General features: G+C 36.1%; 4 protein-coding genes across 4 annotated transcripts; 2 read left to right on the top strand and 2 right to left on the bottom strand.

The window, feature by feature from the left end:
- The first annotated feature begins 4,175 nt into the window (after nt 1-4,175).
- Nucleotides 4,176-5,153, top strand: LOC101083185 (olfactory receptor 9K2-like). Its single transcript, XM_045062670.1, has one exon. It carries the CDS (start codon nt 4,191-4,193, stop codon nt 5,151-5,153), a length of 963 nt encoding a protein of 320 aa, XP_044918605.1. The 5' UTR covers nt 4,176-4,190.
- Nucleotides 5,154-17,007: 11,854 nt separating this feature from the next.
- On the bottom strand, nt 17,008-17,967 carry LOC105260743 (olfactory receptor 9K2-like). The gene has a single exon (XM_011283984.3). The coding sequence runs from the start codon at nt 17,944-17,946 to the stop codon at nt 17,008-17,010; it is 939 nt and encodes a 312-aa protein (XP_011282286.1). The 5' UTR covers nt 17,947-17,967.
- Nucleotides 17,968-38,501: 20,534 nt separating this feature from the next.
- LOC101082924 (olfactory receptor 9K2-like) lies at nt 38,502-39,482 on the top strand. The gene has a single exon (XM_006933786.4). The coding sequence runs from the start codon at nt 38,520-38,522 to the stop codon at nt 39,480-39,482; it is 963 nt and encodes a 320-aa protein (XP_006933848.2). The 5' UTR covers nt 38,502-38,519.
- Nucleotides 39,483-49,872: 10,390 nt separating this feature from the next.
- LOC101090598 (olfactory receptor 9K2) lies at nt 49,873-50,829 on the bottom strand. Its single transcript, XM_023257798.2, has one exon. It carries the CDS (start codon nt 50,812-50,814, stop codon nt 49,873-49,875), a length of 942 nt encoding a protein of 313 aa, XP_023113566.2. The 5' UTR covers nt 50,815-50,829.
- Nucleotides 50,830-72,089: the final 21,260 nt, after the last annotated feature.

Here is a 72,089-nt window from a genome sequence, read left to right as displayed (position 1 = left end):
CTCACGTCTCCCTAAGAATGAAACTGCTAATAGCTTACTGACAACCAGAGACTTACTAATAACCTAAACAGTTGATTAACATACATTTTGTGTGTTATATGTATTATATGCTGTTTTCTTACAATTAAGTAAGCTAGAGAAAAGAAAATGTTATTAAGAAAATCATAAGGAAGGGACAGTACATCTACAGCACTGTACTGTATTTGTTGAAAAAAAAAATGTGCATGGAAGTGGACCCATGCAGCTCAAGTCCATGTTATTCAAGGGTCAACTGTATATATTTTTTAATGTCAGGAGTATCTGTCTGTAGTGCTATCCCGTTTTCTTTCCTGAGACTTGTGACTTAATGTTGCTGTTTTTCCACTGTTATCTTGGTTAGGGTTTTATACATCTTACTAGTCTTTCTGAGAATCAATGTTAAGCCATGTGATCAGCTCACACCTGTCAGAATGGCTAAATGTGGGTGAGGATGCAGTTCTCCATGAAGGGACCTTCACGCACTGTTGGTGGGAACGCAAACTGGTGCGGCCTCTATGGAAAAGAGTATGGAGTTCCCTCAAAGAGTTAAAAATAGAACTACACTCTGATCTGGCAGTCACACTACTGGGTATTTACTCAAAAATACAAAACCATTAATTCAAAGGGATACACACACCCTATGTATATTGCAGCATTATTTACAACAGCCAAACTATGGAGTGGCCCAAGTGTCCATCGATAGATGAATGGATTAACAAGATGTGGTCTAAATATACAATGGAGTATTATGCAGCCATAAAAAAGAATGAGATCTTGCTATTTGCAATGACATCAATGGAGCTAGAGAGGATAATGGAGATAGCAAGGTGACTCAGTCAGAGAAAGACAAATACCATATGATTTCACTTATATGTGAAATTAAGGAAACAAAAATAAATAGCAAAGGAAAAAGGAGAGAGACACAGAGAGAGAGAAACCAAGAAGCAAACTCTTAATTACAGAGAACAAACTGATGGTTACCAGAAGAGAGGAGGGGAGGTGACTGGAGAGATCCTGGAAATAAAGGAAGGGGATTAGAGAGTATACTTATCATGATAAGCATTGAATAAGGTACACGATTGAAGAGTCACTATATTGTACGCCTGAGACTAATATGACATGTATGTTAACTATGCTGGAATTAAAATTAAAAACTTAATAAGACATACTAAAATAGCCAGTAGAAAAAAAAATGTTAAGCCATGTGAATATCCTATACTATCGATATTTTTCTGTTTCATGATTTTTTTCACCTGTAAATTTTACTCTCATTTCTTTGACTTGCCATGTTCTCTTTCACTATATTAAAATAGAAGATTAATCCAGTTCTTCATGTTTTTCTTGTTTATAGTCTTTACCTATATTGCTTTGTATATATCCCTCTAAGTACTTCATTCACTGAATTGCAAAAGTTTAGACATACCATAGTGCACTATTTAGTTCAAAGTTAGTCAAAATTTAATTTGAGTTCTTTTCAATCTATTGAGTTTTAGGGAGTATCTTTAATGTCCATGCCATTAGACCCTTCTCAACTAATTATCTAATAGTTAACTGATTTCTATATTAAGCTGACCATCATCAAAGAACACACACTGAATGATTTCAATTGTTGAATCTGTGGAAGGTTTCTTTATGTCCCATCAGACTAGTGAATGGCAGTAAGTGTTCTTATGTATTTTGAGCACTAGCATGTTTTTATTGCTAATACCATTGTGGGCAGTTTCAGGAATTAGATTCTGGTACATTTGATCAATTGGATAGCGAAGCTCTACCACATGTGCTTTCCCCTTGGAGATGTTGGAAAGTTCAAATGTCTCCTAATACTATGGTTCCTGGCACAGATTTTGTTCTACCAATGAGATCCACACAAACTCAGAATTTGGTAGACAATTTCAATAGTTTCTACCATAGAAATGTCACCTTAGGAAGGTTGTGGGTACATATGGGCTATTTTCTGCAGCATTGTTGAGTACCCAACTTCCGAGAGGCTATTTTCATGGATGAGGAAGCAGTGACATCTTTTTGCTTCCATGTGTCTGATCTCTGGACCAGAGTTAAGGTTCAGTATTTTTAAATTGTATCTCCGATGGTAGCCTATCTTTGTGAATCTTATTATATTGCTCTAAGGATCATTATTAGAGTGTCACCCAGAAATTCCTCCAGCCTTTCCAAACTTCACAGGCCTCAATTCACCTTCATTAATAATTTCCAGTTTAAGATACTTAAACTATTTACTCTTCCTACACTTACCAAACTTTTACTAATGCTGCATTATAATAAAGGAACGTGCCGGGCCCATAGGTTTTGCTATGTACACACTAAAAAAAATCCAGATAATTCTAGAAATAATTTTTAAATAAAAAAGATTTTCTAAAAGTGGAATTATGATTAAATTATGGAAATCTTCAGGGGAAAATGGCATCTGCATAATTATAATACGCTGTTTCATTAAATAGAGTATTATGTCTTTGTTTTACTGTAGTCTTTTAGCCACACATAATTTTTGAGGATTTTTAAATACAGATCATGATCTCTTATACAATTTCATGCTAAGAATTTTTAGAATATTTTTTAAATTATCATTTCTTCCACTATATTTTCAAAATATTTAGTACTTACACATAAGAAAGCTTAGATTAGCAAAACATTATCTGACTTTGTGACTTAGAGGGCATTTGTCATGGCATGAAACACATCGACATCAGGAAAAACAGGTAAATCATAATTTGGAGTTAACTTCTATCTTTTTTTAAAGCATAGCAAATGTAATTTATGATGATTTAATATATTCATTCGTTTTAAACTTATATATCACAAACATTTAAATCTGTTTCCTTATGCTTACCAATATCTATGCTATGATAATTACCAGAATGTCTTTCCTTGCCAATGAAGAAAATAAAGTCCAGAGAAATTTCCCAAAGGATACACACAACCAGAGAAGAAAAGCTCCTCATATATGGACTATTATTAGATTATTTGCTTATGTCTGAGGTTACTGCAGTCCTCATGGAAACAGCCCTTGAGCCTGCACTTCTGTCTCCATAATTGACTTTATGATTGCTCCTCTCCCAATGGAATCCATCACAGAGGATGAACAAAACCTCAATGTGGAAAAATCCTGCAGAAAGGTATCAGAAGTAAAGTAAGTACTGTTGATATTCTACCAAGTGATCATGGACTCTGGAGACCGAAGGTTGTTATGGTCCTCAAATATCCATGGTCATCCCATTGTCCTCATTTTAAGATATATAAGGCATAATAGAATATAAGAAAGGAACTCTCCTTTAATATATATTCCTTAATTGGCTTGCCCTGACTAAAGAGTGACAGCCCTTGAATTGACACAGCTTTGATAGAAGTTATTCACTGTCATGTGAGGATTAGAATGTTTATCAGCTTCTTCTCTGCTCTAAAGAAAATGGCTAAGTGAATCTGTGTGATTCACACACCTACTAATGGAAGTAAAATATATATAACAAGGCAATAAAAATGCATCTATTTGGGAGGAATATCCTTGACCTGAGAAAGTGAACATAGATTTGGAAAAAGCATTAGAAAATGATATCTAGGTTTAGTGATTATTTTGATGTTATTAATTTTAACATACCAATAACTTATGATTTTTATTCCATTTTTAGAGATGGCACAGTAATAATGGAAACCAAAGATTGTACATAAAAGAAGGTAAACATATTTCTAAATATATTTTGTACTGTCTTTTAATGATTCAGACACGGACAGTGAGTGAATCATGATGGCTATAGCACTATCATACAGATTATATGTATTCCCGGCATTTTAGGTTACATTTTTACTTTAGGTAAAGCTAATTATTTAACAATGAATATATTAGGAATAGAAATTCAAAAAGTGATGAATTTTAGACCACATATTATGTTACTTTCTTGGTGAATACTCAGCAAAATTATGACCTAAAATACAATAACCCATTAACTTCTTTCACTGCTTAACAGAAAAACAGTCTCATGGATCTCGTATTATCTAATCCAAATTCCTGATTCTTCATGACATTAACATGGTTTCATATACAATATTTATTTAAGATATAACTAATTTTTTCCACACTTAAGAAAGTATTTGTGTCACTAGAAACAAAGCACAGGTTTCATTTGTTCATTTTTCCTTGTCCCTTTCAGCAGGTTTCTGCCATGGGTGACAGGGGACCAGACAATCACTCGGAAGTGACTGACTTCATCCTTGTAGGCTTCAGGGTCCGCCCTGAGCTCCACATTCTCCTCTTCCTGATCTTTCTGTTTGTGTATGCCATGATCCTCCTAGGGAATGTTGGGATGATGACCATTATTATGACTGATCCCCGGCTGAACACACCGATGTATTTCTTCCTAGGCAACCTGTCCTTCATTGATCTCTTCTATTCGTCTGTTATTGCACCCAAGGCCATGATCAACTTCTGGTCTGAGAGCAAGTCCATCTCCTTTGCAGGCTGTGTGACCCAGCTCTTTCTCTTTGCCCTCTTCATCGTGGCGGAGGGATTTCTCCTGGCAGCTATGGCCTATGACCGCTTCATTGCCATCTGCAACCCACTCCTCTACTCTTCCCAGATGTCAACACGTCTTTGCATTCAGTTGGTGGCTGGTTCTTATATCTGTGGCTGCATTAGCTCGGTTCTTCAGACAAGCATGGTATTTACTCTGTCCTTTTGTGGCTCTCGGTCCATTGACCACTTTTACTGTGACACTCGCCCACTTGAGAGGATATCTTGTTCTGACTTCTTCATCTATAGGATGATTTCCTTTTTCTTATCAAGCATCATCATCTTGCCTACCATCATAGTTATTATTATTTCTTACTTGTATATTGTGTCCACAGTTCTCAAGATACGCTCCTCTGAGGGACGTAAGAAAGCATTCTCCACTTGCAGCTCACACCTGGGAGTCGTGAGTGTGCTGTACGGTGCTGTGTTTTTTATGTATCTCACTCCTGACAGATTTCCTGAGCTGAGTAAAGTGGCCTCGTTATGTTACACCCTAGTCACGCCCATGCTGAATCCTTTGATTTACTCTCTGAGAAACAAAGATGTCAAAGAAGCTCTGAGAAAGATTCTGGGGAAAAAAATACTTTTACTTAATTCTATCTTAACAGTGACATAACTGAAAGGAAGGGGCATTATGGCAGTCTGGGAGGCATCGATGCAAACAATGCACCCAATGATTTTGAAATTCTCAATTTTAGAAAGTTTATTTATTTGAATCCCTTGTACCTATAGCTGAAGAATACATTTGGTCTATAATTTGCCTAGCTGTTGATTTTGGGGTGGAAGAGCTTTCTCCATACTTCACCTTCATTTGAGTAAAGACAATGATTGCCATGTAATTTGATTTTAAGGAAAATATATTCCAAATTTACTGCTGGCTCTCTAAGGATGATGTTAGGATTTATTTTCCTCTTGATTCAGTAACAAATATTATATAATGTGTATAATTATATAATGTGTATAACTGGTAGATAACCTTATGATATAAGGTCACCCTAAGGGTGACATGTGAGTCACTCAACTGTGTAAGAACTGAGTGAGTGAAACACTTAGTTAATGGTTTCTCTGACTTAGATCAATTATTCTTGCAAATCCTCCCTTTCACAAGATAACTGTAATGAAACTGAACCAAAAATAAAGACAATTCATTTTTTGTTATATATGGCTAGTGAGAGTTAATTCATCACATTGATAATTATTGAATTTTGATGCCTTCTTGTCCTATGAAATTCCCTATGTATAAATAATTTCAGTCCTAGCTCACCATGAAATCTGGGGGAAATAGCTATAGAGAACTAAACTTCCATATATTAGTCCAGTGAAAAAGACATTTATGGAAAATACAAAGAAAGTGTAGTCTCTAAAGGTGAGTGGTTCTATGGTCACAGAACACTTCCTAAGCACATTTTAAAACAAATAGCATTAAGCCAAATGAAATAAATAGCTTTCTGTGCAAATGAAGAAAATAACTCTATGGTGAACTTCATGTGGTTTATAAGTGATTTGTAACACACAAGACAAAGAGTGAAGCATGAGACTTAAAGGTAAATTCATGGAAATCATACAGATTTACTGACATATATGTCAGGCCAAGGAAGCTGACCTTTATTCTGTAGACGGGGGTAAGCACTGGGAATTTTTAGAAAGACAGTATTGTATTCAAATTGTCATTATACGAAAATCATACTGGTAGCTTTGAGGAAGATAAGTACTCTTTGGGAGAAAGGCGGTAATCCCAGAAAGTGTGTGGTCATCCAAGAGGTTATGGTGGCTTTAATGGACGGAGTCTTATTAGGGACAGTAAAGAAAGAGATGACCTTTAGAATGGAAGGTAAAGTAAGCTGAATACTGATTGCTGGTTGATCACATGAGAATGACCTAGAAGTGAATAATGATGCTAATGTTTGAGCATCTGTGCTGGAGAAAATGCTACCTCATAATGAGGAAGGAAATATAAGGGTAAGAATAGTTCATTGGGAAGAGTTAAGAAAATAAGCTCAGGTGTCAGACAGAGCTTTCAAATTCTATTTTTGCACCTGTAGCTTCAGGTAAGTTACACAGTATCTCCGCATTGTTATTTCCTCCTGAAAAATGGGGTGTATAAGAGAATCTCCACCATAGACTCACTTGAATGATTGAATTATGTAAATTTCATATGTTTGTTAAACCCACATCAGGTTTGTCTTTTCCTCCTGCTCTCAACACTATTCATGTTACGTCTGAGAGAGGAAGACACTAACTTTCTCTGTCCCTCTGTCTTCCCTCTGTGCCATGATGTGTCTCCAGCTCTCCAAGCATACCTGTTTTCATTTTCATAGACAGAGCTTGAGAAACACTTACTACTTTTTTATTTCAGTCTTTACCTTTCTCTCTGCAGAAAACTAAGGGAAAAAATTGTAAAATGATCAAAAAGGCAACAGAAGCCCCAATTATTTTTTTTCTATTTAGTGCTATTTTTTAATGTACACTTTAACTAGCCAACATACAGTATAATATTGGTTTCAAGAGTAGAAGTCAGTAACTGATCATCACAAGTGCCCTCCTTAATACCCATCAACCATCTAGCCCATTCCCCAATTAAATGCAAAATAGTTATCTAATCATCAAATGCTGTATCTATTCATCTCTCTACCCGTGTCTTTCTCTAAGAATCCTCTCTTATATTTTAACAAATGTCATCTCTTCAACCACATTTTAAAAAATGCAGATCACTAAGGAAAATACAGGACTCACTGTGTCTTGTGTCTCCTGAGATGAAGCAGAAACATGTTTAGGTTGAAAGAGGCACAGTTTACTAACCCTCCCTATGAATAAAATGCAGATACCCTTAAGTAACACTCTGGAATAAACCTGAAATGAGAGAGGATCCTAACTTTTTAAATCTTCATCCAATGATATTAGTAATCCTTTATCAAACTGAGAAAAAAAAAGACCCTAACAATAGAGCTGACTGCCTGGGAGAACAATGTTCCTCTATATTCACCATGTGCTGCACCCCACAACCACCATCGGACACGCATGCACATATATACAAACATTTACATAGTGTCTCAGTCTCTACCTCTGTCTCTGTCTCTGTCTCTCTGTCTCTCTCTCTCTCTCACACACACACACACACACACACACACACACACACGCATGCTCATACCAAGATATCTTTGATCAGAACACCCAGAAAGATCACCGGATGTATCACTGAACCTATAACAATATATGTCTAATGTCATGCAGCTGACTCAAGAAAGAACCCTCAGGCTGATGTAGAAGCTAACAGACCTCACCATGGCAAGATATGCACAATAATTTTTTAATTCTGACCTATTCCCTTTTCCTGACGTCAAGTAATTTCTGTGTTGCTATAGGAATTGCATTCAGGTATATTCTATTCTCACTCCTGTTAGGAAATTACTCTTACCCTTTTACTTTTGATTCAAGAAGGATACATGTGCTGTACAGTGTAAATTCTTAAAGGAGGGATATATTGAATAATAATGACAATATTAGCTCTCATGTTAGTATAATGAATCAAAATAGATTCAGAAATGCATAAATATATATGTATATGTAATTCTTTGAATATGATATGCATTATAGGACCACTTATAAACAAATCAGTGTTGTAGTTTGTTGAGTCATATACAAAACCATTTTAATAATATATAGCTAATATTTTAATTTTGAGATTATATGATTTTTTATTAAGTTTTTATTTTAATTCCAGTAGAGTTTATAACATACAGTGTTATATTAGTTTCAGGTGTACAATAGAGTGATTCAGCACTTCCATACATCGTTATCAGTGCTCATCATAATAAGTGTACTCTTAATCCCTTTCACCTATTTCACCCACCCTCTTGTCTAAAACATAATGCACATAAGGAACTTCTTCAAACTCATCTGATGACTTCCCATTAAAGAATCATTACAGATGACTGCACTGTCAATAACTAGTAAAGTTTTCTTAATTTAAATGATAGTGTTAATGGTAGTGAATCCTCACTCCACACCTGCTATGCTAGCAATTACAGTAAAAGGTTTGTGCCTACTTTATCATTGAGATTTTTTATATCATAAATATTCTCTATGCCTTCAGTAGTTTCCTGTTTTTAGGCCAAAATTAAAACTTCAATCCAGAAACAAAAGAGAGAGAGAGAGAGAGACACCTCTGAGTCATTGCTCTAAAATGCAACTCCTTCAACCTAAAAAAGATCTGCCCAATTCTTTCTTCAATCACTTTATTGAGAAATAGTTGGTGTGAAATCAACTGTATTCATTCAGAGTATACAATTCTGACTTTTGGCAGTTTTATACATCATGAAACCCTCTCCAGACCAAGATACCAGACTGTTATTTTAAAGTTTTTAAAAATTTATTTAATGGCACAAAAACAGACACATAGACCAATGGAATAGAATAGAAACCCCAGAACTAGACCCACAAACGTATGGCCAACTCATCTTTGACAAAGCAGGAAAGAACATCCAATGGAAAAAAGACAGCCTCTTTAACAAATGGTGCTGGGAGAACTGGACAGCAACATGCAGAAGGTTGAAACTAGACCACTTTCTCACACCGTTCACAAAAATAAACTCAAAATGGATAAAGGACCTAAATGTGAGACAGGAAACCATCAAAACCTTAGAGGAGAAAGCAGGAAAAGACCTCTCTGACCTCAGCCGTAGCAATCTCTTACTCGACACATCCCCAAAGGCAAGGGAATTAAAAGCAAAAGTGAATTACTGGGACCTTATGAAGATAAAAAGCTTCTGCACAGCAAAGGAAACAACCAACAAAACTAAAAGGCAACCAACGGAATGGGAAAAGATATTTGCAAATGACATATCGGACAAAGGGCTAGTATCCAAAATCTATAAAGAGCTCACCAAACTCCACACCCGAAAAACAAATAACCCAGTGAAGAAATGGGCAGAAAACATGAATAGACACTTCTCTAAAGAAGACGTCTGGATGGCCAACAGGCACATGAAAAGATGTTCAGCGTCGCTCTTTATCAGGGAAATACAAATCAAAACCACACTCAGGTATCACCTCACGCCAGTCAGAGTGGCCAAAATGAACAAATCAGGAGACTATAGATGCTGGCGAGGATGTGGAGAAACGGGAACCCTCTTGCACTGTTGGTGGGAATGCAAATTGGTGCAGCCGCTCTGGAAAGCAGTGTGGAGGTTCCTCAGAAAATTAAAAATAGACCTACCCTATGACCCAGCAATAGCACTGCTAGGAATTTATCCAAGGGATACAGGAGTACTGATGCATAGGGCCACTTGTAACCCAATGTTCATAGCAGCACTCTCAACAATAGCCAAATTATGGAAAGAGCCTAAATGTCCATCAACTGATGAATGGATAAAGAAATTGTGGTTTATATACACAATGGAATATTACGTGGCAATGAGAAAAAATGAAATATGGCCTTTTGTAGCAACGTGGATGGAACTGGAGAATGTGATGCTAAGTGAAATAAGCCATACAGAGAAAGACAGATACCATATGGTTTCACTCTTATGTGGACCCTGAGAAACGTAACAGGAACCCATGGGGGAGGGGAAGGAAAGAAAAAAAACAGGTTAGAGTGGGAGAGAGCCAAAGCATAAGAGACTCTTAAAAACTGAGAACAAACTGAGGGTTGATGGGGGGTGGGAGGGAGGAGAGGGTGGGTGATGGGTATTGAGGAGGGCACCTTTTGGGATGAGCACTGGGTGTTGTATGGAAACCAATTTGTCAATAAATTTCATATAAATAAAAAATTAAAAAACAAAACAAAACAAAAAAAATTTATTTAAGTAATCTCTACAGTCAACATGGGGTTTAAACTGATGACCCTAAGATCAAGAATTGCCTACTCCTCCTACTGGACCAGCCAGGAACTCCAAGATACAGAAGTTTTCTATCACCCCAGAAAGATTTATCTTGCCCCTATTTAAATCATGTCTCCTTCCAATCCCATTCCCAGATAACCAGTGATCTGTTTTTTTTTGTTTTGTTTTGTTTTGTTTTTGCACATCCATCTATTTATCTACCTATTTAATCTGCATATGATATGCACTCTCTCCTGGCAGGCTTCTTTAACTGAGTAAAATGAATTTGAATTTAGCCATTTTGTCATGTGTATAAGTAGCTCATTCTTTTCATTGTTCAGTAGCATTCCATTTTCTGTTGTACACAAACACCAAATTTTGTTTATGCACTCTTCAATTGATGGGCTTTTTAAAAAAAATTATTTATTGTTTAATTTGCATCCAAGTTAGTTAGCATATGGTGCAACAATGATTTCAGGAATAGATTCCTTAATGCCCCTTGCCCATTTAGAACATCCCCCCTCCCACAACTGATGGGCAATTGAGGTGCTATCACCTTTTAGATATTGTGAATAACAGCAATATGAACATTCACATGACATGTATTTGAACCAGGGCCTACTCTGTCTCTCCCCTCTCCCAGTCCAGCATGATAGGAAGCACACAGGCAAGTGCAGACTCCTCTTCCCCTAGATCCCAGTCAAGGGCTACCCTATCACCTTGAGAGTGGCAGGCTGAAAACATTTCTTATCCCCTCCAGCTCCATGCTGCAGAAGCTCTACTCAAGGCAAGAGTAACTAAAATGTCTAGAGATCTCTACCTCTACTCAGGAACCATTCATAATATAGAAGGTCTACCCCAAGCATGATAGGCCAAGAATTATAAGGCTCCAACTTCAATTGCATTGGTTCAAAGGATAGAGGTTTTTTGCCAGGAGAGATAAGCTTAGAAGACCATAGGCTACTGACCTCAGCAGAAATCTGCTCATAAAACCAGGGTGTCTCTCTGAGAGAAATGGGCCACTGCTTCTTTTCCAGTTTGAGAACAGTTGAACAGGCTTTACCTGGAATGAAAGACAGGCAGTAATAACAGAGGCTCCAAACTCTCCTCAGGTGAACTGACTTTATTTGGAACAAAGTGTGGGAAAATTCTAGCATACGTGACTTTCAAACACAATGCACATTTGGTGATAAGAAATTAAGAGGAGGCTGATAGCTCCATGAGAGAAAAAAATGAACTGCAGACCAACTAGATGCTTACTAGAGAGAACCAGGTAAGGAGACAGCTAAGAAGGCCCTTCTGGGATTAGAGCAAACCTCAAAGACTGGCCTTAAAGATCATCCTTGCAGAGGGGGCCAAAACAATTGGATGAGACAATAGAGAAATAGATGTCACACAATTTTTCTTAAAACAATAGAACAAGAAAATTTGTGGAGTCTCTATGCTCAGTGGGAAACCTACAGTGGCACATCTCTCAAGAAAATGATCAGGGGAGGACACAGCCAAAGCTTACCCAATAAATCCACTGTCATCCAAGAGTACACACAAGCCTAAGCTTGTGCCTCTGGAAAGGGACACGAAGTATTTCTCAGAGCAAATGAGAGGTAAAAAACTAAACAAGCCAAAACACAAAAAAATACAAAAGTTATTTCAAACACATATTCTGGAGCTTAAAGGTACAATAACTGAAAAATGTTATATAGTGGGAATCATGCAGTATGTATCCTTTTCAGATTGGCTTCTTTCACTTAATCACATGCATTTACAGCCACCTCATGTCCTTTCACAACTTGAGAGTTAGCTCATTTTTTAAATTTTTTTACTTTATTTTACTTTTGAGAGAGAGAGAGAGAGAGAGAGAGAGAGAGAGAGAGAGAGAATGAGTGGGGGAGGGGCAGAGGGAGAGAGAGAGAGAGAGAGAGAGAGAGAGAGAGAGAGAGAAAGAGAATCTTAAGTTGACTCTCCATCCTGCACAGAGCCTGACATGGGGCTCACCCCCAGGATCCTGGGATCGTGATCTGAATTGAAATCAAGAGACTGATGCTTAACCGAGTGAGCCACCCAGGTGCCCCTTAGCTTATTTCTTTTTAGGGTTGAATGTTATTCCATCACGGTCCATTATTCATTCACCTGCCAAAGGATATTTTGGTTATTTCTATGTTTTTGCAATTATGAATAAAGAGGCTAGACACATTCATGTGCAGGATCTTGTGTGGACGTGAGAGTTTTCAACTTGATTGGGTAAATATCAAGGAGCACAACTACTGGATTGTATAGTAAGAGGATTTTTAGTTTTGCATGAAATCGAAAAACTGTCTTCCAAAGTGGCTATACCATTTTGCATTCACCATAGCAATGACTGAGGATTACTGTTCCTCCATATCCTTGCCAGCATTTGGTAGAGTCTGTGGTTTCTATTGTGGCCATTCTAATAGGGGTGTAGTAGTAATAGTATACTGTTCTTTCTTTTTGTTTCTTTTTTATGTAAGACTTTACATTTTAGAGAAGTTTAAGGTACAGAGATATTTACCTGATATCCCTTGCCCCCACAGATACATACCTTCCTCCATTGCCAACATTCCCCACCAGACTGATATGTGATGAACCTATGGTCACACCTATCATCATCCAAAATCCAGTTTATTTAAGGTTTCACCCTAGGTATCGTATATTTTATGGTTTGGACAAATATAAATGACATGTATCCATAATGATGGAGCCATACAATCTTTTGCCCTAAAAATCTTTTCTACACCTCTGTTCATCCTTTCCTCCACCCACGGCCCTAGCAACCACTTATCTTTTTCCTCACTCTATAGTTCTGGCTTTTCCAGAAGGCCATATTTGGACTCATACATAGGTATTCTTTTCAGAGTGGCTTCTTTCATTCAGTAATAAGTATTGAAGATTCCTCCTGGTCTTTTCACAGCTTGATAGTTCAATGTGGGGTTTTTTTGCACTAAATAATATTTTATTGCCTGAATATACCATGGTTTATTTATCCAGTCACTTGCTGAAGGAAATCTTGGTTCTTTCCAAATTTTGGCAATTATAAATAAAGCTGCTGTCAATTTCCATGTGCTAGTTTTGGTATGGACATACATTTTCAGCTCTTTTGGATAAATACCAAGCAGCATCCTTGGTAGATCATAGATCAGTAAGAATGTGTTTAGTTTTGTGAGAAACTGCCAAACTGTCTTCCAAAGTGGCTGTACTATTTTGCATTACCCACTAGTGATGCTTAAGCGTTCCTGTCGCTCCACATGCAATGATTTGATGTTGTCAGTATTCTGCATTTTGGTTATTCTGATAGGTGCATAGTGGTATCCATTGTTGTTTTACATGACATTCCCTCACTGTATATGATATGGAACACGTTTTCATATGTTTATCTGCCACCTGCATATCTTCCTTGAGTGGTGTCTGTTAAGGTCATTGTCTAGTTTTTAATAGGGTTGTTTGTTTTCTTATACTTGAGTGTTAAGTGCTCCTTGCATTTTTGCATAATATTTATTAAATACATCTTTTCTACATATTTTCCCTGAGACTATGTCTTTTCTTTTTAATTGCTAAAAATGCTTTTACAGAGCATAATTTTATAATTTTAGTGAAGTTCAATTTATCAGTTATGCTTTTCATGGATCATGCCCTGGTATTGTATCTAAAAAGGCATCACCAAACACAAAGTCATCCAGATTTCTCCTAAATTATCTTCTAAGGGTTTTGTAATTTTGTGTTTTATACTTAAATTTATGGCTTCTTTGAGTTAATTTTTGTGAATGCTGTAAATTTTTGTGAATGCTCACAGTTTTGCATGTGGCTGTCCAGGTGTTCTAGCACTCTTTATTGAACATCCTGTCTTTCCTCCATTGTATCCTCTTTACTTTCCTCCTTTGGCAAAGGTCAGTTGAGTCTATCGATGTGGCTTTATTTCTAGTTTCTCTGTTCTATTCAGTTATCTATTTGTTTATTCTTTCATCAATACCACACTATCTGGATTAGTGTAGATGTGTAGTTGTGTATAATTGAAGTTGTGCAGTATCATCAGTCCTCCAATTCTGTTCTCCTTCAATATTGTGTTGGATATTCTGGCTTGTTACCTTTTCATATAACTTCATTTTAAATATATAGTTTGTCAAAAAAAAAAAAAAAAAAAAAAGAAAAAAGAAAAATAAATAAATAAATAAATAAATAAAGAGTTTGTCAATAACAAAAAAGTTACTTGCTAGAGTTTTTATTGGGATTGCGTTGAATATGTAGAGCAGGTTGAGAAGAAATTACATCTTGTCAATATTGCCTTCCTCTCTATGAACATTCAGTGGTTCTCCATTTATATAGGTCTTCTTTGATTTCTTCCAGTAGAATTTTATACTTTTCTTCCTAGAGATCTTATACATATTTTGTGAAATTTATACCTAAGTATTTTATTAGCAAAAGTGACAATATGAATAGCATTGTGTTTTTTATTTTAAATTCTACTTGCTCATTGCTAGTATATAGAAAGCAATGAGCATTTGTATAGTAACCATGTATCCTGAAACACTCCTATATTTCCTACTAGTTTTAGGAGGGTATTTGGGAAATTCTTTCAGATTTTCTACATAGACAAATGTCACCTGTGAACAAAGATTGATGTATTCTTCATTTCTGTATAATGCTTTATAGTAATTTGCTAGGGCTGCCATAACAACATACCAAAGACTTGGTTCCCTAACCGCCAAATATTTTTCTCCCAGTTTTGAAGACTGGAAGTACAGAATCAGGGTGCCGTAAGTAAATATTCTAAGGCTCCTGTCCTTGACTTGCAGGCGTCTGCCCTCTTGTTCCCTCTTCATATGGTCATCTCTGAGTCCATACGCACCTCTATGTCTCTTTGTGTGTCCTAATATTTTCTTATAAACACACCAGCCAAACTATATTAGTACCCAGCTGTAACAGCCTTATTTAGATTACTTCTTTGAAGCCTGTATCTCCAAATATAGTCACATACCAAGGTACTGGAGGTTAGGGCTTCAACATGAGTTTAGGAAGACATCATTCAGCCCATAATACTTTTACGTCCTTTTTGTCTATTACGTTACCTAAGACATCCAAAAGGGTGCTGAAGAGATGTGGTGAGGAGGGACATCTTTGCCTTATTCCTATGTTAGTGGGAAAGCTTCTACTTCATCACCATTAAATATAATGGTTTTCATAGATGTTCTTTTTCAAGTTAAGGAAATGCTCCCTTATTCCTACTTTGCTAAGAGTTCCTTTACTTTTTATCCATTGGCACCATCACCAGAAACATCATACAAGACCAAAAATTATGAGACACACCTCCTTGGTGTACTCTTCTCATACTAAGCAGTTACTTTGTTTTGTGTACTTAACCCACAATTTTTTCCAAATAAACTTTTATTTTTCAATTACATTGGTATACTTCAAGCCCACATCAATAACATGAACTGATATAGTAGTGTACTGCCTCCAAACTTAGCCCTTTAAATAGATCTTCAATACAGTCTAAAGACTTTCCTTAATTGTCAGGACACCCTCTCAAGCACCCTACTTTGTAATCTGTATGTTTATCTTCGGCATAAAATTCTGTGGATTTGGATTGGTTTTGCATGCAGGATGTGATTCTCACACTGGACTATAAGCTCCCTAAAAAATAAGATCATTTATACCTGAGCCTACACAAGACATATTACACACCCAATAAATTAATCAAATAAGTGAATATTCACAGGTCTAGATGAGTAAATTTTGGACAACACACAATGTTAATGGCTAACTTGCTCTATACCTTTATTAAATATTCTTCACAATAATTAACCCAGGAAAACAATGTATGAAAACCCAAACTGAGTCACTGGTTGCTCAAAAATGTTTGTAGTTCTCTCTCTACCATTTTGGTTCTTTACATTAGGATTTAGCAACTAGCAATGTCTCAGAACACGCTACAATGCCTGTTAATTTGATATAAAATTTCCCAAATTAATCTTTATAGCTAAGATTATTTGTTATTATTTATTATTATATGTATTTTATTATTATTACTTCCTTCTAATATAATACATTTCAGATACTTGATTCAAAATGAAAATTCAATAACTATATAACATGCTAAAACAAAGTAGTTATATAATTAGAAAACATACTATTTTAAAAAATAAGTTGGAGGGGCATTCACTTCTGAATGTTCCCTCTCTGTAAAGAGAGATTTCTTACTATTCTACCTTTCTAATCTTATATTCTAATAAATTTTCACCTGCTGCTCAAAAAAAAAAAAAAAGTTGGACATTCTTGTCAATGTTGGAGATTATGTTATAAAGCAAGGAAAAAGCCCAAAACAAACAGCTCACAAAACAGTTTATACACTATATTAACATATAAAAGTCGTGCTCAGCAGCAAGCCATTAAGTACATACAAATCAATACTGTGAAATAGAATGTTATTTGAGATAATGGGAAGGGAAATCTTGAAAAATGCTTCTCTGATATCCAGGACATCTCCAATATCAGGATGAACAATGTCCCAGGTACCTCACCAGGAAAAGGTTCTGCTAATATATTTATGATGTTTAATAGAATAAATGTTATTAATAGTCAAAAGAAGTATGAAAGAAATACAAAATCCATGTATCCATGGAGAAAAAGAGATAATAATCAAAGAATAGGATTTTTCTTTAGAAGTTTTTTGAGAGCTTCTTTGACATCTTTGTTTCTCAGGGAGTAAATCAAAGGATTCAGCATGGGAGTGACTAGGGTGTAACATAATGAGGCCACTTTACTCAGCTCAGGAAATCTGTCAGGGATGACATACATAAAAATCACAGCACCATACAGCACACTCACGACTCCCAGGTGAGAGCTGCAAGTGGAAAACGCTTTCTTACGTCCCTCAGTGGATCGTATCTTTAAAACCGTGGACACAATATACATATAAGACACAATAATGACAATTATGGTAGGCAAAATAATAATGCTGCATAAGAAAAAAGAAACCACCTTAAGAAAGTAGAGATCAGAACAAGAAATCCTTTGAAGTGGACGGTAATCACAGTAAAAGTGGTCGATGGCTCGGGAAGCACAAAAGGACAAAGTAAATGTCACGCTGGTCAAAAGAATTGAGCTAACGCTGCCACATAAATAGGAACCAGCCACCAACTGCATGCAGAGACGTGCTGTCATCTGGACAGAGTAGAGGAGTGGGTTGCAGATGGCAATGAAGCGGTCATAGGCCATGGCTGCCAGGAGAAATGCCTCCGCCACGATGAAGAGGGCAAAGAGAAAGAGCTGGGTCACACAGCCTGCAAAGGAGATGGACTTGCTCTCAGACCAGAAGTTGATCATGGCCTTGGGTGCAATAACAGACGAATAGAAGAGATCAATGAAGGACAGGTTGCCCAGGAAGAAATACATCGGTGTGTTCAGCCGGGGATCAGTCATAATAATGGTCATCATCCCAACATTACCCAGAAGGATCATGGCATACACAAGCAGAAAGAGCAGGAAGAGGAGAATGTGGAGCTCAGAGCGGACCCTGAAGCCTACAAGGATGAAGTCAGTCACTTCCGAGTGATTGTTTGTTCCCCTGTCACTCATGGCAGAAACCTGCTGAAAGGCACAAGGAAAACTAAATGAAACCTGTGCTTTGTTTCTAGTGACACAAATACTTTCTTAAGTGTAAAATAAATTAGTTATATCTTAATTAAATATTGCATATAAAGCCATGTTAATGTCATGAAGAATTGGGAGTTTGAATTACATAATACTAGGTCCATGAGACTGTTATTCTGTTAAGCAGTGAGAGAAGTTAAGGGGTTATTTTATTTTAGATCATTATTTTGCTGAGCATTCACCAAGAAAGTAACATAATATATTGTCTAATGTTAGTCACATTTTGAATTTCTATTCCGAATATATTTATCATTAAATAGTTGTCTTTACCTCAAGTAAGAATATAACCTAAAATACAAGGAATACATATGATCTGTATGATAGTGCTATAGCCATCGTCCTTGCCTGTCAGTGTCTGAATCATTAAAAGACAGTAACAAATATAGTTAGAAATATTTTTACCTTCTTTTACCTCCATCTATTTGATTTCCATTATTACTGTGCCATCTCTAAAAATGGAATAAAAAGTGATGTTATTGGTATGTTAAAATTAATAACATCAAAACAATCCCTAAACCTAGATATCATTTTCTAAAGCTCTTTCCAAACCTATGTTCATTTTTTCAGTTCAAGGATATCCCTCCCAAATAAATGCATTTTTATTGCCTCATTACATATATTTTCTTTCCATTGCTAGTTGTGTGATTTAATATATTACATATTAACTTAACTATTTTCTTTGAAGCAGAGAAATAAGCTGATAACCACTCCAGTCCTTACATTACAATGAATAACTTTTTATCAAAGATGCATCAATTCAAGGGCTTTCACTCTTTAGTAAGAGAAAAAAGACATAAGGAATATATATATATATATATATATATATATATATATATAGACATATATATAAATATAGACTTAAGTCATAAATACAGACTTAACAGAAGAACAGACTTCTGTTCTGATCTCCTTAAGGAAGGAGAGTTCCTTTCTTGTATTCTATTATGCCTTATATATCTTAATATAAGGATAATAGGATAACCATGGATATTTGAGGACCATAGCAACCTTGGATCTCCAAAGTCCATGATCACTTGGTAGAATATCAACAGTACTTACTTTCTTCTTATCTGCAGGAGTTTTCCACATTGAGGTTTTGTTCTTCCTCTGTGACGGATTCCATTGGGACAGGAGCAATCATAAAGTCAATTATGGAGACAGAAGTGCAGGCTCAAGGGCTGTTGTCCATGAGGACTGCAGTAACCTCAGACATAAGCAAATTATCTAATAATAGTCCAAATATAAGGAGCTGTCCTTCTCTGGTTGTGTGTTTCCTTTGGGAAACTTCTCTATATTTTATTTTCTTTGTTGATAAGAAAAACTTTCTGGTAATTATCATAGCATACATATTGGTAAGCATAAGGAAACAGATTTAAACGTTTGTGCTATATATATATATGTTTAAGATGAATGAATATATCAAATTGTCATAAATTACATTTACCACGCTTTAAAAAAAGATAGAAGTTAACTCCAAATTATGATTTGCCTGTACTTCCTGATGTCGATGTATTTCATGATATGACAAATGTACTCTAAGTCACAAAGCCAGATAAAGTTTCACTAATTCTAAGCTTTCTTATGTGTAAATAGTAAATAGTTAGAAAATATAATGGAAGAAATGATAGTTTTAAAAATATTTTAAAAATTCTTAGTAAAAAATTGTATAAAAGATCATGATTTGTATTTAAAAATCCTCAATAATTATGTGTGACTAAAGACTACAGTAAAACCAGAGACATAATACTCTATATAATGAAACTAATATTATATGAATGTCATTTTCCCCTGAATATTTCCATAACCTAATTATAGTTCTATTTTTAGAAAAATCTTTTTTTATTTAAAAATTATGTCTAGAATTATCTGGACTTTTTTTAGTGTGTAGATAGCAAATCATATGGGACAAGAGCTTTTCCTTATTATAATGCAGTATTAGTAGAAGTTTGGTAAGTGTAAGAAGAGCAAACAGTTTAAGTATTTTGAACAGGAAATGATTAGTTAAGGTGAATTGAGGCCTGTGAAATTTGGAAAGGCTGGAGGAACTTCTGGGTGACACTCTTATAAGGACTCTTAGAGAAATATAGAAAAATTCACAGAGATAGGCCACCATTGGTGATTCAATTTAAAAATAAAGAACCTTAACTGTGGTCTATGGATCAGATACATGGAAGCAAAAAGATGTCACTGTTTCCTCATCCAACAAAACAGCTTCTCTAGGACGTTGGGGACTCAACAATGCTTCAGAAAATAACCAACATGTATTCACAAGCTTCCAAAGGTGACATTTCCTTGATAGAAAATGTCAAAAGGAAAAGGACCAGAAAGTTGATCCCCAGCTCACTTCGCCCTTTCCAATTCTGAGTTTGTGGGGATCTCATTGGTAGAACAAATTCTGTGCCAAGGACCGTAGTAGTAGGAGACATTTGAACTTTCCAACATCTCCAATTAGAAAGCACATGGAATAGGGCTCGGCTATCCAGTCTATACAATGTACCAGAATCCAATTCCTTAAACTGCCCACAATGGCATTAGCAATAAAAATATGCTAGGGCTCAAAATACATAAGAACACTTACTGTCATGTGCCATAGTTGGGCATAAAGAAACCCTCCATGGATTAAACGGTTGAAATCATTCAGTGTGTATTTTTTGATGAAGGCCAGCTTAATATAGAAGTCAATAACCAATTAGATAATTAGCTAAGAAGAGTCTATTGCCATGGACATTAAAGATACTTCCTAAAACTCAATGGATCAAAAAGAAACCAAATTAAATTTTGGCTAACTTTGAACTAAATAGTACAGTTTGTTATGTCTAATCTTCTGCAATACAGAAGAAGAAGTACTTAGAGGGATATATACAAAGCACTATAGGTAAATACTATAAACAAGAAAAACAGGAACAACTAGATTAATCTTCTATTTTAATATAGTGAAAGAAAAAACAGCAAGTAAAACAGAAAAAAAATTAAAGTAAATAGTACAGATAAAAATTCATGAAATAGACAAATATGAATATAGGATATTCACATGGCTTAACACTTTTTTTCTACTGGCCATTTTAGTATTTTTTATTGTTTTTATTTTTAATTCCAGTATAGTTGACATACATGTCATATTAGTCTCAGGTGTACAATATAGTGATTCTTCAATTGTATACCTCATTCAATGCTTATCATGATAAGTATCTGCTCTGATCCCCTTCCTTCATTTCCCCCAGGCCCCCAGTCACCTCCCAACCTCCCCTCTGGTAACCATCAGTTTGTTCTCTACAGTTAAGAGTTTATTTCTTGGTTTCTCTCTTTCTGTCTCTTTGCTACTTAGTTTCGTTTCTTAAATTCCACATATATGTGAAATCATATGGTATTTGTCTTCCTCTGACTGAGTATCTCACTTAGCATTATATTCTCTAGCTCCATCTATGTCATTGCAAATGGCAAGATTTCACTCTTTTTATGGCTGAATAATATTCCATTGTATATGTAGACCACATCTTCTTTATCCATTCGTTTATCAATGGAAACGGGTCACTTCTTTAATCTGGCTATTGCAAACAATGCTGCAATAGACATAGGGGTGTGTGTATCCCTTTGAATTAGTGTTTTTGTATTTTCTGGGGGAAAATATGCAGTGGTGTAATTGCTAGATCATAGGGTAGATCTATTTTTAACTTTTTGAGGAAACTCCATACTCTTGTCCATAGTGGCTGCACCAGTTGGCATTCCCACCAACAGCGCATGAAGGTTCTTTCATGGAGAACTACAACCTCACCCACACTGGTTGTTTTTTGTTTTTGTTTTTGATTTTAGCCATTCTGTCAGGTGTGAGGTGATTACATGGCTTAACATTGATTCTCAGAAAGACTAGTAAGATGTATAAAACTCTAACCACTATAACAGTGGAAAAATAGCAACATTAAATCACAAGTATCAGGAAAGAAAATGGGATAGAACTACAGACAGGTACTCCTGATATTAAAAAATATATATAGTTGACCTTTGAACAACATGGACTTGAACTGCATGGGTCCACTTCCATTCACATTTTTTTCAATAAATACAGTACAGTGCTGTAAATGTATTGTCCTTCCTTTTGATTTTCTTAATAATTTTCTATTCTCTAGCTTACTTAATTGTAAGAAAACAGCATAAATACATATAACACACAAAATATATGTTAGTCAACTGTTTCTGTTATCAGTAAGTCTTCTGGTTGTTAGTAAGATATTAGCAGTTTCAACTTTAGGGAGTCAAGAGTTACATGCAGATTTTTGGCTACATGGGAGTTCTATGTTCCCAACCCCTGCTCAGGGTTTCAACTGTATAATAAATAATACTTTTACCAAAAATTGATGATTTTTTAAAATAAAAAATTTTTAAATAGGTCAAGATGATGTATAAAAGAGAAATATAAATTTCACAATATCTACTAAATAAATTAAACTTTAATAATGTTCCCATGAAAAATGATTCTTTTTTAAATGGGTCCACTACTGGTTACTACTAAGCATTTAAGAAAGAAACAAGACCATTCTTACAAAACCAAGAATCATCATAAAGACAATATTTCCTACCATATTTATGAGTCTGTCTTAAGTCTCATTTAGAACTAAAATACAAATTATAGGTAAGTCTGACTCATAAATTTCACTTCAAAAGCTTTAAACAGAATATAAACAAATACAATATGTCAATTTATAAAGAATGTCAAACTCTCACTGAAATGTGTCTTTACACTACAAATGAAATGTCATTTAATTTTTTAAAAAATAATGAATTTAAGATGTTTCCACTTCTAGACATGAAAGAACAACTCATACAAGGTTTGCCTTCTGTGACAAAAAACTAATTTCTGGAGAAACCATATGACCCATCTATTTTCAGAGATTGTACAGTAAGCAATGAATGACTGTAATTCCTAAGAAACAGGAAACAATCAGAAGGAAAAGATTTTAAACTTGAATACATAGCAATTGAAACAAACCAAACTTAAGGTTGAGTTAAAAAGGAAAAAAGAAAAGAACAGACGTTCAATGACAACTAAGAAAATATTATCCATGTAATCAGAAGAGGGGCCAGAGAAATAACAGAAACTATGGTAAGGAAAACTTTTTTCAAAGTTGATGACAAATTGAAACACACAGATACAAGAAAATGAGCAAAATCCCAAGCAGGATAAACAGAGAGAAAACCAAATAAAGCATATCAGAATAAAATCCCAAAATGAGTGAAAAATAGACAGTGTCAAGTAGCAAGAGGGGAAAAGAGAGACATTACACACAAGCATATAAAAGTTAAAGCACACACTTTTCATCAGAAACAATTCAAACCAGAGACAATGAAACAGCGTCTTTAAAGCACTTAAAACTAGGAGGAGGGGAGAGCAGGGATTAAATGTAAATTAGAAAAAATTTGGATAATAAAATTGCTCTACAACTATATTGTAATGTAATATTGGTTTAAAAAGTGTAAATTGACTAAAACTATGCTATCACACACTTAGAGTGGATGTGGATTTGGATTGTGCAAAATTATACCTCACTAAAACTATTTGCTTGTGTTTCTTTTTTTTTTAACTCAAGGTTAGGTAATATCCTCAGCTATGATGTTTTAGTACTTTTCAAAATTTTTATTACAGATAAATAAAAATTGTGTTTCAAAAATACAAAACAAAACAAAACAAAAGCCACCTAGGAGGAGGGGAGCCCAAACCACAAGTACAAAGAAAACTAAGAGAATGTGTCATGCCAAATTTGCACCATAAGAAATACCAAAGAAAGGTGTCCTCACTAAAGGAAACCTTACCAGGAAAAAGTGGGAAGGATCTCTAGGATCCTAGAGATGCTGCTTTCACACTAACAGCAGAACTGAGGATGTGTGAGGAGGGGAAATTTCTCTCTCTTTTAGTGTGCTCCTCCGGGTTTTCTCTGTTGGTTCTGGCACAGTTGGGCACACCCCACCCTGGTGCTCACTCTTGAAGCAATTCCCAGGCTTCTGGGATCTTTTAAGCCACCTCTTCTGTTGTCTTGAAATCATAGATGGATGTATGACTGCCTGCTCTTGCCAATCTCTGTGTTTCTTCAAAATTCCCCTTTTCCCCAACGCTTCAACTGTTTAGATTATTCTCTGTATAATATTTTCTTCTAATATCAGCATGATGTATTAACAGTGGAGATAAGAAAATGAGTTTCTAAAAGTAAGGTTTTCTGTATACTCAAATGAGAAATAGTGAATATTCCTCCGTGCAAATTATGAAAATTATGATATTAAAAAAAGAATCAAGTACTTCTTATCAAAAGGTATTTTCAAAATTATTTTGTTCAGTAAGTCAAAGGTTAGTCTTATGTCCTCTAGAAAGCCTTTCTACCTTTCTATTTTTTTACTTGTTAAATCATCTTCCTTCCTTTCTTTCTTTCTTTCTTTCTTTCTTTCTTTCTTATTTATTTATTTATTTTTAATTTACATCCAAGTTAGTTTGCATATACCGCAATAATGTTTTCAGGAGTAGATTTCAGTGATTCATCCCCTATGGATAAGATCCAGTGCTCATCCCAGCAAATGTCTTCCTTAATGCCTTTCTATAGTTTTCAGTGTACAGATTTTGCACCTCTTTGGTTAGATTTATTTCTAGGTATTTTATGGGTTTTGGTGCAATTGTAAATGGGATTGATTCTTTGATTTCACTTTCTGTTGTTTCATTATAGGTGTATAGACATGCAAAGGATTTCTGTGCATTGATTTTATATCCTGCAACCTTGCTGAATTGCTGTATCAGTTCTTGCAATACTTTGGTGGAATCTTTCGGGTTTTCCATATAGAGTATACTGTCATCTGTGAAGAGTGAAAGTTTGACTTCCTCTTAGCTGATTTGGATGCATTTTATTCCTTTGTGTTGTCTAATTGCTGAGGCTAGGACTTCCAATATTATGTTGAATAACAGTGGCAAGAGTGGACATCCCTGTCATGTTCCTGACCTTAGGGGGACAGCTCTCAGTTTTTCCCCATTGAGGAGGGTATTAGCAATGGGTCTTTCTATATGGCTTTACAATCTTGAGGTATAATCCTTCTATCCCTACTTTCTTGAGGGTTTTTAGCAAGAAAGGATGCCGTATTTTTCAAATGCTTTCTCTACATCTATTGAGAGGATCATGTGGTTCTTGTCCTTTCTTTTATTGATGTGATGAATCACATTAATTGTTTTGCAGATATTGAACCAGCCCTGCATCCCAAGTATAAATCCCACTCGGTCGTGGTGAATAATTCTTTTAAGGTATTGTTGCATCCGGTTGGCTAGTATCTTTTTGAGGATTTTTGCATCCATGTTCATCAGGGATATTGGTCTGTAGTTTTCCTTTTTAGTGGGGTCTTTGTCTGGTTTTGGAATCAAGGTAATGCTGGCTTCATAGAAAGAGTTTGGAAGTTTTCCTTCCATTTCTATTTTTTGGAACAGCTTCAAGCAAACATGTGTTAACTCTACTTTAAATGTTTGGTAGAACATTTAAAAATGCCATCTGGCCCTGGACTCTTGTTTTTTGGGAGATTTTTGATTGCTAATTCAATTGCTTTACTGGTTATGGGTCTGTTCAAATTTTGTATTTCTCCCTGTTTCAGTTTTGGTAGTTTATATGTTTCTAGGAATTTGTCCATTTCTTCCAGAGTGTCCACTTTACTGATCTATAATTGCTCATGATATTATCTTATTATTGTTTTTATTTCTGCTTTGTTGGTTGTGATCTCTCCCTTTCATTCTTGATTTTATTTATTTGGGTCCTTTCCTTTTTCTTTTTGATCAAGCTGGCTAGGAGCTTATCGATTTTGTTAATTCTTTCAAAGAACCAGCTTCTGATTGCATTGATCTGTTCTACTGTTTGTTTGGGTTTTTTTGATAGCATTGATTTCTATTCTAAGCTTTATTATTTCCCATCTTCTGCTGGTTTTGGCTTTTACTTGCTGTTCTTTTCTCCAGCTCTTTAAGGCATAAGGTTAGGTTGTGTATCTGAGAACTTTCTTATTTTTTTAGGAAGGCCTGGATTGCTCTATACTTTCTTCTTATGACTGAGTCCCAGATGGTTCAGGCTGTGCTTTTATCATTTTAATTGGCTTCCATGTACTTTTTAATTTTCTCTTTAATTTCTTAGTTAGCCCATTCATTTTTTTAGTAGGATGTTCTTTAGTCTCCAAGTATTTGTTGTCTTTCTAAATTTTTTCTTGTGGTTGACTTCAAGTTTCATAGCGTTGTGGTCTGAAAATATGCCTGGTATGATTTCAATCTTTTTGTACTTGTTGAGGGCTAATTTGTGTCCCAGAAAAAAATCTATTCTGGAGAATGTTCCATGTGCACTAGAGAAGAATGTATATTCTGCTGCTGTAGGGTGAAATGTTCTGAATATATCTGTTAAGTCCATCTGTCTAGTGTATCCCTCAAAGCCATTGTTTCCTTGTTGATTTTCTGTTTAGATGATGGGTCCATTGCTGCAAGTGGAGTGTTAAAGTCCCCTACTATATGGTATGATTATCAATGAGTTTCTGTATGTTTGTGATTAGTTGATTTAAATACTTGGGTGTTTTCCTGTTGGAGGCATAGATGTTTACAACTGTTATATCTTCTTGGTGGATAGACTCCTTAATTATGATATAATGCACTTCTTCATCTCTTGTTACAGGCTTTATTTTAAAATCTAGATTGTCTAAGTATGGCTACTTTGGTTTTCTTTTGTTGACCATTAGCATGATAGATGGTTCTCCATCCCCTTACTTTCAGTCTGAAGGTGTCCTTAGGTCTAAAATACGTCTCTTGTAAACAGCATATAAATGGATTTTGTTTTCTTACCCATTCTGTTTCCCTATAGCTTTTGATTGGAGCGTTTAGTCCATTGACATTTAGAGTGAGTGCTGAAAGGTATGAATTTATTGCCCTTGTGTTGCCTGTAGAGTTTCTGGTGGTGTTCTCTGGTCCTTTCTAGTCTTTGTTGCTTTCGGTCTTTTTTTGTTGTTTGTTTCATCTTTTATCCCCTCAAAGAGTCCCCCTTAAAATTTTTTTGCAGGGCTAGTTTAGTGGTCATGAACTCCTTTAGTTTTTATTTGTCTGGGAAGCTTTTCATCTCCGTTTTGAATGACAGTCTTGCTGGATAAACAGTTTTTGGCTACATATTTTTCTGATTCAGCACATTGAATACATCCTTCCACTCTTTCTGGCCAGCCAGGTTTCTGTGGATAGGTCTGCTGTGAACCTGATCTGTCTTCTCTTTAGGTTAAGGACTTTTTTCCCCTTGCTGCTTTCATGATTCTTTCCTTGTCTGTGTGTTTTGTGAATTTAACTATGAGATGCCTTATTTATGGTCAGTTTTTGTTGAATCTAATGGGAGTTCTCTGTGCTTCCTGGATTTTGATGTCTGTGTCTTTACCCAGGTTAGGAAAGTTTTCCACTGTGATTTGCTCAAATAAACCTTCTACCCCTTTTTCTCTCTCTTCATCTTTTGGGAGCCCTATGATTCAGATGTTATTCCTTCTGAATGAGTCACTGAGTTCTCTAATTCTTATATCATTTGCCTTAGTTTCCTTCATTTTCTTCTGCTTCAGTATTCACCACAATTTGTACTCTATATCACTGATTCACAGCTCTGGTTCATCCATCCTTGCTGCTCTGGCACCCATTTGAGATTGCATCTCTGGTATAACATTTTTAATTTTGTCCTGACTAGATTCTACATCTTTTATTTCCACATAAAGGGATGCTATGCTTTCTTCAACCCCAGCTAGTATTCTTTTTATCGTGATATTAAATTCTGGTTCAGGCATCTTCTTGTATCTGTGTTGGTCAAGTCCCTGGCTGTCATTTCTTCCTGTCCTTTCTTTTGGGTGAATTCCTTTGTTCCATCATTTTGGAGGAAGAAAAAGAATTAATAAAATAAAAAATAAAAATAAAAAGCAACACAAAAATAAATAAATAATGGAAGCTAGATACTAGGTGTTTTTTGGTCTGGTTGTTGAAAGAAACTTGATAGAATAGAGGAAAAAGGGGAAAAAATGGAAAAATGAAAATGATGAAAATTTAAATAAATAATAAAATAGGACAAAATGAAATGATGAAAGTCAAATAAAATGGAAAAATGTTTCAAAAAAAGTAAAAAATAGAGTGGAGAAAAATTAAAGGTAAATGTGTTTTATAAAAATGGAAAATAGAATTTTTTTTCTCTTTCTGTATTCAAGAATAAGAAAAGAAAAGAAAAAGAAAAAATTGAATAGATGGACCAGAAAACAAAATGGAATACCACTGAAATTACATCACTCCCCCTAGAAGTCAAATTCTGAAGCACTTTATAATCCATAAACTAGGCTTTCAGTGAGACTTGTGGTGTTTCTCTAGAGCATTGTTTACACCCTTGGATGGGGCTTGGTGTAATGGCTCCATTCTTCACTAGAGGGTGCTGCTTAGCCCACTAGGGTGGATCACTGTGGCACTGGTACATGTGTATGCACATACACAGAAAAGGTGAAAATCTCATCATACAACTACCCAGTCTCTGGTTTCAGAACTCTGTGCTCTCACCAACTGGCAATCAAGCACCCTTCCTTTGTCTCCCACCTCTATCCACTCTCTGCTTCTACCCTGTCAGGGACCAAGTCATCACCTTCCAGGCAGCACCTCCCTCCCAAGTTTATCTCAGATGGGGCTGCATTTCCAAACCCCTCACTTCTGAGGGCCCTGCATCTTCTACCCACTCAGACCCTCTTGGGGAGGGTCTCACCGAGCAATGACTAGTGCTGGGCCACCCCCAGGAATGCTCATGGAACCACACCATTGCAGATGCCCAGAGACTGAGACCAGTGCCAGCCAGCCCCCCCCCCGAAAACTTTGTGGGATTGTGTAGCAGCAGCATTTCAAGGATTATGGTACATCACGTCAACATCTGGTGCCAGGCTTCACCACCTCATAACATCCTTGGTCTGCTGGGTCCTTGGCCTTTGGGGAGGCCACACAGCCTCTACCAAATGCTTTCACATCATGGGAACCACTTCTCCCTGTGTGGCACAAGGACCCCTTGGACCTCACTGTTTGCTCCTGGAGACTCACTTTCCCACCAGAGCTCTACCAGGTTATCGAGCTGCAGAGTTTCAGACTCTGTGCTCCCCTGTTCATAAGAGTCTTAATGGTATCCAAATCCTCTCCTTTTCCCTTTCTTTCTTTCTTGTTAATTCTTTTATGTGTTTTCCACTCTTTCTCTTTTTCTCCAGTTGCTTTCAGGGGGAGTGCCTTTCCTGTACTCTCCCCTCTCTCTCCATCCTCTCTCTGCAAGGAAAAACAGCTCCCTACCCTTCATGGCTTCTCTCTTCCCCAGTTCACCTCTCCCCACCATATACCTGGCAAGTTCTGTGGTTCAGATCATTGTGCAGATCATTGAGGTAACCCTCAGATCAGTTTTCTAGGTGTGCAAGATGGTTTGGTATTGATGCTATTCCACCATCTTGCCCCTTCTCAAGATTTTATTCTTTAAATAATCTCTACATCCAACATGGGGCTCAAACTGACAACCTCAAGATCAAGAGTCACATGCTGTACTGACTGAACCAGCCAGATACCCCAAATATCATTTTAATATAATCAATTTCAGGACACAAAATGTATTCTTTTTCTGCAAGATTCAAAACAGTTTAATTGATGTATCTTAACACTGAGCAGATATACCTTATGTTTTAGTTTTACACAATGTGAATTTATACATACTAAAAGTTAGCATCTGTCAAGTAAAGGCAGAAGCCAAAAAAAAAAAAATGCATATCTTATGACAACAAAGAGGACACATGATGGAAAGTAGGAATTATTACCACCCAGCAATTATGCAGATAAAAGATTTTAGTAAGTTCATTAACATATTAAATTAATTGGCAAACCCTCAGAAAACATCATTTCTTTTGAAAACTCTTAAACCTCTGAAACATAGAAAACGAATAAGGCAATACAGGCATAGACAGGCTGTCTGGACAGTTAAATATTTTTTAAAAATGATCTTAGGTGACAGCACATCTAAAGCTTTTATGGAAAATAATAACTTTAAACAGGAAAAGCAAACAAAACCTGAATAACACCCAGAGTTGTATTAGAACCAAAAATAAAAGAAAAATTAATAATAAACTTTGCCTCCCAAAACTTAGCCTGAACGTTGGACTATTCCCTTTTCTCACCCTTCAAGAAAAGAATAATCTGTGCAGGGAAGTGCTAAGTTATTTTGGAAATAACTAAGAACATGTACTAAAATGTAAATGGTTATACAATAGAAAGCTTACAAAATATATATACATATACAAAATTTATTTTATGTTAAATAAGTAAAAATGTGAATCTTAATTAGTATCCCAAAAATTTCTTCTTCTTTTCACCAAGAGAAGAATATCTTTCACTGAAGTTTTCCCTATTTCTGCCAATCATATTTAAAAACGAAAACCATGGTCTATAAAGGCAAATTTAAAAATTCATTTTTATAATCATATTTTTTCAATTGATACAAAAAATGGTCTTTTCTACTGACATGAAGAAAACAGGAAACTTAGCAACTTGAACACTGTGAGCTGTAGACTTCAGAAACTGTCTTGGAAGCAATGACATATGACTCATTTATGCCTTAGCTTTCCTTTATTAGCATATCTACATACTATATTTATCTATCCATTGCCTCTTTCACAGCAGGCTCTCCCTCCCACATCCATGTCCAAAAAAAAAAAAAAAAAAAAAAAAAGGCTCTGGCAGATAACTGTAAAAAATGTGTCCAAGCCTGGTTCCTGAACTCAATGATCTCCTCAGCTCCAATATATCACTAACAAGAATGTCTGTCTTGGAACAATAGTTATGAGTCTAACTACATACTGGGTAAGTGGATTTGACTTTAGTTTCTTGATTTCCGGCTTGGTCTGATATATAGGTTAATGTAAAGACTTCTACCATACATAGTCTCTAAGTAGAGACTTTTCCTTCCTAATTGCTTATAGATGAGACTCTCTGTGAGCACTCATCTATTTCTTACCACTGTACTTTCATGGAATGAGTTACATTGTTTTTTCAAACAGACTTAACACAATACTATCATGAAGTGAAAATTAACTGATTTTATTTGATTACAAATTATTTATTAGATCAATTTGTAAAGAAATGAAGCTATACAAGTTTGCCCTTGTAAGACTGTACCAAGTAAGCAGAAATGCAAAAGTGAAACACAGGAATGTGGAAAAACAACATGCAAATGTTAACTAAACAAATATATATTATATGTGTGGTAAGTATAATAGAAGCTAAGTAGGAAGACAGCAGAGAGAAGAAGGGAAATAAGAGGATAAAACCTTTATTGACAAAAACCTCTCCAAAGAAGTTGATTCTAACATTCACATTGTCGGTAAGATAAAATCCCTATAAATCTTTCCAAAACAAATATTAAATGCTTTAAATTGAAATATTATTTAGAAGTATTATAAAATAATGAACTTTTCATTGCAAATGTAATTTTGGTGAGAAATGTATCAGATATATGTCGGTGGTCATGTTTTTAGAGGCTTTCAATAAGAATTTATGGCTGTATTTAATGTTCACACTGTAATAATTTTTCCAAATGTTCAACATCACTCATCATCAGGGAAATACAAATCAAAACCACAATGAGACACCACCTCACACCTGTCTGAATGACTAACATGAACAACTCAGGCAACAACAGATGTTGGCAACAATGTAGAGAAGAACACTTTTGCACTACTGATGGGAATGAAAACTGGTGCAGCCAATCTGGAAACCAGTATGGAGGTTCCTCAAAAATTGAAAATAGAACTACCCTATGATCCAGCAATTGCACTACTAGGTGTTTATCCGAGGGATACAGGTATGCTGTTTTGAAAGGGCACATGCACCCCAATGTTTATAGTAGCAGTATCAACAATAGCCAAAGTATGGAAAGAGCCCAAATGTCCATTGATGGATGAATGGATAAAGAAGATATGGTATATATATACAATGGAGTATTACTTGGCAATCAAAAAGAATGAAATCTTGCCATTTGCAACTACGTGGATGGAACTGGAGGGTATTATGCTAAGTGAAATTAGTCGGAGAAAGACAAAAATCATCTGGCTTCACTCATATGAGGACTCAAAGAGACAAAACAGATGAACATAAGGGAAGGGAAACAAAAATAATATAAAAACAGGGAGGGGACAAAACAGAAAAGACTCATAAATATGGAGAACAAACTGAGGGTTGCTGGAGGTGTTGTGGGGGGGGGGGATGGGCTAAATGGGTAAGGGGCATTAAGGAATCTACTCCTGAAATCATTGTGGCACTATATGCTAACTAATTTGGATATAAATTTTAAAAAATAAAATAGAAATTAAAAAAATAAATTAATTTTAAAAATAAATTAATTAATTAAAAAAAATAACTAAAAACTGTTTACATCCATCCACTTCCCAGGCTAACACAGCAAACACCAGACTAAAACAGAAACTCCCAGTTTTTCTGTCCCTAAAAATATAGATCTCAAAAGACACATCAACTATACTGACTTTTCACACCACCCAAATTACACTATGGTTTTGTTTTGTTTCCTGGGGGGTTTTGGTCAGGTTTAGGGTTTTAAGTTGCGAACAGTAAATTTCAGCTGCATGCTTTTATAAATTTGACAAGTCAAAATAAATAATATCTTCATGACTCCAAAACATTTCCTTATGTACTTTTGTAGTCAATCCCTACTCCTCACCCACAGCCCTTGAAAAACCCACATTGTCCTATGGTTTTGTTCATTTTGTATTGTCACAGAACAAGAATCATATAGTTGGTAGCTTTTGAGTGTCCCTTTTTTCACCTTGAATAATACTTTTAAGATTCATCCATGTACTTGTTGGAGCGCCTGGGTGGCGCAGTCGGTTAAGCGTCCGACTTCAGCCAGGTCACGATCTCGCGGTCCGTGAGTTCGAGCCCCGCGTCAGGCTCTGGGCTGATGGCTCAGAGCCTGGAGCCTGTTTCCGATTCTGTGTCTCCCTCTCTCTCTGCCCCTCCCCCGTTCATACCCTGTCTCTCTCTGTCCCAAAAAAATAAATAAACGTTGGAAAAAAGAAAAAAAAGATTCATCCATGTACTTGTATATATCATTGGCTTATTCCTTGTTTGCTGGAGTAGTAGGTCACTGTACAGATATACAGATTCACCAGTTGATGGAAATTATAAAACTTCAGGTTTCATATTTAGGAAGAAGTTGTTTTGAGTTGTCTTTTGTACTTCGTGAAACATGTAGGCTTCAGACTTTTGCTTAGAGAAGCCCATTTTTCTAGGACCAACTGTGGAAAACTAATGTGTTGGCATTGAATTCCCTTGGCACCTACTTCAAAAGTGGATTCAACAGGGGCATCTGGGTGACTCACTTAAGTGTCCAACTCCTGACCTGGGCTCAGGTCATGAGTTTGTGAGTTCGAGCCCCACATCGGGCTCTGCACAGATAACGCAGAGCCTGCTTGGGATTCTCTCTACCTCTCTCTCTGCTCTTCCTCTGCTGACATTCTCTCTTTCCCTCTCTCAAAATAAATAAACAAATGTAAAAAACACAGAATCAAGAGTTATTTGAACATAGATAGACAGATAGGCTTATTTACACATATATATCAATATATATGTTTATTTTTGGACAGGTTATTTTGTCCCTTGATATATTTCTTTTTCATTTAACCAATGCAATATTCAGTTAATTAATATGTTCCATAACAGATGTTTAATAATTTTACTGTATAAAAATTCACAAAAAATGACTAGATGTGTAAATACCTTAAATTCATTATTTTTTAAATACTAAAAGACATTTATATTTGTAGTGTCAATAGACATTTCAGTGAGAGTTTACTATTCTTTATATATTGATATATTTTATTTGTTTATTTTTGTTTAAGGGTTTTGGAGTGACATTTATGAGATAGGTACACCTATAATTTGTATTTTAATTTCTAAGTTATAACTATGAGAGACTCATAAATACAGCTAGGAAATATTGCCTTTATGATCCTTCTTGGGTTTGTAACAATGGTCTTGTTTCTTTCTTAAATGTTTAGTAGTAAACACTAGTGGAGCCAATTACAAGAGAGTCTTTGTTCATGGGAAAATTGTTAATAAAAATTTAATTGTTTTAGTAGACATTTTAAAATGTATATTTCTCCTTCATACATCACCCTGATCGCTTCAATTTTTTTTTATTTTAACAAATCCTTAATTTTTGGTAAAAATATTGTTTATTATGCAGTTGAACCCTTGACCAGGAGTCGGGAACATAGAACTCCTATGTAGCCGAAAATCTACATATAACTCACGTCTCCCTAAGAATGAAACTGCTAATAGCTTACTGACAACCAGAGACTTACTAATAACCTAAACAGTTGATTAACATACATTTTGTGTGTTATATGTATTATATGCTGTTTTCTTACAATTAAGTAAGCTAGAGAAAAGAAAATGTTATTAAGAAAATCATAAGGAAGGGACAGTACATCTACAGCACTGTACTGTATTTGTTGAAAAAAAAATGTGCATGGAAGTGGACCCATTCAGCTCAAGTCCATGTTATTCAAGGGTCAACTGTATATATTTTTTAATGTCAGGAGTATCTGTCTGTAGTGCTATCCCGTTTTCTTTCCTGAGACTTGTGACTTAATGTTGCTGTTTTTCCACTGTTATCTTGGTTAGGGTTTTATACATCTTACTAGTCTTTCTGAGAATCAATGTTAAGCCATGTGATCAGCTCACACCTGTCAGAATGACTAAATGTGGGTGAGGATGCAGTTCTCCATGAAGGGACCTTCATGCACTGTTGGTGGGAACGCACGCTGGTGCGGCCTCTATGGAAAAGAGTATGGAGTTCCCTCAAAGAGTTAAAAATAGAACTACACTCTGATCTGGTAGTCACACTACTGGGTGTTTACTCAAAAATACAAAAACATTAATTCAAAGGGATACACACACCCTATGTATATTGCAGCATTATTTACAACAGCCAAACTATGGAGTGGCCCAAGTGTCCATCGATAGATGAATGGATTAACAAGATGTGGTCTAAATGCACAATGGAATATTATCCAGCCATAAAAAAGAATAAGATCTTGCCATTTACAATGACATCAATGGAGTAGAGAGGATAATGGAGATAGCAAGATGACTCAGTCAGAGAAAGACAAATACCATATGATTTCACTTATATGTGAAATTAAGGAAACAAAAATAAATAGCAAAGGAAAAAGGAGAGAGACACAGAGAGAGAGAAAGCAAGAAGCAAACTCTTAATTACAGAGAACAAACTGATGGTTACCAGAAGGGAGGAGGGGAGGTGACTGGAGAGATCCTGGAAATAAAGGAAGGGGATTAGAGAGTATACTTATCATGATAAGCATTGAATAAGGTACACGATTGAAAAGTCACTGTACTGTACACCTGAGACTAATATGACATGTATGTTAACTATACTGGAATTAAAATTAAAAACTTAATAAGACATACTAAAATAGCCAGTAGAAGAAAAAATGTTAAGCCATGTGAATATCCTATATTATCCACATGTTTCTATTTCATGATTTTTTATCTGTAAAATTTACTCATTTTTTTTGTTTGACTTGCTATGTTCTCTTTCACTATATTAAAATAGAAGATTAATCCAGTTGTTCCTGTTTTTCTTGTTTATAGTCTTTACCTATATTGCTTTGTATATATCCCTCTAAGTACTTCATTCACTGAATTGCAAAAGTTTAGACATAACATAATGCACTATTTAGTTCAAAGTTAGTCAAACTTTAATTTGAGTTCTTTTCGATCTATTGAGTTTAGGGAGTATCTTTAATGTCCATGCCATTAGACCCTTCTCAACTAATTATCTAATAGTTAGCTGATTTCTATATTAAGCTGACCATCATCAAAAAACACACACTGAATGATTTCAATCATTGAATCTGTGGAGGGTTTCTTTATGTCCCATCAGACTAGTGAATGACAGTAAGTGTTCTTATGTATTTTGAGCACTAGCATGTGTTCATTGCTAATGCCATCGTGGGAAGTTTAAGGAATTGGATTCCGGTACATTTGATCAATTGGATAGCGAAGCTCTACCACTTGTGTTTTCCCCTTGGAGATGTTGGAAAGTTTAAATGTCTCCTAATACTATGGTTCCTGGCACAGATTTTGTTCTACCAATGAGATCCACACAAACTCAGAATTTGGTAGAAAATTTCAACATTTTCTACCATGGAAATGTCACCTTAGGAAGGTTGTGGGTACATATGGGCTATTTTCTGCAGCATTGTTGAGTCCCCAACTTCCTAGAGGCTATTTTCATGGATGAGGAAGCAGTGACATCTTTTTGCTTCCATGTGTCTGATCTCTGGACCAGAGTTAAGGTTCAGTATTTTTAAATTGTATCTCCGATGGTAGCCTATCTTCGTGAATCTTATTATATTGCTCTAAGGATCATTATTAGAGTGTCACCCAGAAATTCCTCCAGCCTTTCCAAACTTCACAGGCCTCAATTCACCTTCATTAATAATTTCCAGTTTAAGATACTTAAACTATTTACTCTTCCTACACTTACCAAACTTTTACTAATGCTGCATTATAATAAAGGAAAGTGCCAGGCCCATATGTTTTGCTATGTACACACTAAAAAAAATCCAGATAATTCTAGAAATAATTTTTAAATAAAAGAGATTTTCTAAAAGTGGAATTATGATTAAATTATGGAAATCTTCAGGGGAAAATGGCATCTGCATAATTATAATACGCTGTTTCATTAAATAGAGTATTATGTCTTTGTTTTACTGTAGTCTTTTAGCCACACATAATTTTTGAGGATTTTTAAATACAGATCATGATCTCTTATACAATTTCATGCTAAGAATTTTTAGAATATTTTTTAAATTATCATTTCTTCCACTATATTTCCAAAATATTTAGTACTTACACATAAGAAATCTTAGATTAGCAAAACATTATCTGACTTTGTGACTTAGAGGGCATTTGTCATGGCATGAAACACATCGACATCAGGAAACACAGGTAAATCATAATTTGGAGTTAACTTCTATCTTTTTTTAAAGCATAGCAAATGTAATTTATGATGATTTAATATATTCATTCATTTTAAACTTAAATAGCACAAACTTTAAATCTGTTTCCTTATGCTTACCAATATCTATGCTATGATAATTACCAGAACGTCTTTCCTTGTCAATGAAGAAAATAAAGTCCAGAGAAATTTCCCAAAGGATACACACAACCAGAGAAGAAAAGCTCCTAATATATGGACTATTATTAGATTATTTGCTTATGTCTGAGGTTACTGCGGTCCTCATGGACAACAGCCCTTGAGCCTGCACCTCTTTCTCCATAATTGACTTTATGATTGCTCCTCTCCCAATGGAATCCATCACAGAGGATGAACAAAACCTCAATGTGGAAAAATCCTGCAGAAAGGTATCAGAAGTAAAGTAAGTACTGTTGATATTCTACCAAGTGATCATGGACTCTGGAGACCGAAGGTTGTTATGGTCCTCAAATATCCATGGTTATCCCATTGTCCTTATTTTAAGATATATAAGGCATAATAGAATATAAGGCAGGTATTCCTTAAGTATACTTACCGTGACTAAATAGCGAGAGCTTTTGAATTGATGCAGGTTTGATAAAAAGTTATTCATTGTCATGTAAGGACTGGAATGGTGATCAGCTTCTTTCTCTGCTTCAAAGGAAATGGTTAGGTTAATATGTAATATATTAAATTACACAACTAGTAATGGAAAGAAAATATATATAATGAGGCAATAAAAATGCATCTATTTGGGAGGAATATCCTTGACCTGAGAAAATGAACACAGGTTTGGAAAGAGCATTAGAAAATGATATCTAGGTTTAGTGATTGTTTTGATGTTATTAATTTTAATTACCAACAACTTATCACCTTTTATTCTATTTTTGGAGATGGCACAGTAACAACGGAAACCAAATAGTAGTGGTGAAAGAAGGTAAAAATGTATCTAAATATATTACTGTCTTTTAATAATTCAGGAAGTGACGGGCAATCATGATGGCTATGGCACTATCATACAGATTATATGTATTCCCTGCATTTTAGGTTATATTCTTACTTTAGTTAAAGACAACTATTTAATGATAACTATATTAGGAATAGAAATTCAAAATGTCACTAACATTAGACAATATGTTATGTTACTTTCTTGGTGAATACTCAGCAAAAAAATGATCTAAAATGCAATAACCCATTAACTTCTTTCACTGCTTAATAAAATAACAGTTTTACGGACTTCGTATTATCTAGTTCAAATTCCTGATTCTTCATGACATTAACATGGCTTTATATGCAATATTTAATAAGATATAACTAATTTATTCTACACGTAAGAAATTATTTGTGTCACTAGAAACCAAGCACGGGTTTCATTTCTTTGCTTTTCTTTGTGCCTCTCAGCATGTTTCTGCCATGAGTGACAGAGGAACAAACAATCACTCTGAAGTGACTGACTTCATCCTGGTAGGCTTCAGGGTCAGCTCCGAGCTCCACATTCTCCTCTTCCTGATCTTTCTGCTTGTGTACGCCATGATCCTTCTGGGTAATGTTGGGATGATGACCATTATTATGACTGATCCCCGGCTGAACACACCGATGTATTTCTTCCTAGGCAACCTGTCCTTCATTGATCTCTTCTATTCGTCTGTTATTGCACCCAAGGCCATGATCAACTTCTGGTCTGAGAGCAAGTCCATCTCTTTTGCAGGCTGTGTGACCCAATTCTGTCTCTTTACCCTCTTCATCGTGGCAGAGGGATTTCTCCTGGCAGCCATGGCCTATGACCGCTTCATTGCCATCTGCAACCCACTCCTCTACTCTGTCCAGATGTCAGCACGTCTCTGCACTCAGTTGGTGGCTGGTTCCTATTTATGTGGCTGCATCAGCTCGGTTCTTCAGACAAGCATAACATTTACTCTGTCCTTTTGTGGCTCTCGGGCCATTGACCACTTTTACTGTGACACTCGCCCACTTGAGAGGATATCTTGCTCTGACCTCTTCATCTCTAGAATCATTTCCTTTTCCTTATGCAGCATCATCATCTTGCCTACCATCATAGTTATTATTATTTCTTACTTGTATATTGTGTCCACAGTTCTCAAGATACGCTCCTCTGAGGGACGTAAGAAAGCATTCTCCACTTGCAGCTCACACCTGGGAGTCGTGAGTGTGCTGTACGGTGCTGTGTTTTTTATGTATCTCACTCCTGACAGATTTCCTGAGCTGAGTAAAGTTGCCTCGTTGTGTTACACCCTAGTCACTCCCATGCTGAATCCTTTGATTTACTCTCTAAGAAACAAAGATGTCAAAGAAGCTTTGAGAAAGAGTCTGGGGAAAAAAATATTTTTGTTTAATTCTATCTTAGCAGTGACATAACTGAAAGGCACCGATATTATGACGATCTGGGGAGGCATTGAAACGAAGAATGCAACCAATGATGTTGAAATATTTAATTTTAGAAAGTTTATTTATTTGAATCCCATGTACATATAGCTGAAGAATACATTTGGTCTATATTTTTTCTAGCTGTTAATTTTGGGGTGGAATGGCTTTCTCCATACTTCATCTTAATTTGAGTAAAGACAATGGTTGCCAAGTAATTTGAATTTAGGGAAAATATATTCCAAGTTTGCCGCTGGCTCTCTAAGGGATGTATTGTCTATCTTGAGTCAGTAACAAATGTTATTTAATGTACATAATTGGTAGATGTAACGAAATATGATATAATAAGACAGATCAAAGTATCAGCTTTACTGAAGAAACCTTTTTCAGTGCTGAATGAGAAAAACGGATACTCTATAGAGTGTACAGTGTCCTAAGGGTGACATGTGAGTCGCTCAATTGTCCAGGGACTGAATGATTCACACTCTTAGTTAATGGTTTCTCTGGCTTAGATCAGTTGTTTTTGCAAATCCTCCCTTTCACAAAACTACTGTAATGAAATTGAACCAAAATAAAGACAATGCATTTTTGTTATATATGGCTTAGTGAAAATTAATTCATCTCATTGGTAATTTTGAATTTTGATGCACCCTTGTCCTGTGAAATTTCCATGTATAAATAACTTCAGTGCTTAGCTCACTGTGAAATCAGGGGGAAATAGCTATAGAGAACTAAGCTGCTATATGTTAGTCCGGTGAAAAAGGCATTTATGGAAAATACAAAGAAAGTGTAGTCTCTAAAGGTGAGTGGTCCTATGGTCACAGAACACTTCCTAAGCACATTTTAAAACAAATAGCATTAAGCCAAATGAAATAAATAGCTTTCTGTGCAAAAGGAGAGTTAAGTATATGGTGAGCTTCATGAAGTTTGTAAGTGATTTGTAACGCAGAAGACAAAGTGAGGGATGACACTTCAAAGGAAATTCGTGGAAATCATGCAGACCATATTTTTCATGCTAAGGAAGCTGACCTTTATTCTGTATACGGGGGTAAGCATTGAGGATTTTTAGAAAAACAGTGTTGTATTCAAATTAGCATTTTACAAAAATCATACCATTACCTTTGAGGAAGATAAATACTCATAGGGAGAAGATGGTAATCCCAGAAAGCGTGTGGTCATCCAAGAGGTTATGGTGGCTTTAATGGACGGAGTCTTATTAGACAGCGAAGAAAGAGATGACCTTTAGAATGGAAGGTAAAGTAAGCTGAATACTGATTGCTGGTTGATAACATGAGAATGACCTAGAAGTGAATAATGACTCTAATGTTTGAGCATCTGTGCTGGAGAAATGCTACCTCATAATGAGGAAGGAAATATAAGGGTAAGAATAGTTCATCAGTAAGAGTTAAGAAAATAAGCTCAGGTGTCAGACAGAGCTTTCAAATTCTGTTTTTGCCCCTGTAGCTTCGGGTAAGTTACATAGTATCTCCGCATTGTTATTTCCTCCTGAAAAATGGGGTGTATAAGAGAATCTCCACCATAGAGTCACTTGAATGATTGAATTATGTAAATTTCATATGTTTGTTAAATCCACATCAGATTTGTCCTTTCTTCCTGCTCTCAACACTATTCATGTTACGTCTGAGAGAGGAAGACACTAACTTTCTCTGCCCCTTTCTCTACACTCTGTGCCATGAAGTGTCCCCAGCTCTCCAAGTGTATCTGCTTCCATTTCCATAGACAGAGCTTGAGAAACGCTTACTACTTCATCATTTCAGAATAACCTTTCTTTACCTTTCTGTCTGCAGAAAACTAGTGGAAAAGATTGTAAAATGATCAAAAAGGCAACAGAGGTCCAAATTATTTTTTTTCTATTTAGTACTATTTTTTTATGTACATTTTAGCTAGCCAACATATAGGGCAATATTGGTTCAGGAGTAGAATTCAGTGACTCATCATTTACATACAACACCCAGTGTTCATCACAAGTGCCCTCCTTAATACCCATCACCCATCTAGCCCATCCCCCAATTAAATGCAAAACAGTATCTAATCATCAAATGTTTTATCTAGTCATCTCTCTACCCATGTCTTTCTCTAAGAATCCTCTCTTATACTTTAACAAATGTCATCTCTTTCACCCACATTTTAAAAACTGCAGATTACTAGGGAAAATACGGGATTCACTGGGTAGAAAAACTTTACAATTTTCAAATAAGTGGTCACTGTGCTAAGGTTGTGTCTTGTCTCTCCTGAGATGAAGCAGAAACATGTTTAGGTTGAAAGAGGCATAGTTTACTAAGCCTCATTAGGGAATAAAATGCAGATGCCCTCAGGCAGTACTCCAGATAAACCTGAAATGAGAGAGGCTCCTAACTTTTTAAATCTTCATCAATTGATATTAGTAATCCTTTATCAAACTGAGAAAAAAAGACCCTAATCATAGTGCTAACTGCCATGGCAGAACAATGTTCCTCTATATTCACTATGTGCTACACTGCCACAACCACCATTGGACACACACATGCACATATATACAAACATTAACGTGGTCTTTCTGTCTCTTTCTCTCTGTCTTTGTCTGTCTCTGTTTCTGCCTCTCTCTCTCTCTCTCTCTCTCACGCACACACACAATCACACACACACACACACACACACACACACACACTCACACCAGGTTATCTTTGAAAGGAACACCAATCACTGAACCTAGAACAATATATGTCCAATGTCATGCAGCTGACTCAGAAAAGAATCCACAGGCTGATGTAGAAGCTAACAGACCTCACCATGACAAGACATGCACAATAATTCTTCAGTTCTGACCTTTTCCCTTTTCCTGATGTCAAGAAATTTCTGTGTTGCTATAGGAATTGCATACACCTGCAGTCAGGTGTATTGTGTTCTCACTCCTATTAGGAAATTACTCCTCTCCTTTTTTTGTTTCAAAAAGGATGCATGTACCGTACAATGTAAGTTCTTAAAGCAGGGATATATTGAATAATAATGATAATAATAGCTAGCATATTAATATAAACGCATCAAAATAGATGCAGAAATGCATAAACGTATATGTATATGTAATTCTTTGAATAGGATATATGCATTATAGGATCACTTATAAACGTATCATTGTAGTACAAGTCATGTACAAAACCATTTAATAACATACAACTAATATTTTAATTTTGAGATTATATGATTTTTTATTAAGGTTTTTATTTTAATTCCAGTAGAGTTAACATACAGTGTTATATTAGTTTCAGGTGTACAATATGGTGATTCAACACTTCCATACATCATTATCAGTGCTCATCATAAGTGTACTCTTAAGCCCTTTCACCTGTTTCACCCACCTTGTTATCTAAAACTTTATGCGCATAAGGAACATCTTCAAACTCATCTAATGGCTTCCCATTAAATGTGTCATATAGCTGACTGCATTGTCAGTAACTAATAAAGCTTTCTTAATTTAAATAATAGTGTTAATGGTAGTGAAACCTCACTCCACAGCTGCTATACTAACGATCATAGTAAAAGGTTTGAGCCTACTTTTATCATTGAGATTTTTTATATAATAAATATATTCTATGCCTTCAGTAGTTTCCTGTTTTTAGGCCAACATTAAAACTTCAATCCAAAAGAAAAAAAGAGAGAGAGAGAGAGAGAGTGAGAAAGAGAGAGACATCTCTGAATCACTGCTCTAAAATGCAACTCCTTCAATCTAAAAAATAAGATCTGCCCAATTCTTTCTTCAACCACTGTATTGAGAAATAGTTGTAAAATAAACTGTATTCATTCAAAGTATACAATTCTGAATTTTGGCAGTTTTATGCATCAGTGAAACCCTTACTAGATTAAGATTCCAAACTGTTATTTCAAAGTTTTTTTTTTAGTTTATTTAAGTAATCTCTACACCCCATATGGGGTTCAAACTGATGACCTGGAATCAGAAATCACCTGCTCATCCAACGGGACCAACCAGGAGCCCCAAGATACAGAAGTTTTCTATCACCTCAGAAAGATTTATCATGCCCCTATTTAAGTCATGCCTCCTTCCAATCCCATTCCCAGATAACCAGTGATCTGATTTGTTTTTGTTTTTGTTTTTTTTGCACATCCATCTATTTATCTACCTATTTAACCTGCATGTGATATGCACTCTTTCCTGGAAGGCTTCTTTAAGTGAGTGAAATGAATTTGAATTTATTCCTTTTGTCATGTGTAGAAGTAATTCACTCTTTATTGGTCAGTAGCATTCCATCTTTAGTTGCATGTATACACCAAATTTTGTTTATGCACTCTTAACGTTTATTTATTTTTGAGACAGAGAGAGACAGAGCATGAACGGGGGAGGGTCAGAAAGAGGGAGACACAGAATCTGAAACAGGTTCCAGGCTCTGAGCTGTCAGCACAGAGCCCAACGCGGGGCTCGAACTCACAGACCGCGAGATCATGACCTGAGCTGAAGTCGGCCGCTTAACCGACTGAGCCACCCAGGCGCCCCTGTTTATGCACTCTTAAATTGATGGGCAATTGATTAGATATTATGAATAAAGTCAGTATGAACATTCACATGACATGTATTTGAACCAGGGCTACTCTGTCTCTCCCCTCTCCCAGTCCAGCATGATAGGAAGCACACAGGCAAGTGCACACTCCTCTTCCCCTAGATCCCAGTCAAGGGCTACCCTATCACCTTGAGAGTGGCAGGCTGAAAACATTTCTTACCCCTTCCAGCTCCACGCTGCAGAAGCTCCACTCAAGGAAATAGTAGCTAAAAGGTCTAGAGATCTCTACCTCTACCCAGCATCTATTCATAAGATAGAAGGTCTACCCCAAGCATGATAGGCCAAGAATTATAGGGCTCAACTTCAACTGAGTCAGTTCAAAGGATAGAGGTTTTTTGCTAGGAGAGGTAAGCTTAGAAGACCATAGGTTACTGACCTCAGCAGAAACCTGCTCATAAACCAGGGTGTCACTGTGACAGAACTGGTCATGCTCCTGTTCCAGTTCCAGAACACTTGAACACAGGTTTTACCTGGAATGAAAGGCAGGCAGTTATAACAGAGGCTCCAAACTCTCCTCAAGTGAACTGACTTTATTTTGAGCAAAGTGTGGGAAAATTCTAGCTCAAGTGACTCTCAAACACAATGCACATTTGGTGATAAGACATTAAGAGGAGGCTGGTAGCTCCATGAGAGCAAAAATCTAAATGTAGACCAACTCCAACTAGATGTATATTAGAGAGAACCAGGGAAGGAGACAGCTAAGAAGGCCCTTCTGGGATTGGAGCAAACCTCAAAGACTGGCTTCAAAGATTATCCTTCCAGAGGGGGCCAAAACAATCAGATCACACAGTGGAGAAATAAATGTCCCACAATGTTTTCAAAACAACAGAACAAGAAAATTTGTGGAGTCTCTGTGCTCAGTGGGAAACCTACAGTGGCATATCACTCAACAAAATGTTCACGGGAGGACACAGCCAAAGCTTACCTTATAAATCCACTGTCATCCAAGAGGACACACAAGCCCAAGCTTGTGCCTCTGGAAAGGGACACAAAGGGTTTCTCAGAGCAAACAGGTTTGAATAATACAGTCAAAAAACCAAAACAAAGAAACAACAAAAATACAAAAATTATTTCCAAAACACATTCTGGAGTTTAAAGGTACAATAACTGAAAAATGTTATATAGTGTACTGTTTTCAGATTGGCTTCTTACACTTAATCACATGTTTTACAGCTGCTTCATATCCTTCCATAACATGAGAGTTAGCTCATTTTTTAATTTTTTTTACTTTATTTTGTTTTATTTTTCAGAGAGAGATACAGAGAGAAAGAACAACTGGAGAGAGAGACACAGGGAGAGAGAGAGAGAAATGTAAACAACCCAGTGTAGATCCCAACCCAGCGTGGAGCCTGACACCAGGCTCAATCCCAGGACCCTGGATTCATGACCTGAGTCAAAATCAGGAGTTGGATGCTTAAACCAAGTGAGCCACCCAGGCGTCCCTTAGCTCATTTCCTTTTAGTGCTGAATATTGTTCCATTGTCTGGATGTATCACAGTCTATTATTCATTCACCTGCTGAAGGATATTTTGGTTATTTCCATGCTTTTGCAATTATGAATAAAGCTGCTAGACACATTCGTGTGCAGGATCTTGTGTGGACGTGAGAGTTTTCAACTTGATTGGGTAAATATCAAGGAGCACAACTACTGGATTGTATAGTAAGAGGATTTTTAGTTTTGCATGAAATCGAAAAACTGTCTTCCAAAGTGGCTATACCATTTTGCATTCACCATAGCAATGACTGAGGATTACTGTTCCTCCATATCCTTGCCAGCATTTGGTAAAGTCTGTGGTTTCTATTGTGGCCATTCTAATAGGGGTGTAGTAGTAATAGTATACTGTTCTTTCTTTTTGTTTCTTTTTTATGTAAGACTTTACATTTTAGAGAAGTTTAAGGTACAGAGATATTTACCTGATATCCCTTGCCCCCACAGATACATACCTTCCTCCATTGCCAACATTCCCCACCAGATTGATATGCGATGAACCTATGGTCACACCTATCATCATCCAAAATCCAGTTTATTTAAGGTTTCACCCTAGGTATCGTATATTTTATGGTTTGGACAAATATAAATGACATGTATCCATAATGATGGAGCCATACAATCTTTTGCCCTAAAAATCTTTTCTACCCCACTGTTCATCCCTTCCTCCACCCACGGCCCTAGCAACCACTTATCTTTTTCCTCACTCTATAGTTCTGGCTTTTCTAGAATGTCATATTTGGACTCATACATAGATATTCTTTTCAGAGTGGCTTCTTTCATTCAGTAATAAGTATTTAAGATTCCTCCTGGTCTTTTCACAGCTTGATAGTTCAATGTGGGGTTTTTTGCACTAAATAATATTTTATTGCCTGAATGTACCATGGTTTATTTATCCAGTCACTTGCTGAAGGAAATCTTGGTTCTTTCCAAATTTTGGCAACTATAAATAAAGCTGCCGTCAATTTCCATGTGCTGGTTTTGGTATGGACATACATTTTCACCTCCTTTGGGTAAATACCAAGCAGCATAATTGCTAGATCATAGATCAGTAAGAGTGTGTTTAGTTTTGGGAGAAACTGCCAAACTGTCTTCCAAAGTGGTTGTACTATTTTGCATTACCCACTAGTGATGCTTAAGTGTTCCTGTCGCTCCACATGCAATGATTTGATGTTGTCAATATTCTGCATTTTGGTTATTCTGATACGTGCATAGTGGTATCTCATTGTTGTTTTACATGACATTCCCTCATTGTATATGGTATGGAACACGTTTTCATATGTTTATCTGCCACCTGCATATCTTCCTTGATGAGGTGTCTATTAAGGTCATTGGTCCATTTTTAGTAAGGTTTTTTCCTACACTTGAGTATTAAGTGTTCTTTGCATATATTGGATATCTTCTACTAGATATATCTTTTGTACATAATTTCCCTGAGGCTATGTCTTTTCTTCTTAATTGTTAAAAGTGTGCTTCAGAGAGCAGACGTTTTTAATTTTAGTGAAGTTCAACTTATCAGTTATGCTTTTCATGGATTATGCCCTGGTGTTGTATATAAAAATGAATCACCAAACACAAAGTCATCTAGATTTCTCCCATGTTATCTTCTAAGGGTTTTGTAACTATGTGTTTTACACTTAAGTTTATGACTCCTTTGAATTAATTTTTGTGAATGTTGTAAAGTCTATGTCTATGCTCACATTTTTGCATGTGGATGTCCAAGTATTCCAGCACTCTTTATTGAACATCCTGTCTTTTCGTCATTGTATTATCTTTGCTTTGCTCCTATCGATGTGTCTCTATTTCTAGTTTCTCTATTCTACGCAATTGACCTATTTGTTTATTCTTTCACCAATACCACAGTGTCTGGATTACTGTAGCTGTATTGTTGTGTATAACTGATGTTGTGTAGTATCATTCCTCCCAGTCTGCTCTTCTCTTTCAATATTGTGCTGGCTATTCTGGCTTGTTACTTTTTCATATAACTTCATTTTAATATGTTATTTGTCAATAACAAAAAATTACTTGCTAAAATTTTGATGGGGATTGCATTGAATGTATAGAGCAAGTTGGGAAGAAATGATATCTTGACAATATCGTCTTCCTCTCCATGAACATTCAATGCTTCTCCATTTATATAGGTCTTCTTTGGTTTTTTCCATTTGAATTTTATACCTTTCCTCCTAGAGATCTTATACTTATTTTGTGAGATTTATACCTAAGTATTTTATCAGGGAAAGTGATAACATAAATAGCATTGTGTTTTTAATTCTAAATTCTACCTGCTCATTGCATAAATTCTAATTGCTCATATAGAAAGCAATTAACTTTTGAATAGTAACCATGTATCCTGCAACACTTCTTTATTTCCTATTAGTTTTAGGAGGGTGTTCGGGCAATTCTTTCAGATTTTCTACAGTCACCTGTGAACAAAGATTGATTTATTCTTCCTTTCATTGTGTATAATGCTTTATAGTATTTTGCTAGGGCTGCCATAATAAAATACCACAGACGGGGTGCCCTAACTGCCAAATTTTTTTCTCCCAGTTCTGAAGACTGGAAGCTCAGAATCAGGGTGCCGTAAGTAAACATCTGAGGCTCCTGTCCTTGACTTGCAGATGTCTGCCCTCTTGCTCCCTCTTCACATGGTCGTCTCTGAGTGCATATGCACCTCTAGCATCTCTCTGTGTGTCTTAATATTTCCTTATAAACACACCAGCCACACTGTATTAGAACCCAGCTGTAACAGCCTTATTTAGATTACTTCCTTGAAGGCTCAGTCTTCAAACATACTCACATACCGAGGTACTATGGGGTTAGGGTTTCAACATGTGAGTTTGGAGAGACATCATTCATCCCATTATACTTTCATTTCTTCTTTTTCTATGACATTACCTAAGACATCCAAAAGGGTGCTGAAGAGATGTGCTGAGGGAGGACATTCTTGCCTAATGCCTATCTTAGTGCGAAAGCTTCTACTTCATCACCATTAAATATAATCTCACCTGTAGTCTTTTATAGATGTTCCTTTTCAAGTTAAAGAAATGCCCCTCTACTCCTAGTTTGCTAAGAGTTCCTTAACTTTAACACATCATACAAGACCAAAAATGGTGAGACACACCTCCTTGGTGTACTCCCCTCACACTAAGCAGGTAATTAGTTCTGTGTGTCTAACCTACAATTTTTCAAATCACCTTTCTTTCAATCACGTTGGTATACTTCAAGCCCACATCAACAACATGATTGATACAGTAGTATACTGGCTCCAATCTTATTCCCTTTAAATAGATCTTCAATACAACATAAAGACTTTCTCTGATTGCCAGGACACACTGTCAGGCACCCCACTTTGAAATCTGTATGTTTATCTTTGGCATAGAAATGTGTGGATTTGGATTGCTTGTGCACTCAAGGATGTGATTCTCACACCGAATTGTAAGCTCCCTAAAGAATAACGTTATTTATACCTGAGCCTACCACAAGATATATTACACTGTCAATAAATTAATCAAATATATAAATATTCATAGGCATAGATGAGTAAATTTTGGACAACAAGCTGTGTTAATGCTAAACTTGCTCTATACCTTTATTAAATATTCTTCACAATAATTAACCCAGGAAAACAATGCATGATAACCCAAATTGAGGCAATGATTGCTCAAAAATATTTGCAGGTCTCTATCTATAATTTTGGTTCTTTATTTTAGAATTTAACAACTAGCAATGTCTCAGAACACTCTACAATGTCAGATCATTTGATATAAAAATTTCCAAATTAATCATTATAGCAAGGATTACTCATTAGTTGTTTTTATTATTATTACTTCCTCTTGATATAACACATATCAGATATTTGATTCAAAATGAAAATTCAATAACTACATAACATGCTAAAACAAAGTAGTTATATAAATGGAAAACATTATTTTTTTAAAATAAGTTGAACATTCTTGTCAATATTAGTGATGACGTTATGTAGCAAGGAGACCTTCCAAAACAAAGAGGTCACAAAACATTGTTTATACACTATATTAACTATAAAATTTGTGCTTAGCAGCAAGCCATTAAGCAAATACAAATCAATTCTGTGAAACAGAATGTTATTTGAGATAGTGGGAAGGTTTATCATGAAAAATGCTTCTCTAATATCCAGGACATCTCCAATATCTGACACGTTCAAGATGAACAATGTTCCAGGTACCTCACCAGAAAAAAGCTTCTGATAATATATTTATGATGTATAATGGAATAACTTTCATTAATGGATACAATGAGTATAAAAGAAATAACCACAAAATCAATGGAGGAAAAAAAATAATAATCAAATTTTAGGATTTTTCTTCTCTAGAAGTTTTTTTAGAGCTTCTTTGACATCTTTGTTTCTCAGGGAGTAAATCAAAGGATTCAGCATGGGAGTGACTAGGGTGTAACATAACGAGGCCACTTTACTCAGCTCAGGAAATCTGTCAGGAGTGAGATACATAAAAAACACAGCACCGTACAGCACACTCACGACTCCCAGGTGTGAGCTGCAAGTGGAGAACGCTTTCTTACGTCCCTCAGAGGAGCGTATCTTGAGAACTGTGGACACAATATACAAGTAAGAAATAATAATAACTATGATGGTAGGCAAGATGATGATGCTGGATAAAGAAATGGAAATCATTCTAGAGATAACGAGGTCAGAACAAGATATCCTCTGAAGTGGGCGAGTGTCACAGTAGAAGTGGTCAATGGCCCGAGAGCCACAAAAGGACAGAGTAAATGTTATGCTTGTCTGAAGAACCGAGCTGATGCAGCCACATAAATAGGAACCAGCCACCAACTGAGTGCAGAGACGTGCTGACATCTGGACAGAGTAGAGGAGTGGGTTGCAGATGGCAATGAAGCGGTCATAGGCCATGGCTGCCAGGAGAAATCCCTCCGCCACGATGAAGAGGGCAAAGAGAAAGAGCTGGGTCACACAGCCTGCAAAGGAGATGGACTTGCTCTCAGACCAGAAGTTGATCATGGCCTTGGGTGCAATAACAGACGAATAGAAGAGATCAATGAAGGACAGGTTGCCTAGGAAGAAATACATCGGTGTGTTCAGCCGGGGATCAGTCATAATAATGGTCATCATCCCAACATTACCCAGAAGGATCATGGCATACACGAGCAGAAAGATCAGGAAGAGGAGAATGCGGAGCTCTTGGTGGACCCTGAAGCCTACAAGGATGAAGTCAGTCACTTCCGAGTGATTGTCTATTCCCCTGTCACCCATGGCAGAAACCTGCTGAGAGGTACAAGGAAAAATAAATGAACTCTGGGCTTTGAAGATAGCCCTTGACCATTGCAGATTTAGGATTACAAAGCTATTGTACAAACACTATTCTTATTGTGGCTTTCACAATATTTCTTAAGTGGCTTTCACATTTGCAAGCATCACTTCTATGTGTTTCTGATTCATTATTTATTCAATAAATTCATTGTCATGAAGAGGTGATTGGAAGAGACCACAAATAATTTAATAGTTGACATTTGGGAAGGAATTACAGTGTCTGCATTTGGAGATATGAGGGCATTTAGTAGTCTCTTTTAGGAAATCTTAACTTTGAGGCCTTAACTCATATTACATGTAAACAGATCTAAATAAAGTGACTGACCTTAAATAAAAATTACTTAAGATGTGCAAATACTTTTCATAAGTAATGGAAACTTTGAATTCTGATATAAGTCATTTGCTCACTAAGATCAAAGTTGTGCACAAATAAACACAAGTATTATCGGGACTCACGTGCTAAGATGTCTCTCCCAGATGGGCATCCATAGCCTTTTCATAAAGTAAATTTCCCTGTGTTAACTCAGCTTGCAGTTTACAATTTTTTAAGAAGAGGCTTCCAGGTAGTCTACATGGAAGAGTTACTTTAGATAAAAATACTGAAAAGATACATATGAGGGATTGTTGACTGCATTATTCTTTACGCCGGATATGACTTTCATAGCTGTCACACTTTTAACTGCCATTTACAAGAGCTCAACGGAGAATTTGAACTGCTTGTAGTAAAAAATATGGTAACATTTTCCATCTTCTGAGGGTTCCATGTGCTGGGTTCTGCCTAAAGAACAACAACAACAATAAAGGTGCACTTTTGATATGCCAGCCACTTTTTTTTCTTTTTTTTAATTTAAAAAAATTTTTTAATTTACCCATCCAAGTTAGTTACCATATAGTGCAACAATGATTTCAGGAGTAGATTCCTTAATGCCCTTACCCATTTAGCCCATCTCCCCTCCCACAACCCCTCCAGTAACCCTCTGTTGTTCTCCATATTTAAGAGTCTCTTATGTTTTGTCCCTCTCCCTGTTTTTATATTACTTTTGCTTCCTTTCCTTATGTTCATTTGTTTTATATCTTAAAGTCCTCATAGGAGTGAAGTCATATGATATTTCTATTTCTCTCACTGAATAATTTTGCTTAGCATATTACCCACTAGTTCCATCCATGTGGTTGCAAATGGCAAGATTTCTTTCTTTTTGATTGCCGAGTTATACTCCATTGTGTGTGTGTGTGTGTGTGTGTGTGTGTGACATCTTCTTTATCCATTCATCTATTGATGGACATTTGGGATCTTTCCATACTTTGACTATTGTCGATAGCGCTGCTATAAACATTGGGGTGCTTGTGTGCCTTCGAAACAGCACACCAGTATCTTTTGGATAAATACCTAGTAGTGCAATTGCTGGGTAATAGGGTAATTCTATTTTTAATTTTTTGAGGAAACTCCATACTGTTGTCCACAGTGTGCCAGACACTTTTCTTTTTTTTTTTTTTTTAATTTTTTTTTTCAACATTTATTTATTTTTGGGACAGAGAGAGAGCATGAACGGGGGAGGGGCAGAGAGAGAGGGAGACATAGAATCGGAAACAGGCTCCAGGCTCCGAGCCATCAGCCCAGAGCCCGACGCGGGGCTCGAACTCCCGGACCGCGAGATCGTGACCTGGCTGAAGTCGGACGCTTAACCGACTGCGCCACCCAGGCGCCCCGCCAGACACTTTTCTAAATGCTTTTTAGTAGCTCATTTAATCCACACAACAATAATATGAGGTGAGTACTATTCCAGAAGGGGAAATTGAAATACAGAGAAATTAAGTCTCTTGATACCACCTACTGGTGTCAGAATCCGAATTTGTAGAGTAAAAACTTGGCTCCAGAATCCCTCCATTCTCATTCACTGCAGGATACCACCTTTTATAATAAGCCCTTCTGGTTCCTTTAGGTGACTTACTTCTATTTGTACCTCAGAATTCAGTTAAAGTTTCTTATCTCCAAAATAAATTCTTCAATTTGCAACCTAGGTTAAGACACTTCTGCATAGATCATGCTCCCAAGGATGGTAGCTATGATCACCACATTTTAATATGCATATTAAATATTCATAAGTTCTTCCTTAAGATCAAACTTCAAGCTGTCCTCCATAAATTCAGTACAGTGTTCTGTGTCTGGCAAATAGCAGTCAATATTTCTTATATAGGTATATACTGCATGATATTTGAACATGCAGAATCAGAAAAACTTGAGGACTTTGAAATACTGACGTGGTTAGCATGGGTTTAGATTTAAGTAAGGGAACAGCCAGTGCTGCTTCTCACATTTACCAACTGGGACCTTGGACTAAGTGACTTATGTAACTTATTTGTTTCCTGTACAACCTCCTTATGTTCCTTAAGTTACTGATGTAATTTTGTGGCAAGTTACTATACCAGTGTATTGTCACATAGAGAAAGGATAAAACAACATAACTACCAAGTTTTCTTGGGGGTACATACGTAGACCATGCACATAAGAGGCACCTGGGTGGCTCAGCTGGTTAAGCGACTGACCCTTGATCTCAGCTCAGGTCATGATCTCATGGATTATGAATTCGAGCTCTGCTTCAGTCTCTGCGCTGACAGCATGCAGCATGCTTGGGGTTCTCTCTCTCCCTCCCTCTCAAAATAAATAAATAAACCTCATTTTAAATGTTTACTTATATTTTATAGAGAGAAAAAGAGCAAGGGAGGAGAGGCATAAAAAGAGAGGGAGAAAGAGAAAATCCCAAGCAGACTTCATGCTGTCAGCATAGAGCCTGAAGGGGGCTCAGATTCACAAACCATGAGATCATGACCTCAGCTGAGATCAAATGTCAGTTGCTTGACTAACTGAGCCACCCAGGTGCCCAAAATAAATAAATAAACTTAAAAACAGGATAATGCACATAAATAACTGAATATCATTTATCACAGAATAAACACTTGACAGGTATTAATCATATCATTTATCAAATCTTTCTGTGTTCAATCCAACAATACACACCAAATAATAGGCACTAATTAGGTTGAAAATAAATAATATGTATATGGGCTTTTTTGGAATAAACCATTCTATGTTGAGGGAAAGAATCAGAGAAACTTTTAACAGTTTTAAAAGAATAAAGAAATATGATAGAAGTATAATATTTTGCCCCAGAAAGAGATCACTGAAGAAAAGTGGTATGGTGTCTCCCTGTTATATTTTCATTATTCACCACCTCCATCGAAACTTAAATATGCAAGTAATTGTATTATAAAAGAGCAAAATTTTAAATAGATAACACTTAGGTTCTGAGGAGACTTAAGATATTACTTAAATAGTGAGAAGAAAGCCTGAAGTCATCATGAAATATTTTTTAATCATATATTTTATTATTTCCTCTAAACTTTACTAGTGGTAAGAAGATATGTCATTTTAATCATCCAGATTTATTCCTATTGAACTTATTCTAATGTTAATAAGGTTATGCCTAAAGACATTTATATCTGGAAAAGGGAGTAGACAATAAACAAGTAGTCAGTTTGAGACTTAAAACTCTCATGTTTTAAGATGTACTCTTACCTTATATGGTTGGGTAATTTTTCAGATCCTGAAAATGAAGCAGCAGAATTCCAATGTTTTCCTCTTGTTATTGTTTTAATTTTAGAAGCATGAAGTTAATTAATGACTGTGCTACAAGTACTAAATAATCAGTATGTGAGGATAAAATGAATCCTCCCCTTGCAAAGAAATTCCAAATGCATGCTTAGTATCCAGATTTAGTTCTTCCCATAGAGAAATCGGACTAATTCCCCTTATTTCTCTATTTAACAACTGTACTTTCCTTAAGCAGTTGACTTCTTGGAAAATGCTGTGGTCCTTTGTAGAAGAGACACAAGGTGAATTTTCTAAATGATGCTTTGCTAATACTGAAACAGATTCATAAATTACAGTCTATGGTTTTGCAAACTGAACCCAAGGGATCAATCCACAGGATATTCTGTCCTTCATTCTTGGATGTTGAGTCCTTTTAAAGAAGTGAAGTGGATTGTCTTGGATATGTAAGAGGCCCTGAGCCATCTGGAATCTCCGATAATCTACCAGAATATCAGCACCAGTTATCCATCCTGCATTTTGTTTTGGCCTAACAGTATAACTTTTTCAAATAATTACACCATTGAGGTTTCTCTAATCCTCTGAGAGATAGTTCTCCTGGGAGAGAAGGAAGTATAAGTACGTTATTAAAGTACCTAGGTGCCAGAGTCAAGCTCCATGAGGAACACAGATGCTCTAGATTTGGGGGTAGGGAAGAGAAGAAAGACAGAGAAAGAAAAGAAAGAAAAAAGGAGAGGAAAAAGAAGAGCCTAAACTTAGTAGGAGTCAAAATACATAAAGCATTTGTTTTTTCTCTTTTCCTTTTTTGTGGTGTGAATCCTTTGGGAGGGATCAAAATGATCTCTCAATCTGTGTAACTTCACTGAAAAAGAAGCATTTCATTTTATCATTACAGCAAAACTTGTCACAGGCAAACTGACATATATACTAAAGTAAATATTGTATTATGAAATAGTATTTAGAGATACTTGTATTCCTAATCATAAAGTTCATTTCCTTTTCACTTAAAACTCTCCATATTTATTCTTTAGCTATATTCTGTCATTGATAATTGACAGAAGTACAAAAGCATACCATACTTGTTCATTAATATTTACCATCAGGCATGGTGGTGCTAGAAGGCATCCTGGAAAATTCCTTAATTACTGCTATACCTCCTCCTCTCTTTTCTATTAATATCGTTTGCTAATCACTATCAGTACCCAAAAGTATACAAAGCATTTTGTTTACCTGTCGGTTCAATGAAATGAATACCCAGGAGACAGGAGCAATTGCTGTGACCCCCAGTAAAATTAGCCCTCTGTTGATTAGTGAGTATAATAACTCAGCAAAATCCAATGTTATAGGGGCAGCAAGGAAAAAAAAGTGGTTAGCAGGTTTTAGAGTGGTAGTTGACATTCCAACATTGACCCATGGTACTTGGGCCAATAGTCACATTATGAAATAAATAACCTCATGTATTATTTGCTAATGCAGTATAAATACAATATCCTAGAGACAATAACCCAACTGTGTAAAGTGCTGACAGACAGTTATATCTGAAAACGGAGTCTTCAATAAGTGACTCTACCATTCCATAAGTTCACCTGATTCTGTCTGACGAGGTGATGATAATTCCTTTGAAACCCATGGATAGGAGTGTATCCCCTCACTTCTCTTCTTGTAAAGTGAGTGTCTTACACCAAAGCCCTAGTGCAATAGACATGGTAGAAAATAAGGCATTTGTTGCATCTCATATAGTGGTATTGACAGAAGTAATTTGAGCAGGAAGGGCAAAATTATAACTAGAGCAGAGCCGGGACAAATCACTACTTCTCCTTCATGGAAAAATCAATGTAATCAAACTGAAGCATGATGACTGGCTGATAGCCCCAGGTTATACTATATTTATCAGGAAAATTTTTTGTTGTAGTAAGAATATTTACCATGAGATCTTCCCCTTTAAAGAAGTTTTAAGTGTGCAACGCACAGTATTGTAACTATAGGAACAGTGTTATACAACAGTTCTCTAGAACTCATTCACCATGCATAATTTAAATAAGTTGAAACCCATTGAATGGCAATTTCTCATTTTCACCTCCCCTCAAGCCCCAGGCAATCATCATTCTACTCTCTGCTTCTATGAGCTTGCCTTTTTCAGGTACCTTATATAATAGGAATTATAGAGCGTTTGTGATTGGCGTTTTCTCTTAGCATTATGTCTTCCATGGTCATCTATGTTGTCAAAAGGCAGAATTTACTTCCTTTTTAATGCCAAATAAGTTTCCATTGTATGTATATTCAACATTATCCATTCATCCATCACATCTTGGTTTTCTCCCTATATTTTTGATAATCATCATCAGAAAATTGTGCAATTAGCATGGTTCATTTCCAGGTTAGCCAATGTTGAGCCATCTGTGTTGTGACTTCTATTTCTTCTACCATGGTTATATTATTGATAAGAACCTACTGAATGAGCAATGATAGGGATGGCAAAGAATCTGGAAGATAATGAATCAGTGCCTTCACCAGATTTTGGATAAGTTACCCCGTATCTGATATGAATTACTGAGCATTCATATGGGAAATTGATATTCTCAATTCTTTTTACCATTCAGGGAGGTCTCTCTACAAACGGAACACTGTTCTGTATTCCTTCAATATTGTTGCTTTCAAATTCCTAGTTATCCACAGGAATTTACCCAAAGGATAGAGGAGTACTGATGCATAGGGGCACTTGTACCCCAATGTTTATAGCAGCACTCTCAACAATAGCCAAATTGTGGAAAAAGCCTAAATGTCCATCAACTGATGAATGGATAAAGAAATTGTGGTTTATATACACGATGGAGTACTACATGGCAATGAGAAAGAATGAAATATTGTCCTTTGTAGCAACGTGGATGGAACTGGAGAGTGTGATGCTAAGTGAAATAAGCCATACAGAGAAAGAGAGATACCATATGTTTTCACTGTTATGTGGATCCTGAGAAACTTAACAGAAACCCATGGGGGAGGGGAAGGAAAAAAAAAAAGAGGTTAGAATGGGAGAGAGCCAAAGCATAAGAGACTCTTAAAAACTGAGAACAGGGGCGCCTGGGTGGCTTGGTCGGTTAAGCGTCCGACTTTGGCTCAGGTCATGATCTCACGGTCGGTGAGTTCGAGCCCCGCGTCAGGCTCTGTGCTGACAGCTCAGAGCCTGGAGCCTGTTTCGGATTCTGCGTCTCCCTCTCTCTCTGCTCCTCCCCTGTTCATGCTCTGTCTCTCTCTGTCTCAAAAAAAAATAAACGTTAAAAAAAAAAAACTGAGAACAAACTGAGGGTTGATGGGGGGGTGGGATGGAGAGAAGGGTAGGTGATGGGTATTGAAGAGAGCATCTTTTTGGATGAGCACTGGGTGTTGTATGGAAACCAATTTGACAATAAATTTCATATATTAAAAAAATAAAAAAAACAAAAAGACAAATTCCTAGTTATCCACATAAACCACTAGCCTACTGACCCTAAGTCAGTGCAAATATGTGTCTGAGACTGTATTCCAGACAAGAGAACAACTATGCAACTTAAAATTATGTCTATTAAGAATATTTTCCTTACAAGTATCATAGGAAGTAACTTTGAATTGGAGTAGAATGCTGCAGTAATAGTCCATTTCCAGCTGGTTATCATATCACATGAAGCACCACCTATCAACCTGACTCTATTTATTTTTTTCTCAGAAACTAATAATGCTAACATTCCAATATTTTTTAAGTTTATTTATTTCTTTTGAGAGAGACAGAGACAGCATGAGTGGGGGAGGAGCAGAGAGAGGGAGAGAGAATCCCAAGCAGGCTCCATGCTGCCAGAGCAGAGACCAATGCGTGTCTTGAACCCATGAAACTGTGAGATCATGACCTGAGTTGAAACCATGAGTCGAAGCTCAACCACGTGAGCCACCCAGATGTCCCCTAAGATTCCAATCTTATCTCAAAATATCCACGACCTATGCTTAAATATTCACATAATGACCAGACAACTTTGATAATATTTTTGGAATTGCTTTCCCCAATTTAAGATCCCAAATTCAGAAGGAAAACAATTTTTAAAAGATGTTTTGTACTTTAAATATTTTTTGAGATTTTAAGATGGTTGCTCCATTCCCTTGTAATCCTTGATGAGATGGTAGTAATGAGTGAGAAATTATGATATAAATAATTATTTACAATGGTTGTGCTTCCTCTGTTTAATTAGCCTATCGCAGTTATTTCAGTGGCCTTGTTTGCAAGTTCACAATATGGTTAATTTTGAGATCAAAAAGAAAAGCTCAATCTTCCTAAAATTATATACAGGTAAATGTATATGATACAAATATATTTCATTGATTATATAATACTTATGATCAGTGGAGACATAGTCATTACCAATTTCCATAAAAGTATTACATACATAAAAAGACACAAGTCATAAATATATACCACATTTCATTCTTTCTTGATGAAGGGGATAACTCATGGTTATAATATTCATTACACAAAAACAAGAAGTTCTAAACCCACATTGGTAGCCATCTTAAATATTAATAGTAAATTTAAAAACATTCTACCCTCATAATGTGTACACAAATTTTCTATTGAGAAGATAGTTATGTCTTAAAATAATGAGTGTTTTTCCTCTCTTACATTTTAAATTTGTTTTCTTATTTCATTGGCTATAATCTTTGGTAAATGAAGATGAGTCATTGGTAGTCACTTCTCTAATTTTTGGCTTCAAATAGAAGGCTTGTAACAGTTTCCCATTAAAATTATGTGTATAGAAGTTTTTCTTTAATTCTTATGTCTACCTTCAATTAGTTATGATTTTTTAAAGTATCATATATATGTGTGTTGAATTGTATCAAATACTTTTCCTCACCTATTGGGAACATTATGTTTTTCTTCTTCAATGAGAGTCTCTAGAACAGTTTCTCTATTCTATTCCCATTGATCTATTTGTTAATTCTTCCACCAATACCACACTGTCTGGATTAATATAATTGTATGGTTGTGTATAGTTGAATTTGTATATATTTGAATTTCCTCTGATTCTGTTCTCCCCATCAGTATTGTGTTGGTTATTCTGATCTCTTGCATTTTTCATATAAACTTCATTCAATATCTAAAATTTGTCAAACACCAAAAAATAACTTGCTAGAGTTTTGATTGAGATTTCATTGAATAAATAGAGCAAGATGGGAAGAGATGATATCTTGACAATATTAAGTCTTCCTTGCCTTGAACATTCAATCATTTTCCATTTATTTAAGTCTTTTTGTATTTGTTTCATTAGAATTTCATATGTTTCCTCCTAGAGATCTTGTACATATTTTGTGAGGTTGACATCTAAATATTTTATTGGGGGTAGTTATAATATAAATGGTATTCTGTTTTTAATTTTAAATTCTACTTTCTCATTCCTGGTCTATGGAAAGCAATTAACTTTTGTATATTAACCATGTATCCTGTAACACTCCTAAATATCCCATTAATTTTAGGAGGGTGTTTGGGCAACTCTTTCAGATTTTCTACATAGACAACTATGTCACCTGTGGACAAAGACAGATTAATCTTCCTTTTCACTCTGTCTAATGTTTGTGGTAATTTACTAGGGCTGCCATAACAAAATACAACAGAATGAGTGTCTTAAACACCAATTTTTTTCTCTCAATTCTAGAGAGAGGTCCGTGACCGAAGTGCCATAAATAAGGCTTCTCTTCTTGGATTGGAGATGTCTGCCCTTTTGCTGCCTCTTCACATGGTTGCCCCTCAGTGCATATGCACCTCTAGTGCCTCCCTGTGTGCCCTAATATCTTCCTGTAAAGACACCAACCAGACTGTATTACAACCCACTGTAACAGACTTATTTTATTTACTTCTTTGAAGGCTCTGTCTCCAAACATAGTCACATACCAATGTGCTGGGGGTTAAGGCTTCAACATATGAGATTGGAAAGACATAATTCAGCCCATAATACCTTTATTTCCTTTTTTGTCTATTGCATTACCTAAAATTTTCAAAAGGGTGCTGAAGAGATGTGGTGAGAGGGGACAATCTTTGCCTGATTCCTATCTTAGTGGGAAAACTTCTATTTCAACACCATTAAATATAATCTCAGCTGTAGGTTTTTGTAGATGTTATTTTCAAGTTAAGGAAATTCTCCCTCTATTCCTAGTTTGCTAAGAGTTCCCTAACTTTTTATCTGTTGGTACCATCACCAGAAACATCATACAAAACCAAAAATGGTGAGGCACATCTCCTTGGTGTACTCCCCTCATAATAATTAGTTAATTAGTTCTATGTATCTCACCTACAATTTTTCAAATCAACCTTTTTTTTCAATTACATTGGTATACTTCAAACCCACATCAATAACATGAACTATATAGGATTATGCTGACTCCAATCTTCTTGTGTTTATATACATCTTCTTTTGTTTATTTATTTTTTGTTGTTTCAAGGTTTTATTTAAATTCTAATTAGTTAACATATATGGTAAAATTGGTTTCAGGTAGAGAATTTAGTGATTCATCACTTACATGTAACACCTAGAGCTCATCACAAGTGTCCTCCTTAAAACCCAACATCCATTTAGCCCATCCCCCACTCGCCAGCCTCCATCAACCTTCAGCTTGTTCTCTATAGTCAAGAGTCGCTTACAGTTTGCTTCCCTCTCTCTTTTTTCTCCTCTTACCCTATGTTCAACTGTAAATGCAATCAAGTCTTTGATTTCTCTTTCTACGGCTTCATTATTGATATTACAAATGCAATAGATATCTGTACCTTGATTTTATATCCTGTGACTGTGCTGAATTCATATATCAGTTCTAGTAATTTTTTGGTGCAGTCTAGCAGATTTTCTACATAAAGTATCATGTCATCTACAAATTGTGAAAATTTGACTTATTTCTTGCTGATTTGGATGCATTTTATTTCTCTTCTGGTCTGATTGATGAGGCTAGGACTTCCAGTACTATGTTAGATAACAATTATGAGAGTAGACATCCCTGTTTTGTTCCTGACCTTAGAGGGAAAGCTCTGTTTTTCTCCATTGAAGATAAGATTAGCTGTGGATCTTCTGTATTTGACTTTTATGATGTTAAGGTATGTTCCCTCTGTCCCTACTTTGTAGAGGGCTTTTATCAAGAATGGATGCTGTATTTTGTCAAAAGCTTTTTCTAAACCTATTGAGAGGATCATACAGTTCTTGTTCTTTCTTTGATTAATGTGATGTATGACATTGATTGACCTGAGAATTCTGAACCACCCTGGCAGCCCAGGAATAAATTTCACTTGATCATGTGAATAATTCTTTTAATGTGCTGTTGGATTTGATTTGCTAGTATCTTGTTGAGAATTTTTGCATTTGTATTCATCAGGGATATTGGCCTGTAACTGTCCTTTTAGTGGAGTGTTTGTTTGGTTTGGGAATTAGGTTAATGCTGGCCTTATAGGATGAGTTTGAAAGTTTTCCTTCCATTTCATACTTAACAAAACATCCACAAACATAAAGAATGGATTACTATTTTAAAAAGTCTTCCTAGTGAAGAATTCAATTGGGCTAGTTAAGCTTTGTAGATATACTTAGCAGATGTGCCCCCTCAGTGTGCTTTGGGGTCATGGGAAACTAGGAAAATGTCTGGAAATAAGAGCTTGTTTGTTCTTTTTTAATTGATTGTTGGTTCACTGTCTTTGAAAATTGCCTCCTTTCGTGGAAGATAGTTCCCACACACATTATCATCTATCTAAGATTTCATTTGGAGTGAAATTCCATTCCATTAATGTTATCTCTCTCTCTCTCTCTTTTTTAATGATTACTCCATTTCTTAATCTACCCCAAAATTTTATTTGTCTTTCTAAATTATTTTTTAACGTTTATTTATTTTTGAGAAAGAGAGAGACAGAGCATGAGCAGGTGAGGGTCAGAGAGAGAAGGAGACACAGAATATGAAACAGTCTCCAGGCTCTGAGCTGTCAGCACAGACCCTGATGCAGGGCTCGAACTCACAGACCACGAGATCATGACCTGAGCTGAAGTCGGATGCTTAACTGACTGAGTCACCCAGGCACCCCTATTTGTCTTTCTTCTATCAGGAAAAAGATTTCAGATCCTGACAAATGCATCATTCTATTACATGTTAACCTCATATTCTTATTTCTTCTATTATTTTTGTTCCTATGGTGACATACACTTTTATTGACACATTTCAACTGCTAAAGATAGAAGTGATTCTTGTTTATATTTCTTTTTGTTTTGTTTTTAAGATTTTCTTTTTTAAAATATTTATTTATTTATTTATTTTTTAAAATTTACATTAGTTAGCATATAGTGCAACAATGATTTCAGAAGTAGATTCCTTAATGCCCCTTACCCATTTGGCCCATCCCCCCTCCCACAACCCCTCCAGAACCCTCAGTTTGTTCTCCATATTTATGAGTCTCTTCTGTTTTGTCCCCCTCCCTGTTTTTATATTGTTTTTGTCCTCCTTCCCTTATGTTCATCTGTTTTGTCTCTTAAAGTCCTCATATGAGTGAAGTCATATGATTTTTGTCTTTATCGGACTGACTAATTTCACTTCGCATAATACCGTCCAGTTCCATCCACATAGTTGCAAATGGCAAGATTTCACTATTTTTGATTGCCGAGTAATACTCCATTGGATATATATACCACATCTTCTTTATCCATTCATCCATCATGGACATTTAGGCTCTTTCCATACTTTGGCTATTGTTGATAGTGCTGCTATAAACATTGGAGTACATGTGTCCCTTTGAAACATCACACCTGTATCGCATGGATAAATGCTTAGTAGTGCAATTGCTGGGTCGTAGGGTAGCTCTATTTTTAGTTTTTTGAGGAACCCCCATACTGTTTTTAGTTTTCTGAGGAACCTCCATACTGTTTTCCAGAGTGGCTGCACGAGCTTGCATTCCCACCAACAGTGCAAAAGAGATCCTCTTTCTCCGCACCATCGCCAACATCTGTTTTTGCCTTTGTTGTTAACGTTAGCCATTCTGACAGGTGTAAGGTGGTATCTCATTGTGGTTTTGATTTGTATTTCCCTGGTGATGAGTGATGTTGAGCATTTTTTCATGTGTTTGTTGGCCATCTGGATGTCTTCTTTGGAGAAGTGTCCATTCATGTCTTTTGCCCATTACTTCACTGGATTGTTTTTTGGATGTTGAGTTGGATAAGTTCTTTATAGATTTTGGATACTAACCCTTTATCTGATATATCATTTGAAAATATCTTCTCCCATTCTCTGGGTTGCCTTTTAGTTTTGCTGATTGTTTCCTTCGCTGTGCAGAAGGTTTTTATTTTGATGAGGTCCCAGTAGTTTATTTTTGCTTTCGTTTCCCTTGCCTCCAGAGACATGTTGAGTAAGAAGTTCCTGTGGGCAAGATCAAAGAGGTTTTTGCCTGCTTTCTCCTTGAGGATTTTGATGGCCTCCTGTCTTACATTTATGTCTTTTATCTATTTTGAGTTTATTTTTGTATGGTGTAAGAAAGTGGTCCAGGTTCATTCTTCAGCATGTCACTGTCCAGTTTTCCCAGCACCACTTGCTGAAGAGACTGTCTTTATTCCCTTAGATATTCTTTCCTGCTTTGTCAAAGATTAGTTGCCCATACGTTTGTGGGTCCATTTCTGGGTTCTCTATTCCATTCCATTGATCTGAGTGTCTGTTTTTGTGCCAGTACCATACAGTCTTGATGATTAAGCTTTGTAATACAGTTTGAAGTCCAGGATTGTGATGTCTCCTGGTTTGGTTTTCTTTTTCAGGATTGCTTTGGCTATTTGGGGTCTTTTCTGGTTCATGCAAATTTTAGGATTATTTATTCTAGCTCTGTGAAGAATGCTGGTGTTACTTTGATAGGGATCGCATTGAATATGTAGATTGCTTTGGGTAGTATCGACATTTTAACAGTATTTGTTCTTCCTACCCAGAAGCATAGAATCTTTTTCCATTTCTTTGTGCCTTCTTCAATTTCTTTCAGAAGCTTTCTATGGTTTTCAACGAATAGATTTTTCACCTCTTTGGTTAGATTTATTCGTAGGTATTTTATGGTTCTTCTTTGTGCAACTGTAAATGGGATCGATTCCTTGATTTCTCTTTCTGTCGCTTCGTTGTTGGTGTATAGGAATGCAACCGATTTCTGTGCATTGATTTTATATCCTGCAACTTTGTTGAATTCATGAATCAGTTCTAGCAGTTTTTTGGTGGAATCTTTTGGGTTTTCCATATAGAGTATCACGTCATCTGCTAAGAGTGAAGGTTTGACCTCCTCCTGGCTGATTTGGATGCCTTGCTTGTATTTCTGAAATACAAAAAATTAGATTTCATTGTTTCCCTTTCTTTCCTCTTGCCTTTTTTGCTGTTGTTTTTGTTCTATTTGGAGTTTGTAGATTGAAATGCACGTGGAGAACTCTATCTGAGCAGAGATTTTTCTGCCTTTTCAGAAATAGACAAATCTCATTAGAAATAGAAACATCTGTGCATATGAAGAATAGAAGAACACAGGGAAATTTAAATATGGGTATAAATGGAAAAAAAGGAAGAAATGGGCATTGAAACAGGCTTGTATTGTATTTATTTAGGCTTATGCTATTATGATCATTAAATGCCTATAATGAAATATAGTAGAGAATAGAAAAAGAAAGTAAATTTAATTCTAATGTATGAATGGGTGGATTGAAACAAAAACAGATGTAAAAGTCTTATTTAGAGTCACGAAATTAAGCAGTGCAGTTGTTTACTATGCAATAATCTATCATAATACCCTAGAAGATATCATGCTAAGTGAAATCAGACTGATAAAACAGATACTATATGATTCCACTCATTTAAGGAATCTTTTTAAAAAATGAATAAACAGGAGAGCCTGGTGGCTCGGTTGAGCATCCAACTCTTGGTTTTGGCTCAGGTCATAATATCATGGTTCGTGGGTTTTAGCCCCATGTTGGGCTCCACATGCTGCTGGTGGGGAGCCTGCTTTGGATTCTCTCTCTCTCTCTTTGCTCCTCCTCTGTTTGTGCCTGCTCTTTCCCTCTCTTTCTGTCTCAAAATTAAAAAAACAATAATAAACTTAAAAAAATGAATAAACAAACAAAAACTAGAATTAGGTTTATAAATACAGAAAACAAACTGATAATTGACAGAGGGGAAGAGGACAGAAAGTTGGGCTAAATGGGTGCGGGGGAGAGAGAGATACAGGCCTTCAGGTACAGAATGGGTAAGTCATGGGACTAAAAAGCACAGTACAAGGAATACAGTCAATGATCTTTTAATAGCAATGTAACAGGTACTGGTAGCTATCCTTGTGGTGAGCATAGCATAATGTATACACTTGTCCAATCACCTGAAACTAATGTAACATTGTGTCTCAACTATACCCAAATAAATATTTTTAATTAAAAAGTTAGTAATACACTAACATAACATGTGAAAGAAAACTGGCTTATGGTAAATGAAACAATTGATATACAAAGGAAATGTCTTTTATAATTTTATAATTATAAAAGCTTATAATTCTATATATATATATACATACAAGTATCAACACAATAAATTAAATTATATATGAATTAAATTATACAATGTCTCATCTTGTCTCATGTAATTTCTGTTGTTGTTACTGCTATGGTTTCACTAACTTTGACATACTTTTAAGACTCGTTGGGACTATGGAAGTATATTAGAGGGAATTTGGCCCAGTGTCTACAACGTCTACTTTCTTTAAATTATTAAATGTTAACAGGGGCACCTGTGGAGTCTCAGTCAGCTGAGTGTCCAAGTCTTGATTTTGACTCAGATCATAATCTCCCAGTTCATGAGATCAAACCCCACATTGGGCTCTGTGCTGACAGCACAGATCCTGCTTGGCATTCTCTCTTTCCCTCTCTCTCTACCCATCCCTTGCTTGTTCTCTCTCTCTCTCTCTCTTTCTCCCTCTCTCCCTCAAAACAAATAAATAAGCATTTAAAAAATACATTAAATGTTAATAGAAATATTGACAGATTGATTTTAAGAGCCAGTAGAATGGCCAAAAGAGTCTCCAGGAGGGCCTATCAACAACAAAATTCATGGTGTTCTTAAATTCATGTTTTGTATTAAAAAAATTTTCTCGTTTCAAGAGAAAAAAAAAGGTAAAAAAAAAGAAATAAAGATATAGCTAAAGTTATCTAAAACTGAAGTATTAAAAATAATCAAATTAAATATAAAATATATTCTTAAGAATGAATCCATTTCTTACCTTGTAAACCCTGTACTATACGTGAAATCAATTAATACTTTTTCTTCAAAAGTATGAATAGCACACCTTTGTTTAACAGGAAGTCTTCCTGTAACATGGATTGTGTTTCTTCACTGTTCAGATCAGACTCCAACTGCTAAGATGAACAAATACCAACAATTATAGTTTTCCCCTCTCTCTTTCCTTTTTTTTTTTTTGAAGTTTACTGTACTTTTTCATTAAGTCAACAGCCATACAGGGGATGGATCCTGAGAGAAGTTCTTTCATGAGGAGGGAAACCAGAGTGTGTGCATTCCCTCTCCAAGAATTAATAGGGGACTAAGGTCTTTCTCACCAGTAATGTATTTGTATCAGAATGCAAAAGTAAAGTGAAAGAAGAAATGATTAGTTAGAAACTCACCAGACTTTTAGAAAGTTAGAAGGGTGGAGGAGAAGGGCCAAGATGGTGGAGCAGGATGGAATTTTTTTGCATTTCTCTCCCTGAAATCCAGCTAGATCAACACCAAAACATCTTGCCGATCTAGAAAATTGATCTGAGGATTAACTCAACAATGTGCATACCTTGAATGACAGACCTCAGCAGGTAGGCAGTGCAAAGAGGTGAACTGGGGGAGAGAGAAGGCACAGAGGGTAAGGAGCTGTTTTTACTCGCAGAGAGAGGAAGGAGATAAGAAGAAGAGTACTGGAAAGGCACTCCCCATGACAGCAGCTGGAGAGAAAGAAAAAGAGTCTAAACACCCATAAGGGTATAAGTAGGGGAGAAAGGAGAAGGGAGAGAGTTTGGATACCATTAAAACCCCTATGAACAGTGGAGCACAGACTCTGAAACTCTGCAGCTCAATACTTGGCAGAGCTCTGGTGGGAAGGGAAAATCCTCAGGAACAGATAGTGAGGTCCAAGATGTCCTTAGGGCCACACGGGGAGAGGCGGTACCCATGCTGAGAAGACATTTGATACTGTGAAGCCTCCCCACAAGCAAAGGTCCCAGTGGACCCCTGAGAACAGCCACATTTGCTGGTGTTGGAACAAGGACATTAAGAAGCAGTGAATCTGGTGCCAAATGTGTGTTGTGATTTACCATAATCCCTGAAGCACTGCTGCTACACAATCACACAAACTTTTTCTGAGGTGGGCTTGCACCCAGTCTAAGTCTCTGGGCATCTGCTGGGGCACGGTCCTATGATCTTTCCCAGGGGTGGTCTGGCACCAGCCATTTCCTGGTGAGACCCTCCCCCTAAGGGTCTGAGTGAGTCAAAGCCCCAGGGCCCACAGAGGGAGGGTTTGGAAACACATCTCCATTTGAGATAAAACTTGGGAGGGAGGTGCCAACTGGCAGGTGATGACTTGTCACAGACAGGGTAGAAGCAGAAATGGATGGAGGCCAGAGATAAAGGAGGGGTTCTTGATTGCCAGTTGGTGAGAGCACAGAATTCTGATACCAGAGACTGGGTAGCTGGGTGATGCCATTTTCACCTCCCTCGCACATGCACATACACATGTACACATAACCCAACAATCAATCCCAGTAAGCTAAGCAGAGCCATATAGTGGAGAACAGAGCTGTTACACCAAGCACTGTCCAACTGCACCAATCCTGCTCTAGAGGATCACCACAAGTTCTTCTAACTGCTTAGTTTACAGACTATAAAGTGTTTCATATTTTGACTTCTAGGTGAAACTGGATATAATTTCAATGGTATTCCATTATGTTCATCAGTCCATCTATTCATTTCTTTTCTTTTCTTTTCTTATTCTTGAATACATAAAGAGAATAAATTTAGTTTCATTTTCTGTTTTTATAAAAAGATTTTTCTTTAAATTTTTTCTACTATATTTTTAACTGTTTTGAATTTTTTATTCTATTTTACTTTCATCATTTCATTTTATTCTATTTTATTGTATTCATGTAATTAAGTCTTCAAACATTGTCCCCTTTTTTCCATTTTCTTTTCTTTTCTTTTCTTTTCTTTTCTTTTCTTTCCTTTCCTTTTCTTTCCCTTTTTCCTCTATTCTTTTTCAGCAACCAGAACAAAACACACCTAGGATCTAACATCCTTTATTTGCCTTTTCTCTGTTTTTAATTATTTTTATCTTATTAATTCTTTTTCTTCCTCCAAAATTATGAAATGAAGAAATTCACCCCAAAAGAAAGAAAAGGAAGAAATGACAGAGACTTAACACAGATACAAGCAAAGATGTCTGAACCAGAATTTAGAATCATGATAATAAGAAAATTAGCTGGGGTTGAAAAAACATTGAAACTCTTTCTGCAGAGATAAAAGAAGTTAAATCTAGTCGGGATGAAATAAAAATGCTATAACTGAGATGCAATACTGAATGGATGTCACGGTGGCAAGGATCAATGAAGCAGAGCATTGAATCAGCTATATAGAGGACAAACTTATGGAAAATAATGAAGCAGAATAAAAGAGGGAGACTAAGGCAAAAGGGCACAAAATAAGAATTAGTGAACTCAGTGAGTCATTAAGGAATAACATCTGAACTGTAGGGATCCCAGAAGATGAAGAGAGAGAAAAAGGGGTAGAAGGGTTAAGTGAGCAAATCTTAGCAGAAACTTTCCTAACCTGGGTAAAGAAACAGACATAAAAATCCAGGAAACATAGAGAACTCCCATCAGATTAAACAAAAACCAGCCATCGACAAGGCATATCATAGTGAAATTCACAAAATACACACACAAGAAAAGAATCATGAAAGCAGCAAGGTAAAAAAGTCCTTAACCTACAAGGGAAGACAGATCAGGTTCTCAGAAGACCTATCCATGGTAACTTGGCAGGTAAGAAATGAGTGGCAGGATATATTTCATGCCAAATCAGAAAAATATGCAGCCAAAAATTCTTTATCAAGCAAGGCTGTCATTCAAAATAGGAGATAAAGAGTTTCCCAGGAAAAAAAAACCTCAAAAACTAAAGGAATTCATAACCACTAAACCAGCACTGCAAGAAATGTTAAGGGGGACTCTCTGAGGTAAAAAAAAAAGTGAAACAAAACAAAAAAGGCCAAAAGCAACAAAGACTAGAAAGGACCAGAAACTCCAGCTCTACAGGCAACATAATGGCAATAAATTCATATCTTTCAGTACTCACTCTAAACATCAATGGACTAAACACTCCAGTCAAAAGACATAGGGTAATAGAATGGATAAGAAAACAAGATCCACCTCTATGCTGTTTACAAAAGACCTATTCTAGACCTAAAGACACATTCAAATTGAAAGTAAGGGGATGGAGAACAATCTTTCATGCTAATGGTCTCCAAAAGAAAGCTGGAGTAGCCAATCTAGATTTTAAAAGAAAGACTGTAATAAGAGATGAAGAAGTGCATTATACCATCATTAAGGGGTCTATCCACCAAGAAGACTTAACAATTGTAAACAATTATGTTGCAAATGTGAAGCACCCAGATATATAAATCAATTAATTACAAACATACAGAAACTCATTGATTATAACACCATAATAATAAGGGACTTCAACACCCCACTTATAGCAATGGACAGATCATCTAAACAGAAAATCAACAAGGAAACAATGGCTGTGAATAACACACTGGACCAAATGGACTTAACAGATATATTCAGAACATTTCATTCTAAAGCAGAAGAATACACATTATCTTCAAGTGCACATGGAACATTCTCCAGAATAGATCACATACTAGGACACAACTTAGCCCTTAATAAGTACTAAAAGATCAAAGATCATACCATGCATATTTTCAGACCACAACACTATGAAACTTGAAATCAACCACAAGAAAAAATTTGGAAAGATAACAAATACTTGGAGACTAAAGAACATCTTAGTAAAGAATGAATGGGCTAACTAAGAAGTTAAAGAGGAAATTGAAAAGTACGTGGAAGCCAATGAAAATGGTAACAACACAGCCCAAAACCTCTGGGACACAGAAAAGCCAGTCATAAGATGGAAGTATATATCCAGGCCTTCCTAAAGAAAGAAGAAAGGTCTCAGAGACACAACCTAACCTTGCCCTTTAAAGAGCTGGAAAAAGAACAGCAAATAAAACTCCAAACCACCAAAAGACTGGAAATAATAAAGATTAGAGCAGAAATCAATTCTAGCAAAATTAAAAACAAACAAACAAACAAACAGTAGAACAGATCAATGAAACCAGGAGCTAGTTCTTTGAAAGAATTAACAAAATTGATAAGCCCCTAGCCAGATGGACCAAAAAGAAAAAGGAAAGTACCCAGATTAATAAAATCAAGATTGAAAGAGAAGAGCTCACACCCAACACAGCAGAAATACAAACAATAATAATAGAATATCATGAGCAATTATATGCCAATAAAATGGGCAATCTGGAAGAAATGTACAAATTCCTACAAACATATAAACTACCAAACTGAAACAGGGAAAAATAGAAAATTTGAACAGACCCATAACCAATAAAGGAATCGAATTAGTAATCAAAAATCTCCATAAAACAGGAGTCCGAGGCTGGATAGATTTCCAGGGGAGTTTTGCCAAACATTTAAAGAAGAGTTAACACCTATTCTCTTGAAGCTATTCCAAAAAATAGAAATGGAAGAAAAACTTCCAAACTCTTTCTATGAAGCCAGCATTACCTTGATTCCAAAACCAGACAAAGACCCTACTAAAAAGGAGAAATACAAACCAATTTCACTGATGAACATGGATACAAAAATCCTCAGCATGATATGAGCCACACAGATCCAACAATACATTAAAAAATTTATTCACCACGACCGAGTGGGATTTATACCTGGGATGAAGGGCTAGTTCAATATCCACAAAACAATCAAGGTGATGCATCACATCAATAAAAGAAAAGACAGGAACTACATGATCTTCTCAATAGATGCAGAGAAAGTATTTGACAAGATAGAGCATCCTTTCTTGCTAAAAAACCCTCAAGAAAGTAGGAATAGAAATATCATACCTCAAGATCGTAAAAGCCATATGGAAAGACCCACCGCTAATATCCTCCTCAATGGGGGAAACTGGGAGCTTTCCCCCTAAGGTCAGGAACATGACAGAGATGTCCAGTCTTGCCACTGTTATTCAACATAGTACTGGAAGTCTTAGCCTCAGCAATCAGACAACACAAAGGAATCGGCAAGGAGGAAGTCAAACTTTCATTCTTCGCAGAAACATGACACTCTGTGTGGAAAACCCAAAAGATTTCACCAAAAAACTGCTAGAACTGATATAGGGACAAGGAACATAAGTAAGCTGTACTGGAAACAAATAAGTTACAGAAGTCACTTAGTCCAAGGTCCCAGTTAGTAAATTTGAGAAGCAACATTGGACGTTCCTTTACTTAAATCTAAGCCCATGCTAATCACCTCAGTATTTA

The sequence above is a fragment of the Felis catus genome, chromosome B4 (genome assembly GCF_018350175.1).
Source record: "Felis catus isolate Fca126 chromosome B4, F.catus_Fca126_mat1.0, whole genome shotgun sequence".
Lineage (NCBI taxonomy): Eukaryota > Metazoa > Chordata > Mammalia > Carnivora > Felidae > Felis > Felis catus.
The sequence above is the reverse complement of the archived record's forward strand: the minus strand, read 5'-3'. Positions and strand labels throughout refer to the sequence as shown.

What these genes read in the sequence shown, in the direction of transcription:
- LOC101083185 (XM_045062670.1), top strand. Translation starts at nt 4,191, where the DNA reads ATGGGTGACAGGGGACCAGACAATCACTCGGAAGTGACTGACTTCATC.
- LOC105260743 (XM_011283984.3), bottom strand. Translation starts at nt 17,946, where the DNA reads ATGAGTGACAGGGGAACAAACAATCACTCGGAAGTGACTGACTTCATC.
- LOC101082924 (XM_006933786.4), top strand. Translation starts at nt 38,520, where the DNA reads ATGAGTGACAGAGGAACAAACAATCACTCTGAAGTGACTGACTTCATC.
- LOC101090598 (XM_023257798.2), bottom strand. Translation starts at nt 50,814, where the DNA reads ATGGGTGACAGGGGAATAGACAATCACTCGGAAGTGACTGACTTCATC.